Raw genomic sequence first — 70,129 nt, 5'->3', positions numbered from 1 at the left:
CCAGCTCTCTGACAGTGAAGTCGCAGCTGAGAGTCAGCTTTAGCTGTGGAGGCTTCAAGCAGCCCTGGTCTGCAGGGAGAGCTTCCCAAACATGGCTCTTGGACCCTGCAGATCCTTGTGAGAAGCAGACCTGAGATGCCCCGATGTGTGACCAGAAGTGAGAGAGGGTGCAGGCATGGGCCTGGTGCGAGCTGCCCAGGGAGTGGTCACCCTAGGCAAGGACCGGCCTCTGCTGTTGAGGAGCCAAGAGTGGCAATAACAACTCATGTGAGGCGTGCCAGGCACTCTGCCGCTACCCCGCTGACAGGTTGCGGTCATGAGGACATGGGGGAATTAGGTAAAACACACCAGGTACAGGTGTGAAAAGGCAGATTTCCCTCAAGTTCCCTGTCACCAGAGATGTGGTCCCTAGCCAGAACAGAGGGCTGCATCCACTCCTGTGCTTTCCTCCCCATGTCATCTTCCACCTGCTGAACTTTCTTGCCCTTTCTCTGCAGTGTCCCCTGCAATGCCATCATTGCCTGACTAGATGGGTAACCACCCCAAGGGCGAGGCAAATGGCTCCAGTGGCCTCCTGCATGGGGCTCTTCCCACAGACCATGTCTGCCCAGGGGTGATGCCACTGCCCAGTGTTTACAGGACTGTCCATCAAGAACAGGGGTGGGGGTGGGGTGAGAGAGACATACATCAAATGCCTGTGCTACATAGGCCAGCAAGCTCATCCTCCTGCCTGACTTTGGCCTTGCCAATGAGACAAAGCAGAGACCCTCTCTCTTAAGTGGTCAGGAAAATGAACTGGCTGCTGAACACCCTTCAGCTATGGTAGAAATGGCTCTGACACTTGGTGGGGCTTGGCTGATCCTAGTTCCTTAAGAAAATGAGACTTGGCTGTCTGGAGGGGTCCTTGCCCATCCTGGAGCCTGCCAACAGATGGGAGGCACACTCAACCCTTCCAGTGGTAAGGACTGGGGAAACACAGCGTCAGACGGCCCAATCGTTCTCTGTGCCCTCCCTGCAAGGGCTGCTAGGAAGGAACTATCACTCTCACCCTCCATGCACAGCTCCCTCAGCTCCCCTGAGGGACTAATTAACCCCCAAGGTGCCTGTTAACAGACTCACAAGTCACTCACACAAAGGTAAGAACCCTGTACTGGCTCTGATGGGCCAGGCAAGGCCCGAGGCCCCATGGGAGCATCATCAGTGTGTTGCTTCCACCAATGCCCTCTGATACCCTGGTTAGTGGAGGCACAGTTGAGACCTCCCTCAGTGGATTCTCACATCCACCTCCATCGGCTGTGACACGCAGGTCCCTGGGTGCATTTCTGATGCAAACTGCCTCTTAACTACATCTGGGCCTGGGAAATTCTGCAGACTCTTAGGGACTATCTCAGAGACAAAGGCTGACCTGTCACAGAGGGAACTCACACGGTGTCTCTTATACCAGGGTGAGCTTTGAGGCCTAGCGTATGACTCTAGATGACATACACCCCACAGGGTCCAGGGCACAGACAGTGGTGACGTGAGAGCTCCAGCAAGCCTTCCCAGCCTGCGGCTTGCCTCCTTCTGCTAGCCTGTCCACGTGGGGCCAGCAGATGGGAAACCCGCAAATCACCTGAGAGGCTGTCCACGATTTCATTGCCCCTGCTGGCCAGGTCCAGGGCAGGTGGGGCAAAGGCTCTGGGACTCTGCCGTAGCCGCACGAAGGTCACCTTGGCGATGGGAGGCAAGGACTTGAGGCGTGGGTAGTAGAAGGAATTTGCTGGGTGACTGGGTGACGAGGCTGTTATCTGCAGGAAGCAGGAGGACAGGGGGTCGGGAAGCCCACGCTCAAGTGTGTGTTTGGCCTCCTGAGTTGGGACCCAGCATCAAGCAGGACAGTGCCAGCAAACAGTCCCAACTTGCCTCTCATCTGAGTGACTCTCAAGCCCAGCATAGCTGGAGGTGCCCACACGGCCTCTCCCCATGACTGAGGAATCCCTTCTGTCTCCCAGCGGCAACACCACAGCTCAGCTGAGACACTTGTCTACAGAACTCCTGCTTAAGCAAGCAGGCACACACACCTCCTCAGCAGGAAGGAAGGTCTGTGCAAGGCCCCTTATCCTGCTCCTCTCTCTACAGTACTGCCTAGGCAGGACAGCATCCCACTGGTAACCTGAAGGCACCAGAAGTAGGATTATTCTCTAAGGAGCAGCCCAAGGTGGGGGTGCCCAGCCGTCCACCTGGGACAGGCCAAAACCTGTACACTGTCCTGTAAGCAATAGCCTCACAACCAGGCCGGCCACCTTCTTCGTCCCACCTGACTCAGAGACCAGAGCTGCCTGTATAGAAGTGACCATGCAACTTATGCAGTGAGGCGCGAGGCCGAAGGCAACTTACCTCGGTCACTGTGTCCTGCGGGATGGTTGCAAAGTTGGGGGAGGAGAAGGTGAAGCCGCTGTCTGTCCCCGCATCGTGGGGGTAAAGATCGAGGACCACCTGCTCCTTCCAGCGGCCTCCCTCACACAGGTCCAGACTGTCAACGCCCACAAACCAGTCAGGGCTGGGGACAATGCGGACCACGAAAGACACCTGGGTGGGACCAGAAGGCTCAGCAGCGGCAGCCTCAGGACATACCTCCCTGGGGGGGTGGGGCTAGCCATGACTTACCAGCGAGTGCCTAGGGTGCACCTCTAGCTCTGTAGAAGTCTGCCCGGTACCACTAAGGACAGCAGGAGCTGAGAACACCGCATGCACGCTCTGGAGTTTTTCTCCTGCAGCTTCGATCTCTTTCATCAGGGCCCAGGCCTCACCCCGCTCAGCGAAGTCCCTCAGCCCGTTGCTGACGTACTCGCTCTTCCTCCACATGCTGTAGTCAGAGCTGTGAGCTGCCCCTGTGCAAAGGCCTGACTGCATGAGTAGCCAGCCCGGGATGGGTAGCAGCCAGGCTATAGGTTTCAATCCCATGTCGCCGTCCCCAGTGGACACCATGTCCCTCCCTTCGCCACCCCCCACCCCCCAAATAAGCTCCCTGGTTAAATGGTAAGGAGCCACATCCACTCCTAACACAGAGAGACAGTGGTGTCCTTTATACTTATGTAGCTAGGACATCTTGCTAGGTGACTGGTGCCCCACCAGCCTTCCTGCAGCCACTCTGTCCCCCACCAGCCACCAGTACAGTGGGTGTTCAAGAAGTGTCTTTTGTGTTGGAAGTTTCTCAGAGGAGAATGACCTGTGCTGTGTTCTGTGAAGCCAGCAGGTACTGCTCCCTTCCTGCTAGCCTCCTGGATGGGGTGGGAGGAGGAAGGGTTCCCTTACCCAGCAGCGAGGACCACTGTGCAGGGGGCCGGAACAGAGGGTACTGCTTGGGGAATGCCGTCTGGCTCCACTTGCCAATGAAAGTGATGCTGTATCTAGCTAGAGGCCGAGCTGTACAGACAGATTCTCCCGCCAGCGGCTGGCCTGTGGTGGAGCCTAGTATGGCCAGGAGGAAGGCCCAAAGAGCTCTGCCCAGGGAGAAACTCACGTTTTCCATCACCTACAGCAGAAGGAAAGAAGTGTTGGCACCTTTAGTCCCAAGAAGCCCCCTGCCCACCCAGCCCCAGAAGAGAACAAAAACAAAAACAAAAACCTCCCATATGGGTGAGATGCCTGCAAACACACCCCTGAGTGCCCAAAATGTTCCTGCGAGAGTTTCTAAGATCCCATCCAGGGAAAAGAAGGACACCAGGTTACAGGGTACTCAGTGGCACTGCCTGTCTGCAGGAACCTCAGTGTGACCTATAGACCACAGTCCCCAGGATCATGGCCTAAGGAACAAAAAAAAAACTCAACAGGCTTACAGCTACCTCAGTCAGGTGCAGCACACAGGAGCCCCACACCTCCTGGTTTCTCTACACTGTGTCTCCACCGCTGTGAGGTGTGCCTGGCTGGCATGTATGCTATGCATGTACACGGATCAGCAAAGCTCAGGTCATGCCCAGCCCTCAGCATCGTCTCTGGTCCGGAAGCCCCAGGCCCTCTTTGGATGTGTAGACCGCACTCACCTGGCAGGAGCTGCTGGGTTGTCAGCTGCAGGACTGATCCCGGGGCCCAAGGTCAGTGCCGACCAACAGATAGGTCCCAGTTCCTCCCGTCTTCCGCCTCAGTGCCTGGCCCCAGAAAGTGGCAGCAGGGGCTTGAGCCAAGGGAGCAAGAGGCTTTCCGGCTCTGAGTTGCTCTTCTCAACCTTCCCACAAGTTCTGACTGCTGTGACCCGCTCAGGGCTGAGCTCACTCTCCGCCCCCTCGGGCTAACTGCTGCTGCTGCCCTGCCGCACCCCTTTCTTTGTCTTTCCCTCTGCCTTCTCTCTCTCTCTCTCTCTCTCTCTCTCTCTCTCTCTCTCTCTCTCTCTCTCTCTCTCTCTCTCTTTCTCTCTCTCTCTGCCCCTCCCTCCTCCCTCCTCTAACAAGCGTCTTCTGGTCTTCTCCGTGGTGCTGCAAGGGGCTCTGTGTTCAAAGATAGTCTGGGGCTAGAGCCCACATTGGTGCCTGTCTGAACTTTGCTACACACGTGACCAGAATGCGGCCCACATTCTCCATCTGACAAGTGTGTATGTGTTGGGGAAGGGGGGGGTGCTGAGAAGCCCCAGGCCTAACAGCTCAGCTGTAATAATAGGCTTTGAAGCTCTGGGTTTTCTCACTGGGGTCTGGGCTATGCAGCAATAAGGACCTACACTGCCAGCCAAAGGAAATCGGAAGAGCCCAGCGAGTCTGGGGGCTCCTCACTGGTGCACTTCCGCCCGGCCTCCGAGCCACAGGTTCCTTCTCTGGACAAGGTAGTAGATTCTGTCATTTACTACAGTTCAGTGTCAGGGAAATACTTTAAAACTACCATGGAAGCCTGGAAACTAGGGGGGGAAAGAAGAGTGGGGACACTCTAACTCAGCCGCTGCTGGGTCTCCACACAACCAAAATAGCCAGAGAGCTGTTCCAAACCACATTCTGGGTCTTGGAACAAGTTACCATTTCACTGTGAGACAGACAGTGAGAGAGAATAAATAGATTCAATGGGGGCTAGAATGCAAACAAAGCAAATGACTTCACCCTCATTTCAAATAAATAACGCGGCCACAGAGCGCTGACTGTGAGCGCAGTGTTTAGGCTCTGGTCCTAGAGGCCAAAGACAAACTGCCCTGGCACTTCTCAACCTCTTGGTAGGGTGGCACTGGCTTCCTGGCTTGAGAGTCACCAAGAACCCTAAGGCTTCTTGCTGTGTGGGATCTTGCTGTTCGTGCTTATCAAGTCACGGCAAGTACAAAGAACACGTAACTCGCTTGAAACGACTGAGCTATTTTACGTTACCAGCAGTTGCGCAATGGCTTAAGCTGAGAGGTAAGAGCAGAAACTCTGCGTGGCTCATCAGCAAGCAGTACAACTTCCTCTCCTGGCTGGCTGGGGTGAAGATGCTCATCTGATGGATGCAGAGTGAAGCCATGAAGACAAGTAAGCCTGAGTAGGCATTAGAACAAGGACTTTCTTCCCCTTTTCAGATAAAGGTACCCTAAGGCAGCTTGGAAAAAACCCCACTGTCCCTCGACAGATCAGGTGTAAATGGACGCTCTCGTGGGATGGACTTGACTTTGTGGACCCTGAAGGATCTTTACTATGCCGCACAAACACCGGCCTTTGAATCAGAGGCCTCTTTTCTCCTAGCCTGCCCTGTGTTCCGGGGCTAGCTATGGACCAGGATTGTCATGGGATCCAGGTTTCTCACTTCCAACAGGAGTGGCAGGGGCTGCAGGGGACAGGCCACGCTCGCAGTGTTGCTGGAGAGGGGCTGCAGGCTCCAGCACCGCCTGTGCTTTTTAAGCAGGTGGATAGGGTACGCACATGAGGACAAACACATTTTCCTCCCCTATGTGTGCGGCGTCCTTAGGAGCAGCCTTGGAGCTATACATAGAGCTGACAAGGCCAGTCTCCACCTACAGGGACCTGGGCCTGGAGTTGCTGTGGGCAATTTCAGTCCAGCTCCTGCCCCATGTCCAGTGGGGCTCACTCCATCCCACAGGACAAGGCAGTGGCTAACAGCCCCAGCCCAGAGCAGCAGGAGGCTCCTCTCCCAGCCTCAAGTCCATGAGTCTGTATGGCGTGGGTATCCACTGGTTTATGCAGTGGGAATGGGCCAATACCAGTCTCCTCCAGGCAGGCTTGCAGCTGCCAAGCCAGAGCTGCCCCAGAAGACCTCCCCTTAGTGGTGGCAGTGTCCCTTAAAAATAAATTGCTAAGAAGTTCCATGGACATGACGGGACATGGAAAGCACTCTGCCATGGCAGAACAATGGCTCTTTCAGGACCTACCTACACCCCTCCCTAGGTGCGGCACAGGCCCCCAGGCCTGACCTGGGCAGCAACATGCTCCTAAGCCATCTCTTGCTGACTCAAGCTTGGGATCTCCACCCATAGAATGGCTGCCTCCTGCAGTGCACACAGGCTGCAGGCAGGTCTGGCTGCCAGGTGCCCCGGCTCTGAATTAACACCTTGCCCTCAGATACCATACAATACAGTCCCCCATAGACTCACACACGTCCACACACGTCTGCTCACTGGCTCCAGCCTGGCTCCATGATATGTGCTCTGTAGACACACGCTCTCTAGAGGCGGTGTCCACTCTTGGGCAGTATTCCCAGCCTGGGGCCACCAGACTGGCTGTCTTACAAGCTCCCCTTTCCCTTCTCCACTGAGCACTGAGCATTCCCAGCACTGGGCCTTTGCTTGCAGTCCCTCTCCCTAAAGAGAGCTCTTCCAAGCTGGCTTCAGATCTCAGAGAGAGCCCTGTGGCCATCCCAGGCCAGAGGCACCTCTGCTCACCCACACTAGCCTTCCAGCCTACTGTATGGCTTTACTTTCCATCTCCTGCAGAGGAGGGGAATCCATCCCAGCCTTGTAAGCAACCCAAGCTTTGCTGCAGGATGTTAAGTGCTCGAAGAGGCATTAGCAGGCTGGAGGCAGTCTCTGGACCAGGCTTCTGGGCACAGTTTCCAGCGCTATGCAGTCAACTGGGCTGCAAAACTGGCTGCTCGCCCAACCAGCTCAGGAACTTGTCCCACAGGGCATTGCTGCCCAGCTGCCTCCCTCGCTCCCTCCTCTTCTGTCTCCCATGCCACTATTCTAGGTCAGATTTCAAATAGCACCTCTGACTCAAGGCCTGAACTATATCCAGGAAAGGAGTCCTGGGGTCAGCCTTGTGGCCTTTGCTTTCTTGGGAAACACCTAGGAAGAAAGCGAGAGCCAGAAGCCTCAATACCCACAGCACCCAGCCCTTTCTACTTGCCTTAGTTTCTGAGCTAATTCAAGTGGGGCCACTTGCAGCTGCTCCCCATATGTGAGAATAAGCAATGCAGCTAAGCAACCCTAGAAGGAACACTGAACATATGCCCCACCCCCCACCCCCACCCCTATCCCCCTAACCCCCCACCCCCCCCACCCCCCTGCCCCCCCCAAGTCAGCGCAGCAACTCTTCCCCTCCTGCAGGAGACCAGGCCATACCTGGCATGCGACAGATCTGGAGGGGACCTGCCGATGCTGTGTGGTTCTAATACAGATGTTCTCCTTCCACTGGGCAACAGTTGGCCTCCTTTAAATGTGAACTTGGGTCAGCGAAATGACTGCTAAAGCCTAGTGACCTGAGTCCAATCCCTAAACCCATGTAAAGGTGAAGAGCGAGAGCCATTCCCCAAAATTCTTCTCATGAGATTCCCCCACAGTAGAAAATAAAATACAATAAAAGTGGGCCTGGCCGTCTCTGGTAGCGTTTGCCATAGTGTCTGTTCACATCTGATGTAAGACGGCAGGACCTCGGCAACGACGAGAGAGTCAGGGCACCTGAGAACTCTCCATCACGACAACAAGAAAACTGACCAGATGTCTGGGACAGGGCCAGCACTTGGTGTATAAACTGATGACATGACCACTCCAGGGTATGGCTAAAGGGAAGGCTTTTGTCATAGGAGAGAGAGAGAGAGAGAGAGAGAGAGAGAGAGAGAGAGAGAGAGAGAGAGAAGTAGACTGAACATGACCAGCTAAATGGGCACGGCCAGGGCTACCTGCAAGACAAGGGAGACCAGCAGGACATAGAGAACAGAGAAAACAGAACGAGAGAAACAGAAACAGAGAGAGGAGACAGGGAGGGGGGAGGGAGAGAGAGTCCCAGTGAGAACAGCCAAGTGCTATAAGGAGGATGAGTAGCTGGGGGCAGGTTAGGGTACTAGGGGAGGTGGGGACGGCAGGGTGCTAGCATGGACTTTGAAATGTGTGACAGGTACTTGTGGCACTGAGGAAGGCTGGAGGCCAGCACACGCTTTCATATGCTCATAGGAGGCACGGGTAAGCCACATGTCCCTTCTGCCACAGGTGAGGGAAACAACTCCTTTTGGCAGATGGGAACCAGTTTCACATGCTCCTGGGGAAGACTGGCTTTTATCTAACCAACAGAAATCCTTCCCTAGTCCGGACTGAGCACATTTCGGGATATCTGGACTGCCTTTCGGAGTTTGGGAAATTGGTGTTCCCTTGGGCCCTGACACTTAGTAGACCAAGGCAGGCAGATCTCTGTGAGTTCAAGGCCAATCTGTTCTATGTACCCAGCTCCAGGCTAGCCAGGATGGCGTAGTAAGACTCTGTTTCATAAAATTAAAAAAAAAACAACAACAAAACCCAAGGAAGAAATGCCTGGGCAGGGTTGGGGTGCTTTGGAAATTAACCAAAGGCTGCAACAGTAAATAGGAAGTTATAATGTCAAGAAAATAGAGAAGGGGGTAAACTTTTAACTACCTCAGACCCAAACTTTCTCTCCATTAATATAGAAACTATAGGTTGGAAGCATTGGGTAGCATGGGGGTGGAGCCCTCTCAAAGCATCATCTCCAGAAAACTGTTTTTAACTCTCCTTCTCTGGCAGGTCCACTATCTTTATTTGACTTGATTCTGAGCACATGCGCACGGGCGTGAGGGCGCGCACACACACACACACACACACATGTATGCCACTGTTGAAAACAACTATGGGTAGTGATTAGGCAGTTGCCCAAGGGGATTGGCTAAAGGTGGGAAGCACACAGGAACCATTGAGAACTTCCCATATATCCCCAAGAATCCAGAAGACCGCACACGCCACGAGGTCAGGAAAGGCCTGACAAGGTCCCTGAGTTCTCATCCCAGGCTGACCTTGAGGCTCTTTGTAAGCAGGAAGTGGGGGCAGTGCCCTTGTTAAGTGCCCGGCTGAGTGTTTCAAGCATGTCCCCACATACACAGAGAACTCCAGAACTGGGAGAGTCACTGATTCCAGACATCTTCGGTGTAGTAATTAACTGACCACCAAGTTACCCAAGGAAAGACCTTATGGCCACACGCGGCAAAGAGTACAAATATTTCAGACTAAGTCACTAGAGGAACCACAACAGATAGCAAGCCCAGAAGAGCGGAAGGATCTAATTTCCACAGTTGTTAAATTACTCTCTCTAGACGGTTCAGGTTCCAACAGAAATGTACAAAACATGCAAAAACAGAAGGAAGCACGGCCCATACACAGAGGGCAGGAAAGCAGCTATAGAGACCTCCTGAGGAAGCCCAGGCCTTGGACACACTCGATAAAGACTTTAACAGTCCTAAGTGTGCTCAGAGATCTAAGTGCCAGGCACGGTGGCTCACACCTCCAGTCTTAGCTCTAGGGAGGCAGAAGTAGGATTTCCACAAATTCCAAGCGAGGCTCTTCTACATGACAAGTTCCAGGTCCACCTGGGCTATGTAACAGGGTCCTGCCACAGCCCGCCTCCCTCGCACGGAGGAAGCTACAGCTGATAACATATGAGAGTGACACTTCACCAAGGAGCAATGTCGGCGAATGGTAGAAATTACAGAACAGCGTAAATCTTGAACTTGAAAAGTATGGTAACTGAGTCATACTTTTCACTACAGGAGCTCAGCAGGAGATCTGACAAGATGCAATTAAAAGTCCATAAAAGGAACAGGTCAACTGAGATCATCCAGGCTGGGAAAGAAACACAGGATAATGAAAACTAAACAAACACTAGGGACTCGCAGGGAAGCGTAAAACACAAACAATTGCATAGCTGAAGCCCCAAAGGGAGGAGGGGAGATGGAGAGCCTTTATGTGAAAACCACAGCTCTCGTCTTAAAGGGGGCGATACACAGTTTATTCTGGGGACATTTTGGATGACCGTGGCTCCAGAAACACAGATTTAGGTTACCACAAAGTCCATATTCCGACGTGAGAGTTATTTTGCAAGGTTTTTTAATGGTTTTACACAACAAAAATTGGCATAAGCCAGGGCAGCTTTAAAAGACATTGGTGGGTACACCAGAGAGGTGGAAACGGTGAGGTGGGGCAGCTATTGTATAGGCCCAAGATGATATCTGACAGCATTCTTAGCTCTCAGATCGGTGGAAGCTAGTGTTCTGCTAAGTTAAAGCTTCTAGGAAGGGGCGCACGCCTGTAATCCCAGCGCTTGGAAGGCAGAAGCAGACGGATCTGTGAGTTCGAGGCCAGCCTGGTCTACAAAGAGAATCCAGGACAGCCAAGGCTACACAGGGAAACCCTATCTTTAAAAAAAAAAAAAAGCTTCTAGGAGGTTTTCAATTATTATCACAAGATGTTAGTTCTAAGTTAATAGCCTCTAAGAGGTTTTTACATATTATCCCATGGTGTTAGTTCAGATACAGAGTAGGGAAGGAACGGATGTTCCAGAAGCTAAAACTAGCCCAAGATAAAGTGATTAGTCAACCGAGTCTACAAAATCCCAATCTCTCCACTGAAATTCCAGTCAGTCCATCGGCCTCAGCAGACACAGGCTTCTTCCAAGGAGCTTTTTTTGTTGTTGTTCACAGCCAGATACAGTTTCTTTTCAGGAAATTTTCATTCACAAGAGAAAAAGTATGCAAAAAAAGAAAAGCCAGCTGAGAATGTCCAAAACTGATGAAAAAAAAAAGGTAACCTATACATCTAAGACGCTCAGATGATTCTAGATATGGCACGTGCCAAAGGACCCTCAGGACGTCACAGTTAAGCATCCTCATGCCAAAGAATCCTGAATCAGCAGGAGAAAGGCACTGCATCCCGGGCCAGGATTACCCTGTTAGATTTCATACCTCACCCTCACTGGAAGTCTGGTAAGCCAGTAGGCAATAGGATGCTGAAACAAAGGAGCAACAACAGTAAAAAAAGAAAAAAAAGAAAAAAAAAAAAAAGAAAAAAAAAGAAAAAGAAAAAGAAAAGAAAAGAAAAAGAGCCAAGAGCTCTAGAAAGCACTGTCATTCCACAATAACCCAAATCAGAATCTATCCTTAGGCAAGCTACCCCAAGAGAAAGACTAAAGGGAATCCCTTAGACCCAAACAAAGGAACAGTAACTCAAAGCCATGTAAAGAGAGAAACAGCACCAAACAGTAGCCAGACAGGAGGCCCTGGGGTGGGAGGCTCAGATAGTGGGCAGAAAGCTGTCTCCAGCACGGACATCGTTACACTGGAGAATCCGGCCGGCACAACCACCTTAGAGCTGGGAAGACTATTGAAGGTGTGCAACTTCCAGGGGAGACTGGAAAGTGAAATGCAGCTGTTTTCCATAATTAGGAGCTGCCCAGGCCCCGTGTAGTCTGCACACAGCCTGCAGGAGCTAGGTGGCCACCAGGGACCCTGTCTCTCCTGTGCTCTGAACTCAGATATCTAACCAAGGCTGTGATCATAGATGCTCATTTACATGGGTGGTCATTGTTGTGTCCCTAATTGTTGCAAGCCCATTGTGATTTGCGCGTCATTTCTTCCGTAGTCTGCGTACGAACACTTGTATGGTGCGGTACAAAAGGTGTGGAACATTTAGGGTATGGGGCGCCATGGCAGAGGTGGATCGCTGAGGGCAGGCCTTGAAGGCTGTGGGCTGGGGCTCGCCTGCCTTTTGTATGGAGGCTCCTACTATAATGAAGCATTTCTGCCACACCTCCCCCACCATAGTGAGCTGCTAGGCCTTGAAAGTGGAAGCCAAAATAAACTTTCCTTCCTTGTCTGTGTCAGGCATTTCAGTCACAGCAGCATAAAGTAGCTAATATATCCCAGTATCCAGCTGGCAAGAGCTTTAAAGGGCTGAGGCCTCTTCCTCCCCTGGCTCCCACTCATCATCCCTTTTTTCCTCTTTTGGAAGCTCAGACATCAAATATTAGGTTGTTCATGGGGGCTGGATATGTGGGGAAAGTTAAGAAGTGATACTATAAGTGTCTGAGGGGAAAGTATCCTGGCAGCCAAGAGCCAAGGAATAATACCACAGAGTCACACTGCACAGCAAACCGCACACAAGAGACTTATTGGGGAAACACAGGATGATGGCTGCCTCTGCTCAGGCGAGAAGCAGCAAAGCACTGGCCAGGAGGCAGGCTTTATGTAGGGTTTCTTGCTGATGACGATTTCCATGGTTACGAATGGTGGGATTTCAGGTCCAGATAGTGAGCTCAGACGTTTTACTTTACAGATACTATGCAGACTGGGAAAGTGGAGGCTCTGAAAAGACCTGAGCAGACAAGTTTGCATGTCAAGCTGGCCCTTGGCCCAGAAACAACCTACGACAAACGAACTAGAACAAGTCAACGACAAAAATGACAAACCGTGGGGAGAAGCTGACCATCACAGAACCGTGGCATGATTAGACTCAAATCTCTAACCTTAACAACAACAAAATAACCAAGACCTACCAGAAGAATCAGCAAAGTATTGTACATTGGCAGGGAGAAAGTAAATAAAAAGTTGTCAATCGAAAAAGGCCCGCAGATGAACTGGCTATACAAAAACTCTACAACAGCTGCCCTAAGATGTCCAGAGAACTAAAGTGAGATGAAGAGAAAGCCAACAGCATGATGGGAAAATGAAACGGACGTACCGGCCTGAGCAGCAGCTCACAAAATAAATGCAAGAAAACAATACAGATGAGAATGAGTAAGCTTAATCTAAGGGTGGGCAACTACCCTCTCACCCCCACCAGAGTATATAATGTGAAACACGCTGGTGACAGAGACTAACTGCCCCTCCTGGGGTCTTTGCAGAACCCATATGTGGCCAATAGAAAGGTACCTTCCACATGCTGTCCTGGAGCCTCTCAGAGCTGGGTTTCCAGCTACAGCAGCAGGCACAGCAAGGCTAACACAGGGTCACTGGACCTGAGCCAAGCTCGGCAACTCAAGCCAGCCTTTCCAAGATCATCAGGGTAGGAAAATGCACAATAGAATCTCAGTACTGCAGGCACTGAGGTTCCGTGCAGAGCAGCTGCAGTACTCAAGGATGAGGAGACCGAATGGCTCATGCGAAATGTCTATGGATTAAGGAGGATGGTGTCTCCAACCCATGCCCACACCCAAAATACTACTTTGACAAAATAACTGATAGGAGTAATGGTATGTTTTCATGTTGTATTGATGGTTATTAAGAGTTCCCTGTAAGTACCCCCTTAGCTGTTCAAGACCAAATGGCACTCATTTGGAATGGATGGCCCTTCAGAGATCCTGCCCTCATCTATGAAATGGCTCCCTACAACATGCTAACCTTCGAGCGTCTTTCAGATTTGTAAGGACGTTGGGAAGAACGGTAACAGTCGTAGTGAAGGAAGTGTGAACAAAAGCATCTCCCGTGAATAGAAAAGGACAATCCTAGGAGCCATAAGGTTGTTGGGTTGAAATTCCAGTAATAGCCATCACTTAGCTGTCTTAGAATTGTTGGCCAGGTGTGCCCCAGGGGCCTCGTGAACCTGACAGGACTATTGCTTAGGTGCTGGAGTTAGAAGATAAGGCCCTAGTGCTGAAGACACCACATAATTTGATTGCAGGACAAAGAGAAACACATCTGAGACTGAACTGAAAGCTCCCTCCTTGCTGACACTATGAAGGCTCATGGGAGAGAATCCTCACCAACTATCCCGCTCTGCTATGATCCTCATGTGATGTGATGCCAACATGTCAGGCAAGGTGTGCCCACTGGTGTCACAGTGGCACTGCTGTTATGGACTGCAGCCTACTGCTTACCTGTTGGATTTAAGGTCAGCTCCATATGGGGGGAATTCACGACTTATACCATAAGCCAGGCCAAAAGCCTGGAACTGGGACGTTCATAGGCCCCAGGAAGAAGCACTTGGTATTGTTTTGTTGAATGGATGTGATTTGCATATACAAAACCATACAAAATATTAGAACTGGTGTGTTCAGCAAGGTTGCAAATACAACGTCAATATAAAAAATTCAGTTGTACTTCTGTATAATAGCAATGAAGAGCATGAAAACAAAATTATGAAAGCCTATTTACATTAAAATGAATAATAAAAGTGAATTTAACTAAGGAAGTATATATTTTTATACTAAAAAACTACAAACTGCCGGGCATGGCGGCGCATGCCTTTAATCCCAGCACTCGGGAGGCAGAGGCGGGCGGATCGCTGTGAGTTCAAGGCCAGCCTGGTCTACAAAGTGAGTCCAGGACAGCCAAGGTTAACACAAAGAGACCCTGTCTCGAAAAAATGAAAAACAAAAAACAAAAAACAAAAAACAAAAAAAACCCTACAAACTATCATTAGAAGAAATTTGAGAAGACCTAACAAATAGAAAGACATCTCCTTTCCCCAAATTATTATTAAAATGGCAATACTCCCTACAGTGACCCACAGATTAAATACTATTCCTGAGAAATTTTTGAGTGTTGCTGGGCATGGTGACACATCCCTTTAATCTCAGCGTTCAAGCCACAAGTTCAAAGCTAGCCCAAGCTACATACAAGACCTTATTTGGGGGAGGGGAGTCAGCTGCTTTTCTTTTTCTTTCTTTCTTTCTTTTTTTTTCCACATTAGCCTTTGGGCGTCCTCCTTTATGCTCCTATTGGTCTGAAGCGCTAGGCTGCCTGCCCGCCTCCCTCCCTTCTCCTGTCTCCCAACCCCTTGACTGATATTCAGTTCTTTGTAGATTGTAGATATGAGTCTTTGGCAGATACACATATTGAGGACTTCATCTTGGAGTCACCTCTTCAAACTCTTACATATGACTTCTGTTGAACATGAAGTCCTGATTTTAATATGGGCCAATTAATCCATTTTCCCTTAAGAGCACCTTCCTGGCCAACTACTGTGTGAAGAAATGGGACGAGGGGAAGAGACAGTTGTTCTGTCCTTGTTCCCTGGCAAGGCCCTCAAAACACAGGGTGAGGGGCACATACGGAACCACAATACACCCCTCCTAGTACCTCAGGCTTGGCTCTGTCTACCCTCTCCCTGGCCCAGAGAAGCCCAGAGGCCCAGGGAAGAGCACCCCCCCACACAACCCCCATCCCTAAGAACCCACTTCCCAGCCTGGAAAGTCTGAGCTGCTACATCTGGTCTCCCACCTCCGCCTGCCTCCCACCACCCTGGCTCACAAGTGTCCTACTTTCCACCCTGTGCAGTGGAAATATGGGTCAGCGGTTGCTCACCAAGCCTGGGGCGAGAGCCAGTGGAAGGAAAAACACCAGGCCCAGCTGCCTGGCATAGCCCCAGCCCTACAGCAGCCTGCTGCCCACAGTCCAGCTCGGGATTCAGGGCTGTGGGGAGGATGCCCCCAGCTCCAGCTTAGCCACGGCTCTCAGTCTCACATTCGTTTCCTGGCCCCTTACTCCTGATGCGGCCCAGGAACAGGGCTGATGATGTGCGGATCACACTAAGGCATTTCTCTGCCTATGTCTTTCTCTCCCTAGAGGCAACTGGACCAGCTGCTGGCCCCTTGCTGGCTCCTGACAGCACAGGTCAGGACTATCAGGTTGTTTCTTAAGATATCAGAAAGGTCAACATGTGCCCTCCAGCTCCCAGCTTGGGGGCCTTCACCACTTCCCAGGGCTCTCAGGGCCTCAGGCTGCCCAAGGGTACCTCACACCCAGGTTAAACACCACTTCCCTAATGGAGAAGGGCTGCATCCTTGTCCCGGGGCAGCTCTGAAGCAGTGCCTCTGAGACAGCACCTTCTGCAGGGCCCTCATTTGTCCAGAATGGGAAGATGGGCAGAGCTGTCTAGACAAATGCCTGAAGCAAAGGGGTTAAAGCCTTGACCTGGGTCAAACTCAGGGTGTTCCCTACAGCTGCTAAGCCCTTGCTTTAGCAGCATCTGGCTCTCCTTCCTTCTAGGAATTCTCAGAAGATGTTTCTTCTTCTTCTTCTTCTTCTTCTTCTTCTTCTTCTTCTTCTTCTTCTTCTTCTTCTTCTTCTTCTTCTTCTTCTTCTTCAAGCTTATTATATCGAGATAGGGTCTTGCTGTGTAGTTTTCGATGGCCTGGAATTCAGAGAGATCCACCTGCCTCTTCCTCTCGGGTGTTGGGATTAAAGGTATGTGCCACCATACCCAGAAAAAGATGTCTTAAAAAGTGTACGCAGTAAATTTTACTCTTAATGATTCAAAGCAAGGGCTACCCAGCAATTCAACACCACGTGAAAGAGAACGTATGGAGGGTACCCATACCAACGCTGCCTCCTTTGCTGTTTCAGCTGCCTGCAGAGCCTGGTGGGGGCTGGAGGGACCAGTCCATTGACAACGCACTTAAACTTGCAGATGCAGAAGAGTGAAGTTCCCTTTGCCCCCACTCTGGCTGGCATTCCAACTCTGGCCCCTAAGGCATCATGGCCACTGGAGGCTGTTCTCTCAGCTCCGTCACCGCATTCCCTGTTTTGTTTTGTTTTGTTTTGTTTTGTTTTGTTTTGTTTTGTTTTGCTTTGCTTTTTTCTGTGAACCATTAAGCAACCCCTCAGGGTATTTGGTGCATGTTGAGAAAAGGCAGGGTTGGTTTGTTTGTTTTTTTTTCTAGGTCCTTCCAGAGGGCACCATCTCAGAGGTCAGAGAGATGAGAAAGTTTCAGCCTCTTCACACACAGCTGTGTGTCTCCAAGAAGGTGACTCTGCCTCTCTGGGCCTCAGCTTTGCCCATCTGGGAGCATGGGGCACTCTATATTTCTAATGATCCACCAGGACTTTGTGCTTTTTCCATTATCCGATGAAGGCAGCCACTGGGGAAATGCGCAGGAGGGTGTATGGCCATGTCCCCACTGAAGAATTCTGGGATTCCATAAAAAGATGAGGGAGGGAGGGTGATCCTGGGGAGCCTGGGCCATAAACTAATACTCTACTCCCCCTCCCAGGCCTTCCAAAGCACAGGGGAAATGCTCTCACTTGCAGCCTCAGAAGCTCTGACAAGGTCCGGAATTCCTCGTGGACTTGGCATGGCATCTAGGGATCCAGCATCCCACACCAGCCCAGAAATGTCCCCAGTAAGCGTGGAGGAGATTCTCTAGCACATGTCACCCATATGTCCAATCCAGCAAAAACAGCAGCGCAGCCAACCCAGCGGCCACAAGCCAGACTGTGAGCGTGAGTAGAGCGAGAATCTAAGCATAAGCCGCCAGTGAGACGTGTTGACGGCAGCACCGACTCTGACAGGAGTCACCATGGCACAGTGTGCAAGGCCTGCAGGGGCGGGGACGCTGAGGAGAGGGAATGAAGGCAGCAGAAAGACAGGTGTACAGCATCATGGTTCTCACGTCCTCACAGAGGACGTAAGTCCTCATTTGCCGTGTCAGTGAACTGAAAGTGGTTGGATTTAAATGATCTTACAATCCAGCAAAATTTAGAGTAACTAAAAATATCCCCAACCTTAACCACGCAGAAATGAAGTAGCACGCTTCCAGTGACCGTTGATTTAAAGCAGGAATTCCAGTCTGGACATGTGGGCCTGCTAGGAAGCCATGGAAACAGGCAACAGAGCCCCGCACTGGATAGTCTGTAGTAGAAATACATAGAAAGGATGCTCTATCCATCTTAAGAAAATAAATTGAAGTCGGGCATGGTGGTGCATACCTGTGATCTCAGCACTTGGGGAGACAAAGGCAGGGGGATTGCTGTGAGTTCAAGGCCAGCCTGGTCTACAAAGCAAGTCCAGGAAGGCTACATAGAGAAGCCCTGTCTCAGAAGAACAAACAAAACAAAATAAAAACAAAATAAATAAATAAATAAACTAAAGAGGCAGAGGCAGGTGGATCTCTGTGAGTTCAAGGCCAGCCTGGTCCACATAGTGAGGTCAGACCATCCAGAGTTACATGGTAAGACCTTGTCTCAAACAAAACAAGCAAATAAGAGAAGCAAAACATATTGAAAACAATAAAATGCCTCATGAAAATTAGAGGATTATGAGGATAAAAAGAAAGACATGAAGTAGAAAACAAGAGGCAAAGTTATTCTTCTTCCTGAAGCCAATTGTGTCTGCCAGAAAGCCCAGTGCAGGACAACCATCACTGTCCAGGACTTGCTAAAGGCTGACACTTAGATACATATGCAATCAGGGGCAAGAAGAAGAGTCACAAAGAGGGAAAACTCCAGAAGGGGTCACGATGCCGGAGCTTGAGAGCCTGAGCCTTTTAGGAAGCCTGCGGCACACAGGTGATCCTCAGTAGATTCAAATGGCTGGAGTTACTGAGTCAGGAAAACACAAGATGAACACGAGAAACTGGAAAGGTGCTTAGAAACAATCAGTCCGGGGCATCACTGCAGAAGCAGAGACGCTCACGCTGGCCCGCCTCTGACTCGGAGCTGGAAGAAGTCAGCCTGGCATCACTCCAGCCTTTTCCAGTGCATGAAAAGATGGAAAATCTGCAACTCAACTCCCGAATCCAATGTCACCTAATACAGAAACCCTTCATGGAGAAAATCAGAAAACCAGACAGGCACCACTCCTAAACGAAGATGCAAAAACAACCAACCTGAAGACGGCAACACGTGTAGCATCTTGTGTAAGACCATGTAAGCCAGGACTGGCTCTGTGACCAGCTCAGATCACTTCACTAAAGATAATCTCAGAAACCTCGGAGAGACAAGACAAAGTTAACTTTGACCAGTTCACCATCATTATCAACAATACATTTTAAATTTTTTTATTTATTGTATATGAGTACTTTATCATCAGACCACATTATAGATGGCTGTGAGCCACCATGTGGTTGCTGGGAATTGAACTCAGGACCTCTGGAAGAGCAGACGGTGCTCTTAACCACTGAGCCCCAACAATACATTTTTAATCAACATTTTGTCTTAGTTTTTGAGACAGGGTTTCTCTGTGTAGCCATGACTATCCTGGACTCACTTTGTAGACCAGGCTGACCTTGAACTCATAGAGATCCACCTACCTCTGCCTCCCCAAGTACTAGGATTAAAGTTCAGCACAGCTTTGATCCAGATTTGAGGGTCAGAGGCAGGAGGATCACTGAGTTCAAGTCTAGCCTGGTCTATATAGTGAGTTCTGGGCCAGCCAGAGCTATATCGTAAGACCAGCCCTATCTCAAGAGAAAATAAAATAAAATCGATATGAAAAGTTAGTACAAGATAAATATTTTAACGTGTATATTCCTTCTAGCAATAAGCTCTGTCCTAGTTTGTTCTCTGTTGTGATAAATACCATAGCCAAAAGCAACTTGGGAGAAAAAAAAGGGATTTATTTCATCTTAAGCGTTTACAGGCCATTATGAAAGGAAGTCAGGGAAGGAACAGGAAGCAGGAACTAGAGCAGAGCCTTGGGGAAGAGTGCTGCCTACTGGCTTGCTCTCCACGGCTGGATTAGCTTACTTTTGTACACAACCCAGGACTACTTGCCCACCCACAGAGGCCAGGGCCCTTCCCACATCAATCACTAATGAAGAAAATGCCACACAAGCTTGGCTACAGGCCAACCCAACAGAGGCTGGGTTTCCTCGGCTGAAATTGCCTCCCTGATCACCCTAGTTTGTGACAAGCATCTAGCAATGAAAACCGCAGCGATGCCCCATCGACGACATGGATGGTGTAAAGGGCAGCGGAGAGCTAGGACGGTGCTACAAGCAAACTCAAACAGGCCAGGCCCAAAAGGCAAGGCTGACTTCTCCACCCCATCACCACGGCTTCTCTGTTCCTACCATGCTTAGCTTCCTTTCTTCTGACCTCAGGGTGTGGTTCTCAGGGAGGATTAGCGAGGTTGTAAAAATGCCCATGGGCAGTGACTGGTGGTGGTGGGTGGCTGGGGGAGGGGAGAGGAGGAAGAGGCTACAACAAGGAGGAAGGCAGCCAGCCCGTGCTGTCTAAAGCAAGGTCATAGAAGTATCCCTGATCTCTGGGTTTGCCTTGTGGTCAGGACATCACCTGGCTGCTGGGGACAGAAACATCTCCCCACGTGACAGTCGGCCACTACGCCAGGAGAGTTGACAGTGGCAATTCTCTACACAAGAGTGCATGTGAAGCACTTGGACAAGAAAGATGGAGGCTCAGCGGGAGGAGAACCATGAAGTCAGTGCAGGTCACACAGACAGGTCCAGCGTGCCCTTGGGAGGAAGTGATGCCCTCTGGGAGAAGGAGCAGTGGCAGCCAGTTAAAGCGACACCTGGGTTCCCTGATGAGTACGGGATGGCAAGTGAGAGGAAGAGAAAGGCCTGAGTATCTCTGCTCCTTTTTCCATGTTTGCTCCCTCACAGCGGCCCAAGAACATGTACAGCTGCTTCTAGCATCACCGGTAGCTATGTCCAAGAAGTACCAAATGGCGGGGCTGGAGAAATGGCTCAGGGGTTAGGAACCGCTGGTGTTCTTCCAGAGGCCCTGAGTTCAGTTCTCGGTACCCACGCTTGGGTGGCTTACAACTTCCTATAACTCCAGCTGATTAAAGGAACCCATCCAGCTCTTTTGGCTTCCGTGGGCACCAGTGCACACACCTACACATAAAAACTAAAAATTCTTTCTTCAAAAGCTTGTGCTGGGGAGATGCCCCTGCGGTTAAGAACGCCGGCTGCTCTTGGAAAAAAGTGGAGTTTGAATCCCAGCACCCATGTCGGGTGGCTCATAGCTGCCTGCAGCTCGAGCTCCAAGACCCCCATGAGAATCCACACTCCTGTACACACACACATATATGCGTAATTTTATAATTAAAAAAAAAAGATGTGCCAAGTAAACACCAAGTGCTGGTTCATGTTGAGTTCTTTGCAGGAGCCCAGGCACTCTGGAAACCCCTGGGGTCCAGGTCCTGCTACCTACACTCAGACTGCCCAGGCTGACAAAGCCCGGAGTCTCAAAAGCTCAGGAATGGCAAAGATAGAGTTAAAGATAGCTTAAAAAGCACTCTGTGGGCCAGGCATGCCTTTAATCCCAGCACTCAGGAGGTAGAGGCAGGCAGATCTCTGAGTCGAGGCAGCCTCGTCTACACAGAGAGTCCAGGACAGCCAGGGCTACACAGAGAAACCCTGTCTCAGAAAACCAAAAGAAAAAAAAAATGCTCCGTGGGAAGGCAGTGGCAGGCAAGCAATAGGAGTGGTGACAGAATTGAACCAAGACAGAGCAAAGATAGAAGCAGAAAGCTAACTAAATATACTGCATACAGTATGGCTACAGTGAGCCAGACAGTGGAGAGAAACTGTCAGGCTTCATGAAGGGCTGATGTTATGGAACAGTCCCTATGTGGCCAGTCAGGCAGCTTTAGTGTCTCAGTGTGATGGAACAGTTATGGTTGGGACTCACTGTGGTTAGCAACAGCCTGGCCTTGAGGCAACCACAGTTTTGTCCTGAGGAAAAATGGCTCAGCAAGCTTACCCTTCTAAACATCCACAGGGTGATGATTGGTTGTCACAAATAAATACTTCTGAGGGGGCATGAAGCAAGCGAAAATTCCTAACTGGGTTTCCTGGGGGTTGTCTGAGGCCTGGATCTCAGAAAAGGGTGGGGGGACTGAAAGCTGAGCTGGGGGAGACCCTACCACGGAGGACAGGGTGGGTGGCGTTGCTAGGAGGCCAGCTCAGAACTAGCCAGAGCTGGATGACCCCAAAGGCCCCCAGAGTTCTGGCATGGGCAGGGCTTGGCTCCTCAGGCCGATGATGCTTCCAGCTCTGAGCGTCTCTCCTTTCTTGACCTTATCAGCCTGCTGGGATGTGTAAACCATGAGCTAACTGTGTGGGAATGCACTTTCCGCTGGCCGCCCCTTCCGAGTCTGCTGGTTACCCCTCAGCACAGGGCTGACCTCCACCTCTGCCCACTCCCAGTTTTCCAGTGAGAAGCCCAGGGCTCTAGGGTGATAGGCCAGGGGTGACTAGCCACAGGTTACAGCCTTCCATGGGGTGGGGTACAATAGGGTACCTCTCTGCTCAGAAGGGCCTCAGTCCGTGCTTCACGTCTGCTGTTGTGAGGTATCAGGGGACCCTCAGTGCCACACAGTAGGATGGAGTCTGAACCTGACTAAGTTCCTGTAGCTCAAGCCAGAGATGTCCTTCTTACTTATTCTGGGACCACAGGGTCACTGTCTTCCACCAAGGTGTCTGGATTGGCTCTGGGTCCCTGGGTCCCTTTGCTCTGCTGCCCATAATGGGGATCAGGTATCGCCTGCCGTTTGAGCAGGGTGACTTAGGCCCTGCAGTGCCAGATGGGCTGTATCTGCCTCTCCTGTGTAGCTTTCACAGTGACGCCAAATTGGGGGGAGGAGGGGGCGCGTGAAGAGCATGTGGCCTCTTTCTAAAGCCAGCTCTGTCACCTGCACTGGGACCATGAGTTCTGGCCTGCTTCTGTTCCCTGGTGGGAAGAAGATGTGCTGGTTGATTTTACATCAACTTGACACAAGCCAGAGTCATTTGGGAGAAGGAATCTCACTTGAGAAAATACCGCCCTCCCCCACCCACCCACCTAATTGGCCTGTGGGCAAAGCCTGTGGTGCGTTTTATTGCTTGTTGGTGTGGGAGGGCACAGCTCACTATGGATGGTGCCAACTCTGGTGCTGGTGGTCTTGAGAGCTGTAGTAAGTCAGGCTGAGCAAGCCAGGAAGCAGTAAGCCTCTGCTTCTGTTCCTGCCTCCAGGTTTCTGCCCTGACTTCCTGAGATGTGGAAGTGTAAGTGAAATAAACCTTTTCCTTCCCTAGTTGCTTTTTTTTTGGCCAAGGTGTTTTATCACAGCCATAGAAACCCCAATGAAGGCAGAGCAGGGGGTTGGGGTGGGGGAGGCAGGGGCGCTCATGAGACCATCGGGCTATGTGACCTTCACAGAGCTCCTCTCCTCCTCAATGGCTAATTGCTACTGTATGAGGTAAATAATGGGCTGGGATGGAACAGTGGTGCAGCCACCTGCAAGTCACTCCTAAGGAACTCATTGTCTCGCTAAGGTGGGTCCAGATAGAATCCTTTCTTTAGTCTGTCAAGCCCTCCCTATTGAAGTGAATAGACAGTTCTTTATATCTTCCCAGGAGACGTGCTGTAACTGAATACCAGAGACTAGCTGATTTGTAAGCAGTAAAGTTGTTTTTCACAGCGTTAGAGGAGGAATCCTGAGCCAAGGCTTCCGTAGGCTCCACCTCTCCCTCTTTGACCGTAGTCTACACCGCATGACCTCAACTTGGCAGGAGAACCAGCCTGCCCGGGATCCAGCGAGCCACCCTCCCAGCCCCATAGCCCTTACTTACTGTATGAGCTTTACTCCTTCCAGAAGGGAAGCCCACACCTAGTCACACCTCTTATGTGCTTGTTTTTCCATAGTAACCTTAAAATGAATTCACTTAGTTATAGAGGAACTCTTTGTTATTTTCACTGGCATCGTCAGACCAATGCATTTGCTTGGAGTGAAGCTGTGTCACTGTGCATCATATCAAGCAATGTACCACTGTATCATATAAGCAAAGTTCCAGCTATTGCTAGAACCTGTGTCCCACAGCAGCCTGTCAGGATTGCCCCTATGGCTCTAGCATGCTGCATCTATTGCCAGTTGCTATTGTCAATGGTGCCTTTCCTTGTGGCCTCTCAACAGAAGTACTTGAATATGAAGGGGTCCTAATCTTTCTTTCTTTATAAATATTATCTCTGTGCAAAGCTGCCTTGCTGAATTTACTGGACTTCCCCTAGCTTTCCTGGGACCTACTGGAAGTCTTTTTTTAAAAATATTTTTATTTTATTTTTGTTTATGTGCATTGGTGTGAGGGTGTCAGATCTTGGAGTTACAGACAGTTGTGAGCTGCCATGTGGGTGCTGGGAATTGAACCCGGGACCTTTGGAAGAGCAGACAGTGCTCTTAACCACTGAGCCAACTCTCCAGCCCCCTACCTGAAGTCTTAATGGGGTGCACATGTGTGTTGAGCTTGTGTCCTGGTATGTGTATGCTGACCCTCTCTGGGCTTTCGCCAGGTAAGGTCTGGCTAATCACTGGCTGAGGCAGGAGAGCTGACCACCTAGCACTGAATTTCTCCCTTAATACCACCCAATCGGGCTCTAGGGACAGTCTCTGGGGCCATGGCTGGATAAAGTACCCCTGGCACAGACCCCCCAGGGAAGAAGCTGTAGTCCACACAGCTGAATGCAGAGTGTCTGTCTGGGTGAGGCCTGAGCACATCAGTACTGTAGGATGGCACTTCAGCTGGGCCTTTGAGTAGCTGGACCCAGGCCACGCCTGTGAGCCTGTTTTTCATTTGACAGGTGGCAGCTATTGTTCTAGGGCTGTGGCTTATAGCATGGTGCCTGGTTCTGGGATGACACAGTGTGTACTGAGACTGGAGATCATAAGTAGGGAGCCCAGCAGCTAGAACCCATCATCCTGAGAGCAGTGTCCTCCCACCGACTATCCATCCAGTGCTGCTGGGACAATGGCCTCAGACAGGATGAGGTAGCTGGGGGATGGAGGGGGGGCGCATAAGCCATCTGGTGTTGGTTGGACCATCTTTGCCAGCACCAGGTCATTCTCCAATGACTGTCCTCACTCACCCCCAATGCTCCACCCACAGGTGCCTGCCAGGGCCTCTTACCGTGCCCCACCCAGCAGCCCTGCATGGGCATCTCCCACAGCAAATCTACTTAGGCCCTTAGAGACAGAGACAACTAGGGATCCTCAGATTTAATGAAGAAGAAGGTTGAGGGCTTGGTGGCCATCATGAAGCCACATTCATCTCTTGAGCTCTCCTGCTGATGTCCCCTCGTTTCAGCCTCCCCACACCCTGCACCCTGGAAAGGAGTGGCTGGGGAGCAAAAGAGAGGGAGAGAGGGAGCTGTGGGCCTGTGGCTTGAGGGAGAGCCAGGCCCAGCATGTGGTTTTCATTTTGGGTGTGACTGGCTCCTCCAGCCTGGATTCCTCCCCCACACCGGGCTGGGGGCTGCCAGGGTGACCCTGCCTTGCCTCGGGCCAGCACAGACAGAAGATATCCTGTGCATCCCCCCAAGAGAGCCAGTGGGCAGTGAGTGGATTTCAGCCAGGACTCCAGGCTGTCTCCATGACCAGCAAGGGTCAGTTGGGGTTCACTCATCATGCCCAGGCCCCTTTTTCCTGGGCTCAACCCTGGAGCCTACAGAGCTAATGGAACTGGGGGGCTGCCAGGCCATGTGGCCTTGCACTACGCACAGTTCTGTCTATAGCCAACAGCACCTGCCTGGTAAGTAAGCCCACGTGAAAGCCCTTGGCCCTACCCTTCCCAAGTGTTTACTTTTTACACCTGAGGCAGCCTCAAGCAGGGCACGCCTATGATCTCACAGACCCGCGTCCTCTGTGGGGCCCACATCCTGGGGAGAGAGACTTTAACAGACAAGAAGTTACATAGAAAGGAAGAGAAGATGGTCCACTCAAACATCAGCAAGCATCCCAGTTCCTAGGAGAGTAAAGATGGGCCTTCTAGCACCACAGAGGCTACAGGGTCCCAGGCTGTGGTTTTTGTGGCAGCTGAGCCTCTGCGCACTCGTCTCCCTGCCCAGAGCCCTGCATCAGAAGAGAAGAAGTCTGGGTTGAGGGTGAGCAAGCCAGGCCAGATCTTCAGTGGCCCTGAGAGCTGTGGTTTGAGTGCAGACTCAAGTCCAGGCTGGGCCCTGGCATGGGGTAGTCATGCTGACAAGTTTCTTCAGTCATTAGTGCACATGGAGGAGTCAGGTTGAGGACAAGAAGAGTAAGGCACACTACTGGGAGGAGAAGGGCTCAGTCTCACACGGCAAAGTCAGCTGAGGCTGGACCACCCCCAGGGTGTGGCTGGAGAGGGGAGCAGATGTAAAGTCATCACATATCTCTCCCGGAGAGGCCTAGCAAGGTCCTATACTGCATCCACTTTGGTCCAGGGGCCATCATTCATACATGCCCAGGAACCGGGAGCTCTCCCTATGTCATTAGGCAACCTGGCTGGGCCTAAGGGCGGGTGTTTTTTTTCCTAAGCAGTTTCCAGGATTCTACATTTGCTGAAACACTCACCGTGTTTTATTGGAAAGCTGGCTCCTGGCCCTACACCTTGGCTTCCCTGGCTCCCCCTCCCACAGTTACCAGGCCCCAGGGCTGCTCTCCCTGGCGGTAGCCAGGCCTTGAGGGCTGTTCTCTTTCCCATTGTGAATACACTCACAGATCACCGAGGTGGGGGCTATGGCAGCTGGATGTAGGGCATTTTCTTAATTACTGATTGTTGGGGAAAGCCCAGCCTACTGTGGGTGGTGCCATCCCTGGGCTGGAGGTCCTGGGTTCTACAATAAAGCAAGCTAAGCAAGCCATGAGGAACACACCAGTAAATGCTATTCCTCTATGGCCTCTGCATCAGCTCTGGTCTGCCATGTGAGTTCCTGTCCTGACTTCCTTCAGTGATGAACAGTGATATGGAAGTATAAGCCAAAGAAACCCTTCCCTCTCCAAGTTACTTTGGACATGGTATTTTATCACAGCAATAGGAATCCTAAAAGAGACAGAAATTGATAGCAGGAGCAGGGTTTTGTTGTGACAGATCTGACTGTGTTGTTTTGGGGAGAACTGTGGAAGGACTAGAGGAGCCACTGAGTGCTGAGTTCAGTGGCCTGTTCTGTAAGAGCTTGGAAGATAAGACTGTTGAGAACAGCGCAGACAGTGGAGGCCTGGCTTGTTTCAGAGGGAAGCAAAGACTCTGACAGGCCTTTTGTGTGAAAAATCTGTACTGTCTGGTCAGCTAAAGCTGAAGAAAGAAAGAAAGAAAGAAAGAAAGAAAGAAAGAAAGAAAGAAAGAAAGGGGGGAGCTAATGGCCTACTGAGGCAGGAAATAGGTGAGACACCCCGTAGGCAGAAAGGATTCTGGGATAGAGCCAGGTGTGGGAGAGACATCCAGGAAAATATGAAGAAGACAGATGCATGGTACCTAAGCAGGGGTAACCAGCCACATGGCAGAACTTAGATTAGAACAGGTAGGTTGTTAAGCTATGAGCTAATCGGGGACCTATCCTAGCTCTGTGGCCTAGGTTTTATAAATATATTTTGAGTCTCATGGGGATGGGAGGAAAAACCCAGTGCAACAATCAGCTGTGATTAACAAGAGACCAGAACCACTAAAGTGGTTCTCCACAGTTCCAGTACAGCCAGGGCTACACAGAGAAAGCCTGTTCCCAAAAACAAAATCAAAACAAACAAACAAAAGTATCACTGAGGTAAAAACCTTCTGGGAAGTGTTTCCTCAGAGTTAGCACACATAAGCTGTGTTCTGGGGGCAGCAGCCAAGAGGTTGTACGTTGTGCTGGCAGCCAAACTTGATCATATGTAAGAGTCTCCAAGGTGGTGCTGGTTTTGAAGGCATGAAGCCGCCATCTGAGGTTTGGCACCATGAGAGGCCAGGAGAGGCCATTGATGATGGCGTAGACTCAGTAGCAGCTGAAGGTCCAGGACGGAAGGGATCACGGAGAGAAGCTAACTCTTGGCACCATGTAGAGAGCCCAAGAGAGGCTATCAGTGAAAGTGCAGCCCAGTTGCCCAGAAACCCCTGGGATTTTGGAGGTGCCAGTACCATGGGATGACCACTAAAAACAGCAGCAGCCGTGGAGGGAGGTTGGCCTGAGTGTGTAGAAGACTATCTGATTGTGCGGCAGAGGGCAGAGCCAGGCCCGGTGGGGGAGCCCAGAAGCCTGTGAGTGGATCCCAGACATTGGATAATGAGGGACTACACTATTTTAACTTTAGTTTTACTTTCTGGTTGTGACTGTGCCATGGTTCTTCCCTCTTGAAATTAGAAAGTACTTAACTTATTTTTTACTTTATAAGAGTCTACAGTTTAGAGACTTTGGATTTTTAAATAGACCTTGTTTTGTTTTTTATTTTTTTTAACGAGATTTTTTTTTTAAGTGTTTGAGTTGGTAAGGCTGAGAGACTTTTTAAGTTTGTAAAATGTTTTATACTGTGTTGCCCATAATACTGTGTGGCTTGGGGATGAACGAGAAAGGAAAGGTGTGGCCTAACAGTGATGTGTCTGAGTGTCAAGTCGACAAAAGGCAAATTATGTTGGATGGTTTTACGTCAACTTGACATCAGCTGAAGTCATCGAAAAGGAGGGAACCTCAGTTAAGAAAATGCCTCCAAACTGGATGTGATGGCACACATCTATAATCCCAGCACTCAGGGAGGCAGAGTCAGGTGGATCTCTGTGAGTTCAAAGCCAGCCTGGTTTATAAAGCAAGTGCAGGACAGCCAAGGTTACACAAAAAAACTCTTGTCTTGAAAAACCAAAAACCAAAAACGAGAGAGAGAGAGAGAGAGAGAGAGAGAGAGAGCCTTCATAAGATCAAGCTATAGGCAAGCCTGTAGGGCATTTTCTTAATAAGTGATTGATGGGGGAGGGTCCAGCCCATTGCTGGTGGTGCTATTCCTGGGTTGGTGGTCCTGGGTTCTATGTTTTTTTTTTTTTAAAGGCGGGCTGAACAAGCATGGAGAACAAGACCAGTAAACAATACTCCTCTCTGAGCTCTGCCCCAGCTCTGGTCTGCCATATGAGTTCCTGTCCTAACTTCCTTCAATGGTGAACAGTGATATGGAAGTGTAAGCCAAAGAAACCCTTTCCTCCCCAAGCTGCTTTGGTCATGGTGTTTCATCATAGCAAGAAAAAAAAACCTTAACTAGGACACAACAGGGTATACATAGTCAGCCATGGCTTTGGTCTCGACCTGCTCTCGTTGACCCGCCTCCCCAAACTGGACTTAACCATGGTCAACCCAGCCCCAAACCTGAAATTCCTCTGTCTTCTCCCCACTTCCTTGCCTAACCCCCTGGCTGTACTCACTTCAGGCCAGGTGGAGACAGAGCCCTGTGGCCTTCCATCTGGTTCATATTTGCATGCCCCTGGCCCTGGCCATTTCCTCTGAGTCTGATCATCTCCAGTCAGTTCTATTGCCAAGCAGCACCCAAAGGTCAGAGGCCCAGATTATACCGGACATATCAGAGGTAACAGGCCAAGGGTGAGGGCAGACCCTGTGGAAAGCTTAAGGGGTTTTTAGGCTATGTTGTCTGGGGTATTTGGGGTTCACAGGTGAGATAGGAGATAACAAACTGGGCTGCATCATTTGGTTCCCAGTGGGTAGGAGTCAGTGATCTTGCCAAGAACACAGCTTAGCCCTGCAGGTTGAGTAAAGAGCAACCGTGGGAAGCTGGCCCTTTTCTTCTGCAGGGCCTCTTCTGGTTTTACGTGATGTTGGGCACCTTGATCAGGGCAGGTGCCCACTCTGGGCCACAGTGCCCCCATTTGGAGAACCTGCTTTCTAGGGCCCCTTGTCTAAGCTTGAATCCGGGGAACAGTGTGCAAAGGCAAAGCCAGGCCCAGGATGGATGGTGGGTGATGGAAAAGGGGCAGAGGACAGGGTCAAAGGAAGACCAGAAGGGGTGAAAGACCTTTGGTCTTGGGGGCAGAGACACTCTTACTCACTGTGAAGCTGGCCCGGGGCAAATGGAATAGACCAGCTGGACCTGGGCCCAAGTCCCTCCTTGGCCACTGTCCTCATGTCTGGGCCACTGTTCACTCACCGTGGTCACAGATATCTCAGCTAGCCCTACCCATTGTCATCATGGACCTCCTTCCTGTCTACCCTGCAAAGCTAGGGAAAGGGCTGTAGGGACAAAGCAGAGGACAGAATACCTACAGCTAGGAGTCTGAGGGGACAGGCCTTACTTTGCTGGACATCATTGGAGGTCACATAAGAGCTCCTCAAGGATGGAAAGCCAAGCCTGGGAGTGAACACAAGCCCTACAGGACAGGCATCTGGCTTAAGGGCCATTGTACACAGGGCTTCCTGAGGCAGGGCTGGCATGTAATCTCTGCTCTGGGATTGCAAAGTCAGAACAGAAGGCACAGCCTGCATCCTGGGCACTGCCTAGTGCATTGCTTTAAGGAAGCAGGTCTGCCTAGGGGAAGGCCCTGCCCACTAGTACCCTAATACCTCATAGGCTCTCAGCCTTGGGAAGAGACATGGGTGCTAAATGCTAGGGCCTACAATCTTTCCGTCCTGTTAGTTTTAGATCATTCCTTGTGAGAAACCTTTGCTTCTGGACCCAGACATCAACTGTCTCGGCACAAAGCCTTTGTTCTTCAACAAATCGAGGGCCCAGCTTATATCACGGTGACCACTTTGGGGCCTCCTAGATGCTCCACATGCTACCCACAGGTCACCCCAGCTCTTCCTTATGGGTCACACCCCTCCTTCACCTCAGCAGACTTGGGGTCCCCAAGGGCAGATGGGCTGAGTTCTGAGTAGGTATGTCCACAGATGACGGGACTGTGGAATTTGAGGAGGATGTGCACGTTGAGGGGCTGTGGGGAACGGGCACCATCATGCAGTGAAGGGGATGTAGCATGGGACTGTCTTCTGGATTGCTCACAGCTGTGCCTTTGAACTCCACCCCTGAGAATTGAAACCATGCATCTGCTCACCCGTGACAGCCTGCTGACCCAAGACCAGCCACACACCAGAGCTGAATGGAAGCTCTGAGTAAACAGTGCCTCATCTCCACACACGATGGGACCCCACTGCAGTCATCCAATGCTGACATTACAAGTTAACTGCTTAAATAGAAAACAGACACTGCCTGTGGGAGGGGACAAATCCGGATGCTTTTATGCCTTTTGTTTATAAACTCTTTTGGAGAGACACAAACCAGTCCAGGCTTGGGAGGGCCTGTGGACCTTCTATCCTTCTGTATTTCTTGGATATTGCTCAAGTCATGCAATCAACACTCTGTTAAGAAATTTCTAAGTCTTTATACATTGTCCTGGTTGGTTTTGTCAACTTGACACAAACCTACACATAACCCAGGAAGAGGGAATCTTTTTTTTTTCCCTCCTTCACTATTTTATCTTATTAATTTATTCAGATTACAACTAAATTGTGATCCCATCACTAGTATCCTCCCGTTCCTCCCTCCCTCCCACCCCCACCCTATTCCCCACCCCCCTAGGTCCATGACCGAGGGGGATCTCTTCCCCCACTTTATGGTCACAGGCTATCAAGTCTCATCTTGGTAGCCTGTCTATTCTTTCTTTGAGTGCCACCAGGCCTCCCTACCAAGGGGAGGTCGTCGAATATGGGGCACCAGAGTTCATGTCAGAGTTAGTCCCTGCTCTCCACATAAGTGTGGAGAATGTCCTGCCCATTGACTAGATCACAGTAGGGGTGGAAGAGGGAATCTTAATTGAGAAATGCCTCTGTAAGACTGGCCTGTAGAGCAATTGGACTAATAACTAATGTTGGAAGGCCCAACCTACTTCAGGTGGGGCCACCCCTAGGCAGGTGGTCCCGAGTTGTTGAAAAAGGCAGACTGAACAGCCAAGAAGAGCATGCCAGTAAGAAGCATCCCTCCATGGCCCCTGCATCAGTCCCTGCCTTGAGGTCCTACCCTGACTTACCTCAGTGATGGAATGTGAACTGAGTTGTAAGACAAAACAAAACCCTTTCTTCCAGCGCTATGATGGCACAGGCCACCCCTGCTGGGCATCGGTAGAGGCTTCCAGGGCTCTGGTCCCAGGTGGGAGCAAGCGAGGCAGGGAGAAGCCCACGGGGCTGGCCGGGGAGTGAGCAGTGCTGCTCAGAGGGACTAGCGATCCTCCCCTGGGCCTTGGGCCCAGGCCCAGCAGACCAGATGGTTTTCTTTACTTAGAGAGAGTCTGCAGCCAGAGGAGGGACTGGGCAGCTGGCCTTCCTCCACTCTTCCGTTTTAATAGTTGTTTTTTGCTGGAAAATCCACCTCCAGAGTCCCTCTGGGCTCTGACCCAGAGCAGTGGGGAGAAGAGGGTGTTTCCTGCCCTCCTTGGGCCCATTCTGGGATCACTGTGAGGCCAGGTTAGAGTGGCCACAGGGAGAGGAGTCCGGCCACTGCTGCGCCCCTGCTCAGGCTGACCTAGAATGTCCATCCCCTCCCAACTTCTTGTCTAAGCAGAGGGGTCAAGAGAGGCCATAGGAGGGAGAGCAAACAGGCACCAGGTCCCTGAAACAGGGCCTCTTAACTACCCACCCTCAGGTCGTGCTTCGCTCCTTGTCCAGCCTGCCCAGCCCTGGGCCTGAGGATGAGCCTCACTCCTGACCCAGGGACTCAAGTCTCCTTCTTGCTGCCACAGGACCCTTGCATGCCCTACATTCCAGGATCTTGGCCCAGTCTTTTCTAAAATAAACGTTACCAAGGAGCCTTACATACAAAACAATCCTAGTTCTTACCCCATGATTTGTGATTTTGACCCTATTTGAACAAATTAGCCCTCTCTGAGTCATTCTACAGTTCTGCCCCCTGAAGGGTGAAGCCCGATTTGTTTCCCTTGCTCAAGTCCTAAGCTCACATACATACACATTAGCATGTAGCCACGCACAGGTACATACACACTTGTAGCCCAATCTAGTCTGCTGGGCTCCCTGTTCCTTTTAGCACACTGATCTGTTTCAGACTCGAGCTATTGACACCACAGCTGCTGGGGAGGGGGTGCATGCAGGGGTGTGGATACATGTGCCTACACACGCAGGGGCCAGAGCAGTGTCAGGGGTCTTATTCCATCCCTCTCTACCTTGTGACAGGGTCTCTCACTGAACTGGAAGCTCCCTGCTTTGGCTAGATTTGTTAGCTAACTCCCCAGCCCCGCCTGTCTGTCCCGAAGTGCTGGGCTGACAGGCACCTGCAGCCATGCCTGGCTTTTTACATGGTGCTGGCAATTCAAACAAGCCCTTGTGCTTGCAGGGCAAGTGTACTCACCCAGCCACTGCCTGCTTTTTCTACGCCCTAGTCTTATAATCCCAGATGTCATTCACTCATTATTCCATATAAATTTGACCCATTAAAAACAAACAGCTGAGCTCTGGGACTGCTGTCACCCATTCACTGAAGCTCCACAGTTGTGCACACAGCCTTGTCTCTAGTTTCAACTATTTCAGCATCCACAGAGGCAGTGCCTCTTTGGTTGATTCCCAGGCTGGACCAATGGTGCCAGGCTCAGACCCTTTTGGGAATCACTGTCAAATCAGTTCAGTGGGTCAAAGTCCAAATCTGAAGACAATGCAATAGAGGAACAGGAAACAGAGCCCTAAGCTGCCAGGCACTCGGCAAGCAGACTAAGACTTCAGTTCAGTAGTGGTTTTCTGTTGGTATCTTCAGTGGGTTTGCCTAAAAATGTCACTCCAAGAGCTGCTGGACCAGAGGCTATTGTCCAGACAAAAGGGGCTGTCAGAGCTGTGCAGTCCCCCTCACAGCCCTCTCTGCCTGTGTTGATGGCCTCCCCAACCCAGAGCCCTCAGTCTCCGGAAGATGCAGTGGAGCTATAGCTCTGTCTGCTGCTGCCCTCTTCTGGGTCTCCCCAGGACTGCCTGCTCCACAGAAGCTGAGTCAGGCCCGGGAGGTCACACGAGCCAGGACCAGAAGAGACCCACCGGTGCTCCCACTTGATGAAGCCACTAAACCTGGTGCCAGGCATGCCGGCTCTTTCTGGGATTTTTATTTCTTTAAAATAATTCATACAAATGGTTACAGTCACAAACATGATTTTAACCAAAATATTGCTAGCCTACCACATCAGCAGGACGGCACCACGCAGGCAAGAGTCTGCCAACCCCTGCCTCCCCCAGGACAGACACCGATCGATGGTCCTGAGCACGCTGGGCACTGCAAACACTCCTCTGAGCCACTTGCGATGCCGTCTTCATTTGGAACAAGGGGTTCATGCCAAAATTAGGAAAAACAGCCTTTGTTGTTTTTCTAAATTATTCTAAAAATAAGACAAGCAGGTAGAAAAACAATGCACTGTGTGGCATAAAAAGAAAAACGGGAAGGATTCATTGTCCTGAGAAGTGTGCCGACGGCCACATTCCGGGGCACGTTCCAACGTAGAAAAGGAAAAATAATCTCAAACTGACTTGCTGAATGCTCCCTCAGGTTTTCTTTTTGTTGACAGCTAAGCAAACAAATCCTCTGTAATGTTCTAAAAACTGTACACAGACAAGAACATTCGTGATAGAATTAGCTACTAACTTCTTTTGCTTAAACGAGGAACGCAAAGGACACAGGACAGTGAGCCAGCCCACAGGACGGGACAACTACAATCGACTTGGGGACGTGCTTCCTCTTGCCCCGCCTAGTGCACGCCCCGGCCAGTCTCTGGAGCGCCAGGGCCCACACTGGATGCCACCTCTGCACACTTGGGTCCAAGGGCGTGCGGTGCCCTCCACCAGGCGCCAAGGCTGGAGAGCTCCTCACAGGCTACAACTGGTCACTCGTATGGTCTCTATCCGCCTCAGGCTTGACAGTCTGGCCAGGAGAAGGAGCGTGGGGTGGGTGGGCCACAGAGGGCAGGCCATGGGACAGGGACATGGCGCTAGGAACAATGCCTTCCACAGCAGCTGGGATGCCAGTGGGGGCCACACTCACCACACCTGGAGGGTACCTGCTGGGAGAGGAGGGCAGACACGTGAGGTCACCTATGCAGAGCCCCACCCACTGCACACAGCCCTTTCTGCGCAGGTATCAGTGAGTCCTAAGATTCAGAAAGGTCGGAGGCACTCAGTCAGTGGCTGGGCACTTGGTCAGTGCTGGGCACTCAGTCAGTGGCTGGGCACTCGGTCAGTGCTGGGCAGCATCCCTGCCTGGCTTCTCACCTGAGGTCTTCCCCAAGCTCTTTCTAAGCTCTGCCCCAACAGTAGCTCTGGCCAGCACTCCTGTCTAGGAGGCTCCTGAGGCCAAGCCACCTTCCAAAAAGCCCCACCCGACTTCATTCTTTATGTTCTCAGGGGCCTAAATGAGGATGTATACAGGCCCTGCCCAGTTTAAGCCTCACTGTCCTGGAGGCTGTCCCTGCCCCTGCCTGCTCACCTGTAGGCAGCCCCATTGAGCTCAGGGTGCACCACAGCAGGATCCATGCTGGCCCAGTGGGTAGCGGCTGTCAGGTGGTCCTTGTTGACACAGTTTTTCAAGCTATCTGGGATCCGGCCTGGGAGGTTGGGAGGTACACCAGAGAAAGACAGCAATGTGGGTTAAAACTGCTTCCTCTGCAGGGGCCAGGAGGCAGGCCCAGAGCCACCTTTCTTACCACAGCCCTGGCGTCCTCCCCTTGAACACCACAGGGCCTGTGCATCTGAGAAGTCAGCTCCCAACCTGAAGACCTGAGCCCTACACATGTGCCCTCAGCTTACAAGCAGCTGATAGCAGCCAGCATGGCAGGTCCTCATGTATGAAAATGATACATGTGCTACCCAACTTCACCCCCAGGGACCCCGGTAAGGGCACAATCAAGTGTCACTCCCCTGAACTGGCGAAAAATAGACTTGTCAGTCTGACAGCATGGCTACCCACCTGTGATGGCTCGCCGGATTTCCCGGGCTGCCTCTTCTCGCATCTCAATGGACGCCTGCTCACTGTACCATGCAGCATGGGGGGTGCAGATGAGGTTGGGTGCATCCTTTAAGGGTCCCTGGCTAAAGCTGAGGATAGCACATACCCAGTCAGAGTGGTCTGAACACCCAAGTCTGGGGAGGTACAGAAGGCAGCCAGCACTAGGATCTGAGGGTCCCTGATCTGTCCCCAGGCATTTGTAAAAGAGGAACTGCAGGACCATCAAACCTACCCCAAGGTCTTAACAGAAAGTGGTGGGGGGTCTCCTAAGCCTTAGGGGAGGATCGCTGATGGGGTGCTGGCACAGCCCTGGCCAGCAGAACAAACTCTAGGAGTGGGGGCTTAGACTCCACTGCCTGCTCTTCAGTGGCTCATCACTCTGCTGGTCTGCTAACCCCATGATGGGCTTTGTCAGCTGCTGGAGCCCCAGGAAGGAAATCAGTACAGACAGGACTAGAGGCTGCATGCAAAGCCAAGCTAGCATGTGCCCTGGCCCTGTGATCACCTGAGGCTGGGACCATGAAACCATCATGGACATCAAGAGACGAACTGAGAAACAAGCCAAGCCCTAAGCCCAGCTCATTTCTGTGGCCAAGTTGAGATAGATTCTTGAGGCTCTTGTCCCCCACCTGAGAGCAGATAGCAAGCCCTCCCCTCACCCAGCCAGCAAGAGGCCAGAGCTGAAAGACACAGTCTCCAAGTCATAGTCATCAGGCTGGTGGGCATAGTCCATCTTGGGGCACAGGGCACCTGAAGGGCTCTGATTCATGCACGTCCAGCGCTGCGCCACGGATCCGCCCTTCCTTCAGGGCCTGGGCCAGCGCCTTCTCATCCACCAGGCCGCCACGGGCGGTGTTCACCAGGAAGGCTCCTTGTCTCATCTGAGAAGACAGGATGACCAAGTGAGTGGTTGGCATTGGGGCTTCTCACTGCGGTGGCACACCCACAAGCAAGTCTTACTTCCCACCCACCTGGGCCTGGCCTGATAGAGACCAATTCTGGGAGGGACCCTGGGCCAGGGTTGGCAGTGGCACCAGCAAGTACACCCTGGTCTATCAACAGAGTGAGACAGGCCCAGGTATCTAACTGTTGTTCCTGAGTAGGCCAGAGGCCCATTGCCTCCTAGGGGAAAGGAGGAGGGACAAACCCTGAGGGAAGAGTAAGGGGCCACACCGTGAAGAAGGACAGCAGTGCCTTGAGAGGGAAGGGAGGAGGGTGGAGGGACAGCTGCAGCGCACCTGCTTGACAGTAAAGTCATTGATGAGGTGGTGGTTGTGCTCATTGAGACCGCAGTGCAAGGTAACGCAGTCACTGTGGAAGAGCAGGTCCTGCAGTGTGCTCACACGCTGCAGCCCCAGCGCTCGCTCGATGCCATCGGATAGGTATGGGTCATAGAAGAGGACGTTGAAGCCAAAAGCCTTGGCCCGAAGTGCTACCGCCTGGCCCACACGACCTGGCAGAGTCAAGATGAAGTGCGACATTCACCCTTGGGGCTTGAGGAGTCCTCACATGTAACTTTGCCTGGCTGCCAAAGTTATACCAGATCCCTGGGGCCTCAGTCACAAACACTCGGCCAAGGCATCTGCTCCCCAGTGCTGACGCAGCACAATCAGGGGGTGGGAGGGAAGGAGCTAGCTGTCACCCTCCACAGCCTGCCATTGGTCAGCTGTACTCACTGGTGTGCAGAGCCAACACACAGGCAGCTTGGCCCCTTCCCTGATCACTGGTCTACTTATCAGACATGTTTAGAATCTCAATGCTGGCCACAAACAGTCCAGGCTGGGACTACTCTGGACAGCATCCTTCCCAAGATTATTATCTCATTAGAATCCAGCAGCAGGGAGCTGGAGAGATGGCTCAGTGGTTAAGAGAGCTTGCTGCTCTTGCAGAAGAACCAAGCTCTGTTGCCAACATCCATTTCAGGCAGCTCAGAACCACCTTTAACTCCAAGTCCAAGGAAATCTGACTTCTCTGGCCTCTATGGGCACCTGTACTCATAGGAACACCAACCCCCCACCCCACCCCACAGACTTAAAAAAATAGAAATGAATCTTGAAAGAAAGAAAGACCCTAGCAGCAGAGAGGATACACTACATGCAAGGTATCTGCCACCCTCCTGGCCCAACCCCACAGACCCACACCAGGTGTCCTCTGAGAGAAGCCTGGCTCTGGCATGGGAGCCACAGGCTGAAGGTCACAGTATGGGGACAGCTCTACATATCCACACACCAGCTACATGCTGGATACAGATGGAGCACAGACATCATGAGCTACTGATAGGAGAATGCTGGGAACAGAGTCTCTCCTGCAGCATCCATCAGGAGAGAGTAATACCCACCAAGAAAAGAGCGCAGAGAAGGGTCAGGCATGCCGATAGGACACAGGCACAATTTTAAAGAGGGTAGCCAGACAGCCTCCTCACAAATGTCTGGTTTGTGGGAGACATAGAGGAACAATATGAAGACTCCACTAGAGCTGTAGGACTAGCAGGTAGGCAGGGCCCAGCAAAACTCAAAACCCTCCCAGTGACTGCAGGGTTAGGGCACAAAGGAAGGCAGTGAGCCAGGAAGGCTTCCTTTCTAGATGAGATCTATCTGGCACACCACAGAAATTATAACAGACAAGAGGAAAACAAAAAAGCAGATCCACAGACAGCCCAGATGGTGGCATCAGCTAAAAGGACTTTTGATAGCTGCTAGGAACATGTGACAGCATCACAGGTACATGTGAAAACTGGAGAGGGCAGGGAACTCCAGCAGAGAAACTGTCCTCTACAAAAGACCACACACACGTTCTAGAGCTGGAAAAGCTGTGTCTACAATGAAGAACCCATTAGAAGGTCTAATACCAACGACAAAAGTGGCCAACAGAAGTAACCTTAGCTAAAGCAGAGAGGAAACTGAATTCTATAAAGCACTGACCATCCCAGCTACTGCTCAAGGGACAAGAACCAAGAATGGAAGGGCGTGAAATACACTAGAGGAAGGAACACACAGTGCAGGTGACCCAGCAGGGTGTTGACAATTGCCGGAGAATTCTGCAAACCAGAATCCAGGGAAACAGCAGGGCAGGTCAATATGCAATGACCTAGTGTTTCTTTCCAACACCACAGGAAATGAAAACACACAAATTCTAACAGTAGTTATACCAAACACCTGCTGGAGGGGTAGTGCCTAGGTCCTATCACAAGCACAGAGAAAAAGCACTTTAACAAGTTTAACAAACTCTGTGCAAATGTTCACTGCAGAACTTTCCTAAGAGAAATTAAAACATGAAATAATAGGCTCGTGTATGTCTTGGGGACACGTGTGTGAATTTCAAAGACCAGTTTTCCCACATCACAAGGACTAAATAAAACACAAACTGATGAGCTGGTTCTAAAGTGGAACTATCAGAAATGAATGGCACGGCCAGGAGTGGTGGTGCACATCTTTAATGTCTTTAATTCCAGCACTTTGGAGGCAGAGGCAGGAACCTCTGTGAGTTCAAGGGTAGCCTGGTCTACAAAACAAGTTTCAGGCCAGCCAAGCTTAGGCAGTAGAGGAAACCATCGAAAACAGAAAGCTAGTAAATATGTAATTGAACCAGGAGCCCCAGCAAGCAGCAGAACTTGGCAGCTTTGGCCATATGGTTCTGACTTTAGAGTCAAGGATAGAAGAAAGGGGCTATAGAACCTCCCTCTAAGACTAAGGAAATCCACTGAGACCAGGCATGTGGCAGGAATGTCCCTGCATATAGGCCGAGAGAAAGTGAAGACTGGACTGCCTTTGAAACCCCAAAATGTTGGAGATGCCAGAACCACGAGACACCTGCCAAGAAGAGATGCTAATGCTAACAGGGAGTGGACCCAGCCCCAAAGAAAGAAGTGTGCTGCAGTCAATAAAGCTGAAAAGAGTTGGAGGTCTGAAGAGCGTTTTGACATCAGACACGGAGATGCAGAGTTCGAAGTTTACCCAGCTGGTTTTCTATCTTGCTCTGGCTCAGCATTTCCATACCATGCTTCCTTTTGGAATGGTAATGTACATCCTGTACCATTATATGTTGGAAGTGCGTGCTCTGATTTTTTATTTTGATTTTATAAGGGCTTACAGCTAACGAGATTGCGTGGGTCTCAGAAGAGACTTTGAACTTTTAAACATTGTTGATACTGTGTATTTTGTATTATGATGTGCTACAAGCCTATGGGGGCCAGGGAGTGGAATGTGGTGGTCTGAATAAAAATGGCCCTCATACACAAAAATGGCACTATTATGAGGTGTAGCCTTGTTGGAGGAAGCGTAAGTCAGTCTCTTCCTGCTGTCTGCCAATCAAGCTGTGGAACTCTCATCTCCTTCTCCAGCACCATGTCTGCCTGCGTCCCACCATGACAGTTATGGACTGACCTCTGAACTGTATGCCAGCTCCAAATGTTCTCTTTTATGAGTTGTTGTGGTCATGGTGTCTTTTCACAGTAATAGAAACCCTAACTAAGACAAATGACAAACAAGGTTTTCCCGTGAAGCAAGGTGTCTTGACCAGCAAAGTGTAACTACAATTGAATAAGGGGCATTCTTGCTATAGACCAAAGAGAACTGGAAAGGGAAAACACAAGTTTCTTTGAGGATGCACTGTGGATGCCAATCTGAGTGTTCTCAACTTGGTTATCATAAAACAGAGTGGGGAGAAAGATATTTCTGGACTGACAGATACTATTGTACCTTGATAGTTGGGGCCCAAAAGAGCTAACAAAATCCAAAAGCTTTTCAATCTCTCTAAGAAAGATGATGTCTGTTATGGTGGTCTGAATGAGAGTGGCCCCTATAAGCTCACAAATTTGAATGCTTGGTCCCCAGTTTATAGAACTGTTTGGAAGGATTAGGAGGTGTGTCTCTAGAGGTGAGCTTTGAGGTTTCAAAAGCCCATACCACTCCCAGGTAGCTATCATGTTCGTTTGTTCCCCCCCCCCCTCTTCCCCCGGCCTCTTGTGGTTGCGGATCAGATATAAGCTCTCAGTTACATCTCCAGCACTATGCCTGCCTGCCTGCCTGCTGTCTCCCCACTATAATAGTTATAGACTCTAAACTAGAACCACGAGGCCACAAATTAAATACTTTATTTTGTAGGTTGACTTGGTCATGGTATTTTGTCACAACAACAGACAAGTAACTGAAGACATCTGTCAGAAAGTCCTTACACAAAGAAGGCAAGAAGCCAGGACCAATGTACCAAGAGTCAGCATCTTGTTACTCCATGTGACCTGTAACACCAGCACCAACACACTGCTCTAAAGAAACAACATACTAAGAAAAATGAGGAGGAGGGTACAGAACACGCTAAACTTTTGTCCAAAAGAATGAAGAAAGCCAAAAATACCCATCAACAACACAGACTGCCAAGAGAAGTACGTTGTCTGAGTAAGTCCAGTTAAAAATAAGTCTCTAAGTGTAACAAATAAACAACCAGACTTTAAATCTTCAAAAAAGAAAAAATTGGAACAAAACACTGGGTGTGGCAGTGCACTCTTTTAGCACCAGTGCTATTTGTTATCAAGTTGTAGGCCGCACAGGACTGCACAGCAAGACCCTTCCTGAGGGAGGCCAAAGTGTGTGGAAGCCAGCCTCAGAACTGTCCTGTAGTTGGCAGACAGCAATTACATATGAATGGGGGGTCCCCAAGATAGAGGGTGCAGCAACTCGGGAGCCCGTGCTGTGCACTGAGGAGGCAAAATTCACGCTCCTTGCTTGTACAGACTGTATGCTCACATACAAGCATGTGTGCATGTATAACCATGTCTGTCATCTACTCATCTACATCATCCACATGGATACATGTCACCACCCATGTATCCTGAGCTCTGGGGGAACTCTAGCCTGGCTACAGCGGACAGCTTGGCAAAGCAGAGAGGACAGCAATGTAGGCTAGTAGTCAGTGGCAGCCATGCTGCACACAGGATGAAGTAATATTGCAAGGCAGGGTACTAAAAAGATACATGGCTCAGCCCCCAACACCAGTGATGAAAGCAGCGGCTGAGCCACTAACAGAGGCAGCCTGGAGAGCAAGCCCTGAGGGTGGGGCTGCCTTGACCACCCAAACCTGCCCAGTGTCACCTTTGACCCCTCACTCCACCCATACATATTTTTCGTTCCAACAAATCTTGAGGGCACGATCCTGAGGTAGGAGGTACGATCCTGTCCTATACACTGGACAGGGAGGGCACATTCAGTGCCATGGAAGACCACACAGCTGTGAATGCCCACTGTGACAACAACAACTGTGTCCTAGGCCTACCTCTTCCTGTAACTGAGGTGACCCCACACGTTTCCCATCTCTTGATGCTGGCAGCAGGGCTAAGGCAGAAGTACAGTGCAGCCAGGGTCAGGCAAGGACACAGGAACCCTCAAAAGTGAGACTCTGGCACAGCTGACTGTGCCATTTCCATGGGACACACACAAAAAGCTAACAGCTGTGAGAACAAGCAAGGGAGGGTGAGAACCAACTACCAACTTAGCAGGACAGAAACGGCCCTGGAGCCATACCCACTCAACTACTCCAGAGCCGTGGGGAATGAGTGTGTATATAACCTTGTCTGCATAGACTGTGTATATATCTAAGCATGTCCATGTGCATACCATGTCTGTGTAGTCCACATACGATGTACACATGTGCCCATACATGACCTCCATGGATGGTGCCTGTCAAAGACATAGCCTGGTGTCTCTGGCCTTGCCCCTGGACTACCTATCCGATGTCCTATCCTGGGCTGAAGACAGCAACACAGCTAGCAAGTCCAAGGCTTCAACTTTATGAAGCAGAAGCGTGGCAGAATAGCATAGACTATTTGTGCTGAGTCACAGTGGCCAACGCACCTAGTCCAATGATGCCCAAGGTCTCTCCACGGATCCTGGCAGCTCCTGAAGCCACCTCTCGGATCTGCTCTACACTCTGGACCCGAGTACCTTCCCGAAGTGCTTGGTGCAGCCAGGTGGTTCGTCGGTACAGGTTCAGGATGTGGCACAGGGTGGAGTCAGCAGTCTCTTCCACAGATGCTGCAGGCACATTGCATACTGCGATGCCTACAAAACACATGGAGACACATGTACCAGGCCCACAGCCTTCTCTCCACAGGAAGAGGTGCTGCATCCAGAGCACAGCCTCAGGGTGGTACTCCAGCAGTAACATGTCAGAAGGCACATCCACAGCCACCTAGGAGACTCTCCATTCTATCACTGGGCATGCTTAAGCCTGTACCTGCAGCCTTGTAGAACACAGATGTGGTAACAACAAGCAAACAGAGAGGCAGGGAAGAGGCAAATACTGCCCTGATCATTCCCAGCCTGAGTTATCTGGATGTGCAGGTGGCTGAAAGGAAGCCAAGGGCACCAATGCCCAACTCTTCCCCACCTGGACCACCAGCCACTCAACCTTCCTGAGCAGCCATGGCCATACTAGCAAAGAGCCAGAGCCAAGGCACTTCTTGGGGCTGACTGACCCCCCCGCCCCCACCTGCTGACACTACATGAATCAAATCTTTCACCTCCCCAGGGCTTCCCAGGCTAGCATGCCCTGGCTTCAGGGCTCAGTGACCCCCACTGTCCTGGGAGCAAGGCAGATGGTGCTTCTCCCCACTAAGCATGGTGTCCCAATTTTCTCAAGGGCCCATGCTCAGGCACTGTAAAGCTGACACAGTCTGTCTTGGGCTACCCTTGGCCTTTGTCCTCAGAGGAAGACCCCATCGTCCCAGCCATGAGCCCATCCTCCACAGTGGCCTGAGCCCCAACTCTACTTCCCACCCCGGCTGGATGCTTCTGCCTTTGCTTCCCACTGAGGTGCTAGGACAGGACTGTGTTTTTCTAGAAACTACCTTTGGAATTAAAAGTATCTGACACAGGAAGGATCCAAAACAGGACTCATATACTCTCCAGAAATGACTCAATTGAAATAAACAGGGAACAGGGAGTAGTAGCAGGTAGCCCTGCGGCTCAGAAACAAAACTGCCCCCTGAGAAGACAGATCTCAAGACACACCCCACCCCACCCCACCAGCTGAACCTAAAGGGCCAAAGTTGGCCCACCTCTGGGCCATCCCTAGCTGAAGAGTGGACCTGTGAATTCTAGGGACTATGAAGACAAATGGTGGGCTTTGCCTGGGAGGAGCAGGCCAGCCACCAAGGTTTTAGCCCCTGTGGCTTGCCAGGGCAGCATGGATCACCAAAACAAGACTGACCACCACACCACTAAGTTCTCAGTTGTGATGTGGTTCTCGCAGACAGGCCAGCTCTAGCCCCCTCTGCACCTTAAGGATCAGAGGGGCAGAATGACGTAAACAGCAGGTACTATAGAGCGCAGCCCTGCTTTGTCGTTGGACACTAGCACAGAAACAGGCTACTCTAAAATGGCTAAGTATGGCTATGTTGTCTCAACATAAATACATGCACAGCTGCAGATTCTTGCACACAGGTACAATTTGGGCACACATGGCTTCGTGTGTATACAAGTACGGCTATAGCGCACACTCCCTTTTCTGTTGTCCTAGGAAGAGGACAATGAGCTCCCTGACCAGCCACTTGTCTCGACCCAAGCCCTAGGGCCTGGTAGGTTGGTGACAACACAGTGAGTGAAGTTGTACTCACATCCTATGCTGCCCACCACAACCTGCCCTGTTCATAGCCCCCAAATCACCTCCAACTCAAGGAGCAGTCCTCCTGACTGTCTTACAGAGCCTGGAGGTTGAGACACCCTGGTAAATGCAAACAGGGACGTCAGAGCTCCTACCTAGATCCCCGGCTGACTTGATGTCGATGTTGTCAAACCCGCTGCCAATTCGGACGATGATTCTAAGAGCTTTGAATTTCTCCAGATCTTCTCTGGTCAATGTGATGGTATGGTACATCAGGGCACCCACAGCCTCATTCAGTACCTGCAGTGAGGGAAAACAGGCTGCTTACTAAGCTGTCCAGGACCCACCAACGGTCCCCAAAAGCTGAGCGGCCAGCCAAAACAGAAGGGCATGGGAGGCAGAGGGAACAAAAGGGAGACACCAAAAACACAATGCAGGGACAGCTGTGTTCTCTCAGATGTCTCAGAAGAGCAGCATGCTACCAGTAAAGCCTCAACAGAGAGGCTGTGAGTGGTGTCCAAGAGCAAAGACTAGAAGCACCACCTGCAAGCACCCAGACTCCATGCCCAAAACTATGGGGCCCAGCCCACACCAGTCTCCTTGGAGAAGTGCAAAGAACACCCGAGTTAACAAACATATCCAGAGGCACTTTAGACTGGGAATGGCAGGGCCAGCCTCTAAGAGGACACCATGTCCTGCACCAAGCCACACTGGTACTTCCTGCTGATCAGGTTAGCTGTGGAGCTAAGGTATGCTTCTGGGACAGTGGCTACTCCATGTGGAAAGGCTAGTACAGCCTCCCTTTGCCTCAGGTACACAACCTCAATAGCCAGGTGTATGACCCAGAATGCAGACAACTGTCACTGAGGCACAATGGCCTTCGCCTGTCATGAAGAACCACAAGGGTGAAGACAGTGGCAGCCCTTCCACTCATTTTGGACCCAGGGGCCATCTAGACTACTACATGAGGAAGCAGCAGCTAGGTGCTGAGGCACGATCATGAGAGGCCGAAACAGGGGCCTCTGGGAAGCTGGGGTGAGTGGTCCCTGGAGTGCATAAGCTCAGGGCCAGAACTGATGGCTGCCCCTGGCTTCAAGGAGGGAATCAAGGCCATCTATGCTAATTGGACATGTGTAGAAAAGTGGGTACCCACTGACAGAGGAGTGTCATGGACAGCCCATGTGGAGAAGAATGAAAGAGGAACGGGCAGCTAGAGCAGCACAGGCAATAGAAATAGGGGGCGACTTAGGGGAGGTCCTTGACTGCTTCGTGCTGTATGGCCATCACACGGGAGGATGGACAGCTCTGTGGAGCAGATGAGGCTGGGGGAAGTGGGGATCAGTCCCACATAAATGATCACTTGCTGAGAAGTACAGACCAAAAATGGACCAATCTCAGGGTAGTACTGGGATGGGTCTGTAGTTAGGGACAGACTTAACACCTGACATGAGGTCCCTTACTATGTCTGCAAAGGGCTTGGCTGAGGACAGGACAGAACCATACCTTAGAGGCCTATGCTATATATGTGTGTCAACATGCATGTGGACAGCCAGCTTGCTTTTTATCCTTAGCACTTAACCATAAGAGCAATGTCTTTTAAAAGCATGTTTTCGGGCTAGAGAGATGGCTCGGCAGTTAAGAGCACTGGCTGCTCTTCTAGAGGTCCTGAGTTCAATTCCCAGCAACCACATGGTGGCTCACAACCATCTATAATGCGATCTGATGCCCTCTTCCGATTCTGGCATACATGCAAGTACATGTACATATAAATAAGTAAACCTTTTTAAAAGGCATGTTTTCAATGTTCTACAGAACAGGGAAGGGGGAAACTGAAGTAGCTGAACCTTCCACTGCACTCTGCCGTACTGGTGCTAACTCTTCCATGATAAAGCCACTGTGTTTATTTCCTAGAAATGGAAGTTCTCCAAGGCTCTAGGCACTGAAACACAGTCTACTGTTCGTCCACTAATGGTGCTTGATCTTGCCTTCCTGGATGAAATCTGCCTATGTTTTTCTGTGACTTTCTCTCCCTCTCTTTCTCATCCCCCCCCCCTGTGTGTGTGTGTGTGTGTGTGTGTGTGTGTGAGAGAGAGAGAGAGAGAGAGAGAGAGAGAGAGACCAATGACACCCTCCCTGTACCTATGCTCCTTTAGTAGTAAAGGTAGGTGCTTCTAGGTCTGACTCCTTAAACAGGCTTCCAAGAAACTATCCTTTGCAAACACCCACTCACATGTCCCCATCCACCAGCTGTGTAACCAGGTTAGTGATTTGGCTCTAGTATACTTGGTGTCCTCAACACCACAATGGGAAGGACATGGCTCCCAGACAGTCGTAGCAAGTATAGCAAACAATGAGTAACTAAGGCAGGTCCATGTCGTTTGGTTGGAATGGGCCCTGAGTGCACCCAGTGGCAGCAAGTTCTGAATGGAGCTCACACCCAAACCATGTGAGGTTACATGTGCACCCAGTTCACTGTGCCAACCTCCTGCTGAGAGAACACTGAAGCTCCAAACCATTCTGGATGGTTTCACCTTGTATGAACAGGAACTGTGAAAGTGCAGCTCTTCCCACCTTACCATCCCGCCAGAGACTTTTCTGCTGGCACAGGCAGAGTGGACACTGGCGGAAGCCTCTGTGCTATCCAACTTCACAGGCCCCAGGGGGCTTTGCAGCTGTTCTGCTGCACAGAAGGCAGTGGCGTGCAGGTTTCCTACTCTGTCAGTGATCACCTGGCTACCTGCTGGTGAACTGTGAGTTTTCATGAGGCCAGAGAGAAGCTTTCGGAATGGCTTACATAAGCAGTGCTTTTCTGGCCAGCTCTCTGCAAGGACTTCCTTTTCCTGCTGACTGGGAGGGCCTGAAGATCTTGTATATGGCCCTTGGGCCAGGGCACAGAGGGCAGTGCCCACTTGACTTCTCTGAATTTTACTGCTGCTTACCTCCCTCTGTGCATCATTTGAACATGCCTATAGATTCCTTTCAGAAGCTGCGTAAGTCTTTTCTGTGTAGATGTATAAGAAAAGCATCTCCCTCCTGCTCTCTGAACAGCTGCCACCCAACCACAACACTATCCAAGCCCTGGAACTTAGTTTACCAGCACTTGGCCTAAACACCTGAAGGCCACACACGTCCCTGGGTCCTCTGCTTGTCTCATCAAGGCACTACCATTGGGTCTCAGAGTCTCAGCACACTCTGAAAGGAGGACCTGCTGACCCATGGCAATGGACTCCTGCACACAGTGAAAGCCTCTCCTCTCAACTTTTGCCCTGCTCTCAGGTGTGTCTACTACGGCCCAAGGTCAGTGCCTTAGCAGCCTACCGGTCACTTATTTCTTGCACACCTTAGGTGCAAGGGGACTTCCTTGACCCATGTTCTGTACACTTGGGTCATGGAGTATCATTCTCCCATCTTCACAAGTTCCTCTGGAGACTTCCCACTGCCCTAAGTCTTCACTTAGCACATGCTGGGAGCAGTGTCCCTGGGTTCCTCCTGGGCCCCATATAGCCCTGGGTTGAAGATCATTTGGCTGAGAAGTTGTGAAGCACCCAGCCCAGGGATGTTCTGAGATTCCTGCCACCAGGTGACTTTCCCACATCCGGTGGGCATCTCACAGCCCCTCTAATAGACCTCCTGGGTCCATGGCAGAAGAGCCAAAGTCTCTGGAAGGTTTTCTTCATCATGTTCTTCACTGATAGTGTATCATTCTCATCTGCAATGTAGACAGTAACACTTAGCCAGTTGTGAGGACTTTTTGCTCTAAAAAGGTGGAAATTCCCACATAGCAAGAATATAAGACATTTATTTCCTTTCCACTCCTAGACACAGGTGTCCTACTTGCTCTGTTGCACCTTTGTAGTTATTTGGGTACCAGACTCTATCTTGTGGCTGTGCCATTCCCAGTATATGGTTTCCCTCTGTGGTACAGGTTTCTACCCAGGCTTTAGCCATCACATCCAATTTCCGGCCAGCAGAAAGAGGGAAGGTGATTTCTCTCAGTGACATGTACCCAGGGTGCTGTGTGCCCGTGGGCAATACTTTTCCTGAGTCAGGCAGGATCTCTGGCAGGATGCAATCTGCCCAGCATATCACCAAAGGTCACTGAGTAGTTGCCCAGTTTGGGCTACTGTGAATCAAGCTGCTGCACCTTCAGGTACAGATGTCTGTAAGAATGCAGGTCATGTGTGCTAGGACAAAGGCCCCAGGTATGGCTGCTGGCATGCCAGAAGGCTGTGTAACAACACTACACAGAGTACTGTCCATGCCACACCACAGGCTCAAGGCCCTTAACCAAGACACTGTTTGCTAATGTTTGAGAAATTCTTTGACCACTGCATCCTCAGCTTGTGCATCTAGCTCCTCTGCTCTGAGCTCTGGGCTCTACTGTCTATTCCTTGCTCCCACTCTCCTCTCATGCCCCACTCTCTCCACAAGGCATATGAACTTCAGAACTTCTGATCTCTTCCTGCTTACTACTATGCCCTAAGTGGTAATTCTCACTTTTAGCTTTGGCGTCTTGCAGCCCTGTGTTTTCAACTTTGTTCCTTCATACTTACGGCATAACTTTTAACTTGGCAATCTCAGTTTCTTTCTTGGCTGAGAGCAGCACACCCCACAGTCAGATTGGCACTCCCACAGGTCAGAAGTGCTTTCTATTCTACTCTGAGCCTTTCCTCCTTGTAACTGAGTGTCTCTGTGGAAGTGACAGGTGCCAAGGACTACAGACACACCCTGGGGTCAGGCTAGAATGACTGTTCCAGATGAGTCTGCAGCCACTGCAACGCTGCAGGCCCACTCTGTGTTAAACCCCATGCCTAGCAGACGTAGAAGGCTAGGTAGTGTGAAGATAAGTTCAGATATGGGTTTCGCTGCCTCTGGGTTTAAGGCAACTCTTTGAGGTCATGGTGCCACCGAGAGCAAAGCTCACCATCCTTCCCAGAGAAGCAAGTTTCAAGGCTAGCCATCCAGACCATCCACAAGACCAGGTGCCAGGTCCCTTGTGTTTTCAGGCCCTGACTGCTTCTACCCTGTCAGCTCTGAAGGCTTTTTATTTGTTTTAAGGAATGCTTTCAAGCTGTCTCCAGTGGGACGTTTGAATTGGCTGTGACACAAGCAAAAACCAGATGAGAACACGTCAGGTAACAGAGGAACCCAACAGACCTGACAAACATGAATCACAGAAGCTGCTCAGAGATGCTACCCACCCGACTGCAAGCTCTAGGCAGGCACTGTGGGTGAGGCTATTATGACCTTCTGTATCCTGGTAGCATCCAGCATACTCACTGGCGGGTGCCCACAGTTCCTCTTCTAATGAACTGGCTGTGATGTAAGCCAACCAAGAAGATACAGAGTAAGTCTATCTCTACCTCCTGACAAGGCCAGGCACAGTGACAGGCCACACAAGGCCAGGTGGCATTTAGACCCACTGTGGCCAGAGCCCAAGGAGCATGACTAGTGTCTAGCGCTGACTCAGACTGCAGCCTGAGGTTGCATGGCCCATGCTCTGGACCCCCCTACATCCCCCCATGAAGCCTGGCCAAGTATGAACAGGGACATATATGACACTACCTTCTCATGGATCTCCTGTGTGGACTGTGCGTCACAGAAGGCTACTGTGGCCACATCCTTCAGGATAGGCATCTCCACTGTGCAGTCCCGGCCATCCAGCAGCGCCACCAGGGGCCGGGGGTGCATGGGCCCGTTCATGATGGGAGGTCGGACGCCTGCAAGAGAAGAGCAGACCACTTAATGCCCCCAGCAGCTCCAGCCTGTGCCCTGAGCACTGCACTCCCACTAGACTTACAGAGATGAGCCCTGAGAACTTGCTGCACTCAGCATCTGGTTACATGGGCTTTATAACAGGAACTTAAAACTGTGAAGAAGAAAATGGAGTCCGATATAGCTCACCGATTGCTAAATAGACTCGGACCATCAATCCCTCAAGGACCTGAAATCCTTGTACATCCTAGGGAACTGTGGGGACAGGAGCTTCCCTATAGCCTTAGGCTAGCTTGTCAACACAGGAATGCGCAGATCACAAAACGACGGGACTCAGCAAAGTACCTGGTCACTCTTCGCTGCTTAAAACCAGCATGTGACTGCCCAGAACAGCACAGAGAGACCATGGTGATTTTAACATTTGACATTACCCGATATCATTCCTAGTAGTAGATTTCAAAGGCCAAAACATCATGCAAAAGTTTAAAAAAAAAAAAAGGAGTGGGGCCATGACACCCTCAGAACCCATCTCCCAAATCAGGGTGAGAAAAAACCTTGGGCCTGAAGTGCAACTCAGAAGAAGAACACTTGCCTAGTGGTTGTGAGGCCCTGGATCTGATTCCGAACTCCACCAAAGCCTTTGTGGATACATCAGTTTGTTCCCAATGTGACACGCTAGACTAGACCCCATTTGGAGCCAAATATACGAGCAAGGGCTTCCCAGGTACACAATCAACACAGAAGTCCCAGGTACTGTCTGGCCACTTAGGGCTGGGCAGCAGACACCTCAAAGTAGGTCCAACGGTAGCAGGCAGCTCTAGGCAAAGCCTCCCAGAAAGTTGGCAAAGAGAATGGACGAAGGCACAGTAGGGAGTGGAGGACAAGAAACAAGTCACCATGGTCTCCCACTGAGCAGGCCAGAGTAGCCCTGTAACAGCTGCTGGCTAGCAGCAGCCAGTGCAGTCCACATTCACCTTTCTGGACTCTACATCCACATACAGAGGCTGACCCCAAGCTGCCAGAGCCATGGAAGTGCCTGAGAGAACACATGCAGCAGAAAGGCAATGCTCTGAGGACTGTCACAGCCATGTACAGCAGGACTCTGAGTGCTCCCCGGACTAGAACTGGATACCTGGGCGGTAACACAGGTCTCACTGACCACTCAGAAATAATGGAGCTGCCATCTAGACAACACTAGGCCCAATGACTCCAGCTATGGGACAGAGGTGTTGCTGCACAGAGCCCTTTCCCGGGGGCAATGTGCCTGAGAAGACACAGCTATACCCACCCATGCCATCATCAACAGTAAAAGTAAAGGTGCTGGTATTAGATAGACCCAGCCTTCACGACAGGGTCTGCAAGGTCACAGGCTTGGCACTGTGACCCCTATGGACCACATTCCTATCGATTCCTATCCCCAGGCAGCACAGGTGGACAACAGCAACAATCCATTTGTCCTCCAACTTGGACTTGCAAAGTGGCTTTTCCCACATAAAAGTATTACTTCTTGTAGCGGGGAATGGACTTCCTGCTATTTTTAAAGAGTTGATAACCATCTACTCTTCTCATTCCCTGGCTTCAGCAAGAATCACCAATGTGGTGAACAATGCCATGTCCACACATCCTTGAAGGCTACAAAGCCAGTCCTCAGAGCAGTCTTAACCTATTGCCTAGGAAGTGGCCTACACCTCATCAAGGGCCTGCCCAGGTGGACAAGCTGATGTAAACCCCACTCTTTCACCCTGTAAGCAACTCCTCTGGGAGGACCTATGGATGCAGGCTAAGCTGGGGTCTAAGCCTGAATCTTCATCTAAAGATGGGTATGATGCCCAAAGACTTGTGTGGAGGGACAAAAGACCAAGCCCTCTAAGACCCAGTGGGCTCGTGGTGCCTCCTCTTCATTCACAGAGCTGATGCAGTGCCAGGACCCCCAACAATCCCACCCAGGAGGCAGACAGGTCTGCTAACTAGACCCTGCTAGAAAGGAACACTAGCCCAAGGCTGAGCTTATGTAAGAGCCTTTCCCAGGCTGAAGACAGAAAAGACAAGAAACCCCTGCTGAGCCGTGCTCAGGATCTTAGGACTGCAGTGGGCACACACAGCCTCAGAACCGACCCTCAAGCTCCTTTAGGTAAGGCCTGGCCTCAGCACCCACCTCCATACCCTCGGGACACTTTCCTGACAGAAACCGACCCCTAGCACAGTAGCTGGATGAGGGCTGACCAAAGCAGCCTGCAAACATCAAGCACACTCCTCAGGCATCCCACTGTCCTCAGCCATAGGTCAGCCTGCCTAACGTATAGCTATGCAGCCATGTCCCTCCTATGTAGCTCCTTTGCAGGGATAGCTTCACTTGGCAGCCCCTACCAACCTGACATTGCTTAATTGGGGCGGGGTTTCCACGACCATGAATTCGCCTGTTCAAAGCTTTTTGTCTTCAGAATCCCCAGGCCGAACCGCGTTCTGTCACGGAGCCTCATCCCACGTCTTATTGTCTCCAACCAAAGCTCTCAGGCCTCTGCTCCACAGCAGCCTCTGAAGCCTGCGTCGGGTTCAAAGTCTTACTAAAAATCAAACACAAAAGACAAGTTAAAATGCCATCAAAGGCCAACTAAAACCCAGACTCCAGGAAGCTTCATGAAAGTCTAGATCCTTAGCCCTGTCCAGCAGCCACAGCCAGAAGACCAACCTGGACAGCAAGGCACTCACTCACTCTAATGTGTTTGTGTTTTCAGGGTAGGGCAAGCTCCTATATCATCTCTGTGGACCTAGGAATAGCTCTGTAGTTGGCTACCCCATCAGACTTCTGGCTCAGCCCAGGGGTCTCAAATTGGAAGGTAAAAGCGGCCAGCATTGAGCACAGGGCCATGCAACTGCAGAATGGGACCTACAGCTGGTCCTGGGAGTTTCTCCTTTATATTTCCGTTTCCTGACATCTAAAGCTGTCCCGGCCATGTTCCAACATGGATCTTTAACAAGGCTTTCAGGAAAGCTTTCTAGATGCTGGCTTTCCAGCATTCTTTCCAACTTCCTTCCTAGGCCCTGCTCAAAGCATCCCAGCACAGCTAACAGTCACTTGGTTCTCCTGAAAGTTGTGTTGAAAGTGTGGGCTATGACACCCAAACACATTTTGGCAGGGCCTATAGCCCAGAAACTTAGGATATTACAGGTGAGCACAAAGGCCGGACCTCGAAGTGTGGTACTGAGCAACCCAAGCCCTGGTCCCTGTTCCCAGCATGTGGACCCCACACAGGGGCCAACTCCTTAGTTTAGCTGGACATCAGGCTTGCTAGGATGGAACCTGGCCTTGCCACCCTTCAGCACCAACAAGAGACAAGACTGCCACCAACGCTCTGGAAGCTCATCCAGAAAAGCCACATGTGGCCACCAATCCAGGAAGGTTGGGGCCTCAGAACCCAGCACCCAGGGTAGTGGGGGGGGGGGATCTATTCCAGAAGACTCACAAACTTTTTTTTTACAAGCTCTCTCTTTGAGTTCCCAGCACATGTGCCTAGTGCTGGTTTCCAAGATCTGCCCAGCCTTGAGAAACACTACAGACAATGTAGAGCCAGTCAGTCAAACAGCAGCAATGACCTTGACTCACAGCCCTGCCTGTGCCAGGCACCTGCCACAGGCCCAACTCTCCCCTTAGTAGAAGCCATGCTGGACTTTCCCAGCAGAGGGCGCTAAGGAACCACTGCAAAAGGAAGGGACCCGAAGACAGGATGCTGGATGCTGACAGACTTGTGGCATGCAGTGTTTGTCCCTTAACGGGACACTGTCATCTATAATAGTAAAAGTAGCAGCTCTATGGGTCATGGTGACTCAGGGACCCTGTCTCAAACAAACCCCCCCCCAAAAAAATCCTCCTGGGAATGGCCACACTTCTCAACTAGGACCAGATCACCCTACCCTTCAGCCACTCACGTCCTTAATGGCCCTCTGGAAAGGAATTCCCCAGCAACAGAGAGGGTCTCCTCCTACCTCTAACCACAGATTAGATCCATCTGGGGTATAAAGCCAGCTCTATTCCCAAGTAGCCCTCTATGGTTACAAAGGTGTCCTATGGGCTGGTCCCTACCCAGATCTGGAAGTCAAAGGACAGAACCTAGCCACTCAGATCAGGCGGAGGCTAAAGCTGAAAGCGTCTGCTCCCTGGCAAGAATGAGGCTGAAAATGAAGAGCAACAAGGAGGAAGCTGGCGAACTGCTCCTGAACCCCTGGGCAGACACTGCCCAAGGCGTGGGATGGGAAGCCCTGAGGGAAGGTGTCCGTTAGGAACGCGTGTTCCACAGCCAGCTGTGAGTTCTACTACACATCAGGTAAGGCGCAGAACAGAAACCATGACAAAGGCATGGATTTGCCACCAAGACTCATTTCAGTAACGCTGGTCAGCACTGTTTACCTGTGTGTGTCAGTGTGCCTGTGTGTTTACAACAGATACCGCAGGTCCTGACACCTGAGAACACCTGCCCACTCCAAAGCCAGTTGGGAAAACTATTTTCTCTTGAGGAGCACAGGCTGTGTGAGATATTCCAGCTTATTATAAGGGGCTGCCACCCTGCCCTTCTTAAAAGGACATCTTTCCAATGCTGCAGGGAGGCCTGGCCTTGTGGAGGACACAGAGGTCACGGGGCCTGCAGAAAGCTTCCCTGGAGCCTTGTCTCCAGACAAAGCAGCTTTGTGTGCATTTCTCCTGGAGACACTGGCAGGAAGAGCACCACATCCACACAAAACTAGAAGAAGAGATAGCAATGCCTGGGGAGGGGTGCAGCTCTTTCTGGGTTCCCACGCCCTACGAGCTGCAAAACCAGCACCTTTGGTCCATACACCATCACCCCAAGCCTGCTAAATTTTCCCTTGAGTCACCCAGGCCAGTGCAACCCTGTCCCTCAGTCTTCCAGCTCCTACACTGCCTACATAACCCAGGGCTGATGCTGACTGGGGCCACGCAAAGACCTGGGGCCTCACAGAAGCTAAGTCAGGCAAAGCTGACAAAAGGCCACACTAAAAGTTTCAACTTTATAAAAAATGAGTGTGTCTTCTAAAGCTACCACCCCACACAGTCCACAGTCTGGGCTTTGGGAACTACGGGACATATTTATGATCATGGCCCTGAGCACCTGAGTGAGGGTGTTGCAGCTGCTCCAGGAATGCTGACTCGGCAGGCTGAGAAGATCTACCCTACCAAACTCACAAAATCACTCTTGACAGTGACTGTGAGGCTGCAGAATGCGGGCACTGACGCTGACAGACCATCAGGTGACATGGCTGAACTACAAAGCCAACTCAACATAAGCCGCTACTTCTCTCGTGCAGCTTACACGCCAGGCTTGGGGGCAGGCCACCCTGCCCAGCACCATGCAAGCCAAGACCTTTGCCAGCCACTAGCAGAATGAAAACTAGTGTAAAGGTGCTGCCATGTAGCAAAGACCTCAGCACATGCCTGCTTCATATGCCATGCCAAGGAGCCACAGGGCCACCAGGTCACATTGACAGGGTTCTACCCAAGGGGGTCCTCAGCAGTACCCAGGCTTGAGGGTGAATGTTCACAGAAGCCTCTTGCCAGGTAACACTGCAGGGCACTCACCACTGAAGCTCAAAAGACAGGCAGGAAACAGTGGGCTGTTGATAGGCTGGGGGCCAGGGCCCTGATCTCACCTGGAACCCTGAAGGGGAAAGAGGACCTCTCTGAGCCTGAGGCTCATCTGGAGAAAGACTAAGCACACGGCTAAAAGCCAGCTACAGGCCCACCGGTGACAGAAGAGAGAGCAGTGCATCACTGAGCTCCCGCCAAGGATCCACAGGCTCCAGTCCACATTAGGGACAACAACATGGCCCAGTGCCCTCAGACATCTGTGCCTGGAGCCAGGCTGACACATACAGCAGGGAGGGCCATGGCTGACCAAGCTCCAGAGCAGTGAAAGGCCAGCCTCAACCCACAACTGCCACCCTAAATAGTAACAAGACAAGGGAACACAGTTCCGGAGAACAGTATCATCCCACACTACCCACAGAGCTGTCCCTCAACTTGGCACTTTCCACAGCTGTTACCCCATGTTGCTGATGCAGCACAGACCCCACCTGAGTCCGGGCCCACATTCCTATGTCTCCTCCCCTCATTCTTTTTTTTTTTTTTTCCGAGACAGGGTCTCTCTGTGTTAGCCTTGGCTATCCTGGACTCACTTTGTAGACCAGGCTGGCCTCGAACTCACAGCAATCCGCCCGCCTCTGCCTCCTGAGTGCTGGGATTAAAGGCGTGCGCCACCACGCCCGGCTTCCTCCCCTCATTCTTGCAGGGCTCAGAGATGCTGGCCCCACTCCACAGCAGTGGACCTAATGTCCTGCACGCCAGCCTCCCTGGGGTAGGCATCCTGTACATCCTTGTATATGATGGGCACGTGCTCTCGGGTTCTGTGACAAAGCAGTACACAGAGGGCACATACTACCTCCGGGGTGGGGGTGGGGGAGACAGACCACTAGGTGTCATCCTGCTGACCCCCTGGCTCACAGGGTTCCTCTCCACTAACACTGTACAACTAAACTTCCCTTTTCTTGCCTAGAAGGCAAATTTGTCCTAACCAGTCACAAGCTCATCAGGACAAGGGGCATGGCCCTGAGGACCAGGAAAAGTTTGACAGGCAAGGCCAGGATGAAGGCAGTCCTCCTGATTTCTAGAAGGCAATACGCTGGGCCTGCCCTCTCCACTCCAAGGGAAATTCTGGCTTATAACCCTGATGGTTTGGGTGCAGACCTTCTTCCTACAAACATTCACCCCCATATATAGAGACACATATACATACACACATATATGTACAATACACCTACACACACACACATATACACTGTGCACTCGCACGCATCCAGGGAGTTACAGCTCTAAAATGGTGCAATCTTGGGGGAGGGGTACCCACCACTGGTCCAGGATGGAGGGCAGGCCTGAAAGTCCTTACCCGGCCACACCCTGAAACAGACTGACAGGATCTGCAAAATGGCCTTGTCTGATAAGAAGTGCAGTAGGCCATCACAGGGCACCTCCCTTCTTCCCTCTTGCCCACAGTTCCGTATTTCCTGCTGGCAGCACACACTGCAAGGACTCTTCCTCTGCCATCTTTCAGGCTATAAGGAAGAAGGCAGTATCCTTCTAAGGGCAGAGCTGGTGTCAAGCCCTTTCATTATTAAGATGGAAGAGCCAAAGAGAGGGACACCAAGGGACGCTTGGACTGTAGGCAAAAGCTCCTCCCAGCTCTGCAACCCTGGGGCCAGCCCGCCCGAAGGTGGGGTCGGCTCCACAGCGCGTGCGCCAAGTTACGCGGCCAGCGAACGCTGCCAAGAAAGGACTGCCCTCCGCTGGCAGGACCCCAGTGGTTTAAAGACTTTCACAAATGAATAAAAAAAAACCTAAATGGCCCAAATCCAGAGGCCAAGATGGGCATCACTAGGATAGTGATAGGCTTGTAGGCTACCCATGTTCCTTCAGTGCCAACCTCTAGAAAATGCCAGCTCCCGGATCAGCCGACCCGAGGCCCAGGCGAGACCCGCAGGCTCATCGTTAAGGGAACACCTAGGTCCCGCCTGGGTGCCCACGGGAAGGAGCCTCACGGGACTACAGGCCAGGAAGGCAGGCCCAGCTCGGTCACACACTGGGTCGTAGCACCACAGGCCCCTTTGTCACCTGCGCCGGTCGCGAGAGGGTAAGGGGGAAAAAAAAAAAAAATAGGGACGCGCACACGCACGCGCACTCATGTGCAGCGGTTCACGCATGCGCACCGCCCGCTGGTCTCAAGGTTCCCCCCCCCCCCGCGCCGAACGCGCACGCGCACTCGCACACAAAAGCCAGCGCCGCGCGCGCCCGGCCGCCCCGCCCCCGCCCCCCTCCGCACCCCCTCCCGCCCGCAGCCGGAAATGCGCGCGCGCGCGGCCTTACCCAGCGGCAGGCCCTTGTTGAGCAAGTGCGAGCTGCCCATTGAAAGGCGCGGGTGGCCGCGGGCCCCGATGAGTCCGGCGCTCTCCGCCGCCGCGAGCCCTGCGCCTGGGGCGGCTTCGGCGCAGTCTGCTGCTCCGCCCGGCCGCCTGCGCCCGGCCGCCGCCGTGCCGAGCCGCCACCGCGCCGCCAGCCGCGCTCCGACCGACGAGCGGGCGGGGACACGCCGCGCGCGCGCGCGGGCGTGGCCTCGGTTGGTCTGCTGTTTGCCGGCAAGGCGGCGCGCTGGACGTACGCGGGCGGCTCAGGGGCCGCGCTGCCCGCCGGCCGGGCGCTGGGCCCCCACCACCCGCGCCCCTCCCAGGCTGGAATCCCTTTCTGGACACGCCCCCAGCTGTACCCGCCCTGTCCCTCCCCTCCCCTCCCTGCGCGTACCCGGGACTGCGCCTCTGCCACTCCTTGACGCGGTGACCCGGGCCGGAGCCCGCGTGGTGGAGCAGCCCATCCGCGTGGGGCGCTACCGGGCTGGTCGCCGCCGCCTCGAGCGGACAGCGAGAGGGGCGCACCCGGCCTGAGTGCGGCTGGAGCTGGGGCCGCGGACCCAGGGCTCAGGAGCTGGACAGCGCCCCAGCGGGGAAGGTGATCTGTGCGCAGGGCCAGACGCCCGCCGCGCACCCACAGTGGGAGACAAGCTGTTGCTGGGACTGTCAGGCAGGCGTGGCGAGTGATACAGCTTAGCTGTTTAAAAAAAAAAATCACGAAAGCAGCACTAACTAGAAGGTGCTGAAGGCCATCTTGTTACCTACGTGTTTTGAAAATCCAATTTTTGAGAAAGGTAGGCAGGTGCAGTGACGGGATGGCGACGGACTGAGCTTCTGTTCACAGAACAAATGAATTGAAAATACCTTTCAATTTGATCCATTAACAGACACGGATGGAGAAAAGGATCTAACAAGTGGCGTCTCAAACCTGCTGCAGTACTTCCTAAAGAGACTAAGGACTAGGGGGAAGGCCAGCCGACACACACACCTCCCCTTAGCCCCCACCCCAATCCGGGACTGCCTCTCCCGTTCTGCTCGTTTTCTCATGCCGTAGGTATGAGATAATCCAAATGGCTCCTCCCAGTTCTTCCATCCTAGCATGGCAACTCCAAGGCAGCTGACACCTCCCATTTCTTATGAGCCTACCCAATCCTCATTTTTCTTGCACAGTAAGACCAGGACCAACACACCACTCCATCCCTTGTTTAAAAATTAAGGCCTCCCGTTGCGCTAGAGGAAACCCAGGTTACTTGTCACCATCACACTGATTTGGACCCTTCCTCCCACTCCAGGGACAGTCCCTGAAAGCAAGGGTCTGTTCCTGAGTATGCGAGGAGGAAAGCCGCTGGGTAGAGATATGGACACGGCCAGGTGGCTCTGAACACGCCCCTGTGACCTTACGATTGCCCGCAGGCACCTGCACCACCTGCTTCTGAGAGGATCTGGTGTCTGTTGGGCCAGCTCACCCTGCACTTCGCTCTGCTCAGCGCTGCTGAAGGCCTGGTGCTCTGAGTCATCATTCTGGTGCCAGTAAGAGAGTGTGATGCTCACCCGTGCCCTGCCTGTCTCCACCACAGGCCACAGGCTGGACTTTACCTGGTAAAAGGACCCATCCTGCCTGCCTTAGCTGTCCACCCTCTGGCAAAGCCATACTCTTCCTGGGAGGGCGAGACCAGGGAAACCCCCCCCCCCCCCCCAGCTCGTCCCTTATCAGAAAGCACTAGATTCTCACCCAAGGAAAGGACCTGGTAACACAGCTCGTCCTTCAGCTTAACCAAAGCACATCTGCTAGTGGACACCCTGTACCCAACCAAAGAGACCTATGAACAGACAGGACCTCCCCAAGATGCTGCTCTGTGTACCCGCCCCTCTTGGAATCGGTTTGAGACTCTAACATGAAAGGTTTTCTACTCTGCCTTTCTCAATTGTTGTTGAGATGATTGCATGATTTATACAGAGTAAACGGGCACGGTGGCGCACGCCTGTAATCCCAGCACTCCGGGAGGCAGAGGCAGGCGGATCTCTGTGAGTTGGAGGCCAGCCTGGTCTACAAAGTGAGTCCAGGACAGCCAAGGCTACACAGAGAAATCCTGTCTCAAAAAACAAAAACAAAACAAGATCAGATAACGTGTAGAAACTGGTTGGACCGTTAAGCATACCCACTATGAGACATATTCTAGGTGCATTCCAAGGCTCTAGTGAGGTCTCCAATGTAATGTTCATTTGCTTTTCTGGTCTCCAAGATATAGACACCCACATATCTGCTGAGCCCCTGGGAAGCATCTGGAAAGTTTAGGAGTGATGTCCCAGGCAGTGAGGCCTGGTAGTTGGGAACATGTAGAGAAGTAGGGAGCAGTTCTGCAGAGACTTGAGTGTTGATGCTTTCAAAACAAAACAAAACAAAACCTATTTTAAGGCCGGGCATGGTGGTGCACGCCTTTAATCCCAACACTCGCAAGGCAGAGGCAGGCAGATCACTGTGAGTTTGAGGCCAGCCTGGTCTACAGAGTGAGTTCAGGACAGCCAAGGCTACACAGAGAAACCCTGTCTCGGAAAACCAACCAAACAAAAAAGCCCTATTTTATTTGGAGTATTGGAGCCTCTACCTCCCTTCCACCAACACCTTAACCCTGGGTAAGAGAGAAAGAAGATTAGGGAGAGAGTGGGCACAGACCCCTTTACTTCTCCCTGATGTTTAGGGTCAATTGGGTTCTTTTGGGGCAATGCCAATCTCCATCAACAGCAACCGCAGCGAGCAGTCTCCTCCAAGCTGTTGCATTGAAATGTTTCTCTCCGCCTTACCATCCATCCCTGGTCTCCCCAAACTACTACACTGCGTGCACCACCGCTGCACACTGCACTTTCTCTCTTCACACCTTCCTATTTATCTCTCTCAGAGTCCTAGACCACGCCCTTCTTCATCACACGTGCGGACACACGCGCACACGCTAGGCAGGCTGTTACCAGCTGCCAAAGACCACACCCCGCAGGAGGCAATTGTCAGCTATGGACATACTAAAAGCCCAAGCTAAAATTTCACACCTGTGATTAAAACAAAAATGTATTTACATAACATAACTGAGTTTGTAAAGCAACCAGAACTTCCATTACACTTGGGAAAGCCAGTAGAAAATCCAAAGCCCAGATATAATGATGGAAACAGAAGCCTGTGGCTGGAGGCCAGGAAGAGCTGGGTTTGCAGGTTCAGGGGCTTTTGGGGAGGGATGTAATGGTTGTTGCGATACAAATGGCAGAGGCCCCACTGGGCTCGTCAGCTTCATGGGGGTGGGTGATTCTAAAGGTATCTAATGACTTCTGGGGAGAGGGGTTAGTATTGGGAGCAGCAGGCAGAACCCAAAATCTGGTCACTAAGCAGAAAGGATGATGGGGACAGGGGTCCTTGCTACTCCATCCTCTCCATTGGGAATCAGGCTGGGATACACCAAGGTGAAGGAAAACAAACAGAATTGTAGAGAAAGAAATCCAGGCCTATCCTTTGGACTTTGAATGACAGCTGACAGAAGGCCACATGTGCAGCAAACTTCACACAGGATTGAGCCCGGTAAAGGCTCCTAGGAAGCAGGCAATCTCAGCCCAGATCTCAGCCCAGAAATATTTTCTCTTTCATATCTGTTTTATTTTGAAATGCAGCTGGAACCAAACCCCTCTTCCAACTTCTGGGGGGAGGAAACATCTTAAAATTAAACAAATGTGGTTGTTTAAATGAAGATGCCCCCCCCCCTCCCATAGGCTCATCTATTTGAATGCTTGGCGCCCAGCTGATGGAACTGTTTGGGAAGGATTAGGAGGTGTGGCCTCATTGGAGGAGGGGTGGCACTGGGAGTGGACTTCAAGGCATCAAAAGCCCATGCTATTCCCAGTTACCTCTGTCTGCCTCCTGCTTGTGCGTCAGATGTAAGTTCTCAGGGACTGCTTCAGCACCGTGCCTGCCTATCTATGGCCACACTTCCTGCGTGATGATCATAGACGCCAGCCCCCTGGAACTGTGAGCCCTCTAATTAAATGCTTTCTTCTACATGTTGTCTTGGTCATGGTGTCGCTCTGTGGCAAGAGAAAGTCAACAATGAAAGTGAGCCACAGATCGGCAGCTGCTCAGTTTCTCGTTCCGCAGCCTCCCTCCACAGGCTTGTCGGCGCTGTGCCATGGCTCCGCCTTTGTATTGGTTACTCTTCATGTCACCGTGACAGAAAACCTGAAAGAAACAGCTGGAAAGGGTGAGGGGTTGTTTAGTCCGTCATGGCAGGGAAGATGGCAGTGAGAGTGGGTCAGCTCACGGTGATGGGAGCCTGGGGCAGAGCTCCTCACGTCTTAGTAGACGGCAGGCAGAGAACAGGTACCGCCTCCAACGCCCTGCTCCCCACCCCATTCCCATGCACGTGTGCACAGAGCCCCGCTCCTGCTAACTGGTCCACAAATCCCAAACGTTTCACCATCTCCCAAAACACTGCCACTGTCTGGGAAACACGTATCCAAACATATGGGAGACATTTTAAACTGACACCTGCATTCCCTCTGCTGCCAGTGGTGCCTTCTTCCTGCTGCTGGCCTCTCTGGCTGGGCTTATGGCCACCCACAGAACTCTCATCTGCTATTCAGTGCTGTTGTAGGGAGTTTTTTTTTTTTTCTGCTGACCCCAACATCCTGGAATAACGACTCATAATACTCAAAATATTTGTACAAATACCTAGGCCATATAGCTAGGCTTTTCTCTGACCAACTTACACCTTAAAATAACCCACTACACTAATCTACCGGTTGCCACATGGCTGGTTACCTCTGCTCAGGTACCATGCGTCCGTCCTCTTCACATCTTGCCAGGTGAATCTCCCACTCCCCGCCCTATCCCAGAATGCCTTCTGCCTGCTGGACGTCCCACCTTATATTTCCTATCTCCACTATATGTCATTTGTTTGTTTGTTTGTTTGTTTGTTTAGACAGGAAATGCATCCACATAATACACAAGATAGTCTTTGCATACAATGCAGTGACCAGAGCCAGGGCATTTACACTCATGAACAATGAACAACATTCTGTGCATATGGCCCTGTGTTTCTTAAGGCTCCCTGATACATTACCTGCTGAATTTTCTTCTTTGGCAGTTTCCATTCCTGAGGCAGCAACCAGGATCCTCCCAGAGCTCCAGAGCTACGAGCGTCAGCCTGGGAGAGAGAGAAATGCTACCAGAAGAGAGGTTTGATGTAGCCGGAAGCTATAAGACTGGGCCTGTGTAAAGATGCACACAGCTGAATTTCAGCGAGCATGGTGGCCCGTCGCTCCACTAGAGGGCTCCAGTAGGGAATATAAAAGACATCTCTAGTGGATCCAGACCATGGCCCTGCAAAATCTAGGCCTCACAACACATGTGCACTATAGGTGCCACAAGCGTCTTTGGATCCTGGAGCTGAGGCCTCACTTACCCAGAGTCTTAGCGCTTTGTGAGAAGCCATGCATTGTTAGTGCCTCAGCTAGTGTGTCTCCAGGCCTCAGGATTTCCCACATCTACAGCTCTAGCTTGTCAACATACCGTCAAAAAAAATTAAAACGCTGCTGCAAAATAGTCACAACACAACATGGTTAATCTTGATTGGCAGCTTGATTAGATTAAGACCAAGGAGATTAGTTCTGCACACCTAGGTCTTGTCTGTGAAAACATCTCCAGGAGGACTAAGAAGGAGGAGGACTCACCCCAAATGTGGGCGCAGCCATATTGTGCTGGAGCCCCAGTGGAGGGAAGAAAAGGAGTCAGCTGGTCTGGTTTACTGAGATGTTCTTCTCCCCTGCACCCTCCTTACCATGATGCACTGAGACCTCCAAAACCATGAACAAAATAACCTATTAGCTTGGTCATGTCAGACAGTCAGTCACAGTGATACGAACACTTACACAAGGTGAATGAGGCAGAGAGTCGATAATTTTTTTTTTTTTTTTTTGAGACATGGTTTCTCTGACTGTCCCTGGTTGTCCCGGAACTCTCTTTGTAGACATGACTGACCTCGAACTCACAGAGATCTGCCTGTCTCTGCCTCTCAAGTAATGGGATTAAAGGGGTCCGCCACCATGCCCAGCAAGATTCTAATTTTTGAAACAAAATTATTTTGTAAAATAACAATATGAAAGCGTGCTGTCTAATTTCCCCGAAGTCTTGAAAAGTGGAGTTTTCTGTGGGGTCCTCAATGATGCACTGTGGTCAGAGGCAGGGCAGGGCTTTCTGCCGCGGCAGACTCAGCACAGCCTCTACATGTTTGTTTCTTTCTCCCTGCTCTGTGGTCACTGTGATGTCAGTGTGTATGAGTGAGTGTCCATCTACTGTCCCAGAACAAATAAGTCATTCATGTAAACAGCATTGTTTCTAGGCAGGACACACTTCAGCATATTAAATTTTAGCCAGGCATGGTGGCACACAACTTTAATCCCAGCACACAGGAGGCAGAGGCAGGCAGATATCTGAGTTCAAGGCCAGCCTGGTTCACAGAGCAAGTTCCAGGACAGCCAGGGCTACATAGAGAAACCTGTCTCAAACAAACAAACAAACAAACAAACAAACAAAAACCCTAACTAACTAAATAAATTTTCTGGGCGAGGTGGAAGGGATGGCTGGTAGGTCTGTGCCTCACACAGCAGGCTCCCATTGACAGTGCTCTAGCTCTTATGGTACCAGACATTGCTCTAGGATCAAATCGTTTGTGCCCTTCTAGGGGAAGGAACGGCTTCCTTGAATGAACACAGAAATCTGAGTTGTCTTTTGGTCACAGCTGGTAATGTTGACAAGACACAGTGTAACAATAAAGAGGACAAGAAGAAATTGTCAGCCCCCTCCTTGTTCATCAAGGCTCATGTTAATGAGGTCAGACAAATGCCAAGCGTCTCTGGAATGTTCCATCTCCAGATGTCTTGAGGACAAATATTTCTGCTGTTTAAAATATCGCAAGTTCTTGATGTTTTAGTTTCTGGAGGCCCCTGGCAAGCTCATGTAAATGAGGTTTCCGTGTCTGCATCTCTAAACTGCCTTGGGTTGAAGCTGCCTTGTGTAGATCACTTTGAATGACAGTGGCATCTTGGCAAGTCTTCCTGTCCATGTTTACCGGGTGCCTTTCCATTTATTTATTCTTTGTTTGTTTTAACCGTCCTTTATAGCGTTTGGCATACACATTTCCCATCTCTTCAGTTAGGTTCACTCTTAGGTGTGGAACTCTTTCAGAAGTTGCTATGTGTGGAATTTGCTTCCTTTCTAATCTGAATGTGTTTCCTTGTTCTTTCCTTTTCTCCTCTACACTCTGAATAGGGCTAAAATGTTGACTAGCAATGGTGAGATCGTACCAGGGACTTTGAGGCGAAGATGACATATAGCAGAGGTTGCTGTCTGTCTCTCTTCAGAGGGCTGTGTCTTTTTTTTTTTCTGGTTTTTTGAGACAGGGTTTCTCTGTGTAGCCTTGGCTGTCCTGGACTCACTTTGTAGACCAGGCTGCCCTTGAACTCACAGCGTTCCGCCTGCCTCTGCTGGGATTAAAGGCGTGCGCCACCATGCCCAGTGGGTTGTGTCACTTAGTCACACACATTTAGCGAGCTCTATAGCCTTTAAGGTATGCACGGCAGTTACCCTTTTTTAAAAAATAATTTTTATTTAATTTTAATTTATGTGCATTGGTGTGAGGGTGTCAGATCTTGGAGTTACAGGCAGTTGTGAGCTGCCATGTGGGTGCTGGGAATTGAACCCGGGTCCTTTGGAAGAGCAGGCAATGCTCTTAACCGCTGAGCCATCTCTCCAGCCCCAGTTACCCTTTTTAACTGATGAGGAAACCGAGTCACAGACAGCTAGGCAGCCTTCCAGCTCCATGCACAGGGAGTAGCAGAGCGAGGACCCAACAGCAAGCCAACCTCACAACCCAGCGTGACAGGATGTAGCCTACATTGGGTGGGTGGAATGGCCCAGGCACTCTTTGCTGTCCCCTGCAGTTCCTAGAAGAACATACAGCTTTGTTGGTTCCTATTCTGCCTCCTGATCCGTGTGTGTGTGTGTGTGTGTGTGTGTGTGTGTGTGTGTGTGTGTGTGTGTGTTAGGACAGGGATTTTGAAATCTCACAGGCTCAAACTCTCTCCCTATCTTTTTCTCTCCAGAGGTGGCAGTGTGCTAAGACGCCTTCCGGTAGACCCAAACACTGAGTGCTGCTGTCCTGTGCTCACAGTCCTGTGACACTCCAACCCTGTGCCAAAGTGTTTCTCATGGCTCCAGTGTGCTGCGTGGAATTCTCTCAAGGCCCAGCCTCTGACTGTGGCTGCACTGAGCTTTCTGTCAGAGAGATTATTTATTTCACTTCCTCTTCTGTTTTCCAGTTGGCATTCCACCGCCCAGCGTGTTCCCTAGAGGGAGACTAACATCCCTGTTTTGAAATGGAGACGGTGAAAGCTCCCGAGGGTAGACAGGGTTACAGCTAGACCTGCTGAGCCTCAGCCAGCTCTCCCGCCAGTCAGTCACAGCCTCTGTTCCTTCCACGTCCACGTGACCGAGGTAAAGATGACCTCCTCTAAAATGAGTATTAACAAGTACTCTGTTGAGCTGAATTTTGGAGCAATACTGATTATCTGAGACACAGCTTTCCAAATCACTGGAAGGAATCACATAGCACAGCTTGGCATCTGCTGCCAACTATGAACTAATTAACTGCCGTACACAAACTCCCTGGGCGCATGAGAGCTTCCCCAAGGTGTTGGTTGGGGAAGACAACTTTTTGTTTTGTTTTATTTATTTATATTTGAGACAGGGTTTCTCTGTGTTATCCTTGGCTTTCCTGGACTCACTTTGTAGACCAGGTTGGCCTTGAACTCACATCGACCCACCTGCCTCTGCCTCCCGAGTGCTGGGATCAAAGGCGTGGGACAACTTGTTTTTTAATGGGGGTGTTGAAATGATAATAGAAACATCGGTTCTCAGGCCAGGCTAGTCCGCCATGCAGTGCTCAGTCAGAACATGAGGCCCACACCAGGGCTTTGGGGAACAGTGTTATCAGAATGATGGCACTGGGCTTGTCCTATGCTTGCTCCTTGACAGACCCCCCTGCCAAGTGGCTGTACAGGCAAGGTGGGGTGCAGTGTTCTAGCACACCTTGGCACGCACTCACCTCTCCCATTTCTCACCTCCGCGCCCTCTGATCTTTTTCTTTCCCTTTTTTTTTTCTTTTTTTTCCCTTTTTTCTTTTTTAAGACATGGTTTCTCTGTGAAGCTTTGGCTGTTCTGGAACTCACTTTGTAGAGCAGGCTGGCCTCTATCTCAATAGAGATCTGCCTGCCTCTGCCTTCTGAGTGCTGGGATTAGAGGTGTGCGCCACCACCTCCCGGCTGTATTTATTTATTCTTTTAAGTATTTTTAATTTATGTTTATGTTTATTTTCTGTACATGGATGTTTTGCCTGAATGTGTGAGGTGTCAGATCCCATGGAACAGGGGTTACACCTGTGAGCTGTCATGTGGGTGCTGGGAACTGAACCTGGCTCCTCTTGGAAAAGTAGCCAGTGTTCTTAACCACTGAGCAACCTCTTCAGCCTTATTTATTTATTTATTTATTATTAGTTTTTGGTTGTTCAAGACAGAGTTTCTATATGTAGCCACAGCTGCCCTGGAATTAGCTCTTATAGACCAGGGTGGCCCATAATTTAGAGTTCCACCTGCCTCTGCCTTCTGACTGCTGGGATTAAAGGCATGCATCACAACGCCCGGTTTTATCTGTTCTTAAAACAGGGTCTCACTATGGTAGCCCTGGCTGGTCTCGAACTCACTTTTGCCATGTAGACCAGGCTGGTCTTGAAATCACAGAGAGCTGCCTGTCTCTGTTTCTAAGCGTTGGTATTAAAAGCATGTGCCACCATGCCCAGCTATTTATTTTGTATGTGCGTGCATGCGTGTGTGTGTGTGTGTGTGTGTGTGTGTGTGTGTGTGTGTGTGTGTGTGTACACCATATGCATACAAGTGTCTGCAGAGGCCAGAAGTGGGAATCGGATCCCCTGGAGCTAGAGTTACAAACAGTGAGTGCTAGGAACTCAGCCCAGTTCCTCTACAAGCGCAGCAGGCACTCTCAACCGCTGAGCGCTCTCTCCAGTCCCTCCATTCCTTCCTGTTCTTGAGATTCTCACGTGCATGAAGGGAACACACATGCCCAAGCTTTGTCCACAGCCTCAGAGGTACCGGGCTCACAGCTGCCTCTGGAGCCTATGCATGCTCACACTCTCTGTGAGGGCTAGCATCAGGAAAGCAGCCCTCCCAGGCTCTAGCCATAGGGAACTCCACAGCTGCAGGAGCGTGTCCACCCGTCCTATGGACAGGTATACATGCATGTCAGACCATGGACTCTGGGCAAGGCCTGCATCCTAGTGCCCAGGGAACACTAGGGCAAGTGCAAATAGTGTCACGGGATTTGAACTCTCTCATAGCAAAAATAGAATTCATCTGACGTGGGTTTTTTTGTTTGTTTGTTTTTTTTTGTTTTTTTTTTTTTTTGGCTTTTTGAGACAAGGTTTCTCTGTGTAGCCTTGGCTGTCCTGGACTCGCTTTGTAGACCAGGCTGGCCTTGAACTCACAGCGATCCGCCTGCCTCTGCCTCCCGAGTGCTGGGATTAAAGGCGTGCGCCACCACGCCCGGCTCTGACGTGGGTTTTATATATTAAAACACTGAGCGCTAAGTGCTGGTATGCTTAACCCTCCACAGAAGTAGTTCCAAGAAGAGGCTTGCATTCCGTTTCTCTGCTTCACTATATTAATAAAGGAATTTATAATTGTTGTTAGTGCCCTGCTGTGTGACTCGATCCTCCTACCTCAGCCTCTGGAGTGCACCAGGAAACGTAGTTCAGATTCTTCTAATTCAGATTATGTCTATAACTCAAGTGAATAAAATAAACAGAAAAGCTGAGTGCATTGACGGCTTGGCATAAAAAATGACTAAACTTCAGGGAGCGATGTGATGAGATGTTGGGATTTTAGAATGAGTAATGACCCTTGGAGAGCAGAGGGACACTCAGTGTCAGAGGATAACAAATCTATTCTTATTATAGTGAAAAATTCATTCACATCAAAATCTGAGGGTTGAGCTGAGTATCATTACTGGTGAGAGCACCATGACTGAGGACAGATGGACATCACACCCCTGAAGCAACTTTGCTCCAGTCTCTCCCTGTTTGCTAAAAATCAGCCTTCCAGAATTTCTGCCTCTCGACAGGCTGAGGATGCTGTCAGAACACAGTCTGCCCACTGGACATGGTCCTGCCCACTGGAGCACGGGGGACAGCTGGACAAGCCTCTACAGCACTGCTTGTTTTTATAGCGTTATCAAATGCCTAAAGATGCCAAGAAGCCTGGATAAGCCAAATCCCAGAGTCCACAGCCCTCCCTGGCCACTGGGACTGTGGCTTTCATTTCTGCAGGGAAAACAGGGCCAGCACGTTTAAGGCGTGTGCAGTGAGTGAGTGACCTTGGCGAGCCTTCCCAGGCCAGTGTAGGGCCTGCATTCTTCCTCTAGCCTTCTGGTAGGTCTCACAGAGCATATGGGTCTCATGTGTGTAACTGGGGGCAAGAGTCCTTGAAGGAGTCCCTCTCAGATGTGAATCTTCCTCTGAGTCCATACCACGGCTTTCTGAAGTCTGAGGACAGGACAGGGAAAGAGAGTGGTACCCAGAGTCACAGAAAACCAAGCTGGGCAGCAGCCAGGCCCACAAGTGGGCTGCTAGGCCAAAAGTTATAGAAATCTGTGGTCCAAACCTGGCGTGGTGGCGCGTGCCTGTAATCCCAGCACTCGGGAGGCAGAGGCAGGAGGATCGCTGTGAGTTTGAGGTCAGCCTGGTCTACAAAGTGACTCCAGGACAGCCAATGCTACACAGAGAAACCCTGTCTCAAAAAAAAAAGGAAAAAAACCATGAGAGAGAGAGAGAGAGAGAGAGAGAGAGAGAGAGAGAGAAGAGAAGAGAAGAGAAGAGAAGAGAAGAGAAAAGGAAGAAAGAAAGAAATCCATGGTCCAAGCCAGACACGGTGTCGCATACCTTTAATCCCAGCACTTGGGAGGCAGAGGCAGGCGGATCGCTGTGAGTTCGAGGCCAGCCTGGTCTACAAAGTGAGTCCAGGACAGCCAAGGCTACACAGAAAGACCCTGTCTCAAAAAACAAAAACAATGAAATCTGTGGTCCAGCTGTGAAGCCTTGAACTTCAATCTCACCCACACTCAGCTCCCAGGTTCTGCTGCAGGGAAGCTGTGGTCCCACTCAGAGTATATTTACAGTG

General features: G+C 51.1%; 2 protein-coding genes across 6 annotated transcripts in view; both read right to left on the bottom strand.

The window, feature by feature from the left end:
- Window positions 1-4,376, bottom strand: part of SPON2 (spondin 2) — a 6,157-nt gene extending 1,781 nt beyond the window's left edge. Inside the window, exons 1-5 of one of the 2 annotated variants that reach the window (XM_084798523.1) lie at window positions 4,023-4,376; window positions 3,295-3,514; window positions 2,647-2,870; window positions 2,377-2,568; window positions 1,613-1,787 (exon numbers count right to left, since the gene is read on the bottom strand). In XM_084798523.1, coding sequence (XP_084654649.1) covers window positions 1,613-1,787; window positions 2,377-2,568; window positions 2,647-2,870; window positions 3,295-3,511 — 808 coding nt within the window. In that variant the 5' untranslated portion in view covers window positions 3,512-3,514; window positions 4,023-4,376. Of the gene's footprint in view, window positions 1-1,612; window positions 1,788-2,376; window positions 2,569-2,646; window positions 2,871-3,294; window positions 3,515-3,639; window positions 3,985-4,022 lie in introns of those variants that run through there. The other variant, XM_084798524.1, reaches the window with a different exon arrangement.
- A 29,288-nt stretch (window positions 4,377-33,664) lies between these two features.
- On the bottom strand, window positions 33,665-58,135 carry CTBP1 (C-terminal binding protein 1). 4 transcript variants are annotated; one of them, XM_084800193.1, is made up of 11 exons: window positions 57,813-58,126; window positions 55,476-55,554; window positions 52,257-52,449; window positions 49,736-49,890; window positions 44,326-44,470; window positions 42,421-42,627; window positions 36,814-37,028; window positions 36,326-36,456; window positions 35,537-35,664; window positions 35,057-35,174; window positions 33,665-34,634 (listed from the first exon to the last, which is right to left on the bottom strand). In XM_084800193.1, the coding sequence occupies exons 3-11, from the start codon at window positions 52,261-52,263 to the stop codon at window positions 34,448-34,450; spliced, it is 1,293 nt and encodes a 430-aa protein (XP_084656319.1). In that variant the 5' UTR covers window positions 52,264-52,449; window positions 55,476-55,554; window positions 57,813-58,126; the 3' UTR covers window positions 33,665-34,447. The 4 variants fall into 4 exon arrangements, with proteins under 4 accessions (XP_084656319.1, XP_084656318.1, XP_084656317.1 ...); XM_084800192.1 differs by lacking the exon at window positions 55,476-55,554; XM_084800191.1 differs by lacking the exons at window positions 52,257-52,449; window positions 55,476-55,554 and having other exon boundaries at window positions 33,665-34,631; window positions 57,813-58,135.
- Window positions 58,136-70,129: the final 11,994 nt, after the last annotated feature.

Source organism: Acomys minous (genome assembly GCF_964271855.1).
Source record: "Acomys minous genome assembly, chromosome: 10".
NCBI classification, from domain to species: domain Eukaryota; kingdom Metazoa; phylum Chordata; class Mammalia; order Rodentia; family Muridae; genus Acomys; species Acomys minous.
The sequence above is the reverse complement of the archived record's forward strand: the minus strand, read 5'-3'. Positions and strand labels throughout refer to the sequence as shown.

What these genes read in the sequence shown, in the direction of transcription:
- CTBP1 (XM_084800190.1), bottom strand. Translation starts at nt 57,852, where the DNA reads ATGGGCAGCTCGCACTTGCTCAACAAGGGCCTGCCGCTGG. An exon ending in CACAGGAGATCCATGAGAAG is followed by an intron (nt 44,471 to 49,735) that starts GTAGTGTCATAT and finishes CCCTCACTGCAG; the next exon opens with GTACTGAATGAGGCTGTGGG. An exon ending in ATGACTTTACTGTCAAGCAG is followed by an intron (nt 36,457 to 36,813) that starts GTGCGCTGCAGC and finishes CTGTCTTCTCAG; the next exon opens with ATGAGACAAGGAGCCTTCCT.